This window comes from Muntiacus reevesi, chromosome 9 (assembly GCF_963930625.1).
Source record: "Muntiacus reevesi chromosome 9, mMunRee1.1, whole genome shotgun sequence".
Lineage (NCBI taxonomy): Eukaryota > Metazoa > Chordata > Mammalia > Artiodactyla > Cervidae > Muntiacus > Muntiacus reevesi.
In genome coordinates, this window is record NC_089257.1 from 3,015,192 (window position 1) to 3,076,811 (window position 61,620).

Below are 61,620 nucleotides of genomic sequence, written 5' to 3' on the forward strand. Positions count from 1 at the left end.
GTCGCTCAGTCGTGTCCGACTCTCCGAGACCCCATGGACTGCAGCCCACCAGGCTCCCCCGTCCCTGGGATTCTCCAGGCAAGAACACTGGAGTGGGTTGCCGTTTCCTTCCCCAATGCATGAAAGTGAAAAGTGAAAGTGAAGTCGCTCAGTCGTGTCCGACTCTCCGAGACCCCATGAACTGCAGACTACCAGGTTCCTCCGTCCATGGGATTTTCCAGGCAAGAGCACTGGAGTGGGGTGCCATTGCCTTCTCTGAGTCTTATGTACAGAAGGACCTATTTCTGTGCTAACTCATTTAACATTTTGAATTACAAGTTATCACCCAGTTTATTTATTCTTACCTTTCTGTGTCCCTAGTTGCTGCAGTGATAGAAACCTAAATATGACAATACCCGAATGACTCACTCTCTAGATGAGGAAATTGAGGGCCTAGGGAGTACATAGACTAAACTGCAGCCAAGCAACTGGTTAGAGAAAGCGGTAGTACCCAAGTTTTTATCACCTGTGTCAAAAGATAATCTAAATCTTCCAATTTTTCAAATGGTTTAACATTAGAAAATTTCAGAAATGTGTTCATTGATTAATTGGGCTGTAGCAGGCGAAAAAGGGGGACCCAATAAGCAAGATTGCCAGGAGAAATATCAATAACCTCAGATATGTAGATGACACCATCCTTATGGCAGAAAGTGAAGAAGAACTAAAGAGCCACTTAATGAAAACGAAAGAGGAGAGTGGAAAAAGTTGGCTTAAAGCTCAACATTCAGAAAACTAAGATCATGGCATCTGGTCCCATCACTTCATGGGAAATAGATGGGGAAACAATGGAAACAGTGTCAGACTTTATTTTGGGGGCTCCAGAATCACTGCAGATGGTGACTGCAGCCATGAAATTAAAAGAAGCTTACACCTTGGAAGGAAAGTTATGACCAATCTAGATAGCATATTAAAAAGCAGAGACATTACTTTGCCAACAAAGGTCCATCTGGTCAAGGCTATGGTTTTTCCAGTGGTCATGTATGGATGTGAGAGCTGGACTGTGAAGAAAGCTGAGCACAGAAGAACTGATGCTTTTGAACTGTGGTGTTGGAGAACACTCTTGAGAGTCCCTTGGACTGCAAGGAGATCCAACCAGTCCATCCTAAAGGAGATCAGTCCTGGGTGTTCATTGGAAGGACTAATGATGAAGCTGAAAGAAACTCCAATACTTTGGCCACCTGATGCAAAGAGTTGACTCACTGGAAAAGACCCTGATGCTGGGAGGGATTGGGGGCAGGAGGAGAAGTGACGACAGAGGATGAGATGGCTGGATGGCATCACTGACTCGGTGGACATGAGTTTGAGTAAACACTGGGAGTTGGTGATGGACAGGGAGGCCTGGCGTGCTGCGATTCATGGGGTCGCAAAGAGTCAGACACGACTGAGCGACTGAAGTGAACTGAATAAGCAAATGAACCTCAGGAAATCTCAGAGAAGACAGAACCCTGGAGATCTATTTGCACCCATCCCCTAGCCCAGTCTCTGAGTTCTAGAATGGAGGGAACTCTAAGAAACGAAAAAAGCAGATGGGTAAAGCCACCCTTGAGCAGGGCTGGGTGGGTGGAGGGTCATCACTGAAGTCGAGGGTCCAGAGTTGGCCAATGAGGACTTCTTCTTGCCGAAGGAAGAAACTTTTATTGCCATTTCAAGGCAGGAATAGCACAGGAAAATGACAGCAGTGGTCTGAGCAGAGGTGCCAAAGGGGAAATCACTGCAGCCACGGCAGAAAGAACAAGTACAAAGGAGGCGAGTCTCCTGAGAGTTCAGCATGCCAACAGGAACCTGGGTTGGGGTTCACGGTCCAAAACGCTGACATAATATTTGCTCAAGCCTGGAGCCTCTGAGAGGATGTGGTGCGGGATTTTGTTCTAATATTAACAGAACAGACCTCCTCCTCCTCAGGACAGAGCAAGGGGTGCTTCCATTGACCCTGTCTACCCACACTTCACTGTAGTAACCTGCTTGCATGCAAACCCTCTGAAGGATTTTCATTAGGCAGTGCAACTTCTGCATGCGGTGAGACATTCCCGCGAGCCAGCCCTTCTCGAAAATAGTTCGGTTCCGGTGTATCAAGAGCCTTGACAACGCCTCTTAGCTTTTGACCCAGAAGTTCCTCTTCTGAGGAAATAGTCCAGATGACAAAGATTCACGCACAAAGGTATTTGTTACAGCATATTTATAGTACTATACATAAGTAGCATACCTAAGTATCCAACAACTAGGTGAAAGTTAAATAAATAATGGTATATCCATTTGATTAAATACCATGCAGCCATGAAAACCAAAGACAAAATACGGTTTTGAAGAATTAACTGGGAAATATTAAAAAACAATGTGAGACAAGAGAAGCAGGCAAGTGTGTGGTTGGCATTGTATAAGCTCTATTATGTTTTTTTAAGAGGAAAATACTAGATGGAAGCATGCCTCTGGATGGCAGGACCCATGATTATAATTGACCTATATAGCCTCTGCTTAAAAAAAAAAACAAACACAACTTTCTGTACTTTCTAAATTGTTTCCAACTATGATATTTTTTAAAATGCTTAAAGCCAGTAAAAACAGTCAATCAAAACCAAGTTCCTCAGTGACCTTCTCTACGCTGTCACCAGCTTTAAACCTCAAGAATGTACCTGGACTTGCCAGCATTTTAGGAGGAATCTTGCAAACCTGTTTCCTGTACCCTTCCACCCCATGTACGAGGCCGTCTCGCTCAGAACCACCGGCTACCCACAGGAGACGCGTCTGAGATAAGGCAGGCGTGCAGGAGCCCAGGACACCTTGCTTGGGGCAGGGATCTGCGTCTCCAGAAGCTGGGGCGTTTCCACTCGGGATTAGGGAAGGCGAATACATAGAGAAGGGGCTTAAGACCAAAGGAAAGGGAGCAAAGTGGCTTCCTTGGACGTGACTCAGCTGTCTAAGTTTAGAACTTTCCTGGAAATGAGACTTAACTGCACTATGAGACTCCAGAGCTTCCCCGACACCGGTGCAGGCGGGGGGCGGCCTCACTACAGCCTAGAGGACCAGGATCCAGTGGGACCCTTGTGGCCGCAGGTACGTGCCTGGGAGGGGAAGATGAGACACACGGTGGAAATAAACCGGGTCTCTACAGCACACGTCCTCAGATTTTACCGCACTTAAGAATTAACCAGGGAGACTGCTTAAATTCTTGATTCCTAGGCTCTACCACCAAAAATTCTGATTTAATAGGTGTGGGGTAGAACCAAAGAACACTGCATTTTTATCAAGCAATCCCATCATCACCACCACCAAAAAGGCTTCCCAATGCACTGAGCACAGCTTTAAAAACTCCGAAATTATAGGCAAAACACAGTGTGTGTGTACACTTTTCTGGAGAAAGTTCATCGCTATCATCAGATTCTCAGGGAGTCATGCGATTCAAGATGGCTAAGACCTGTCTTGATGAGCACGAAGAAAATCGGGGAAGCTTCACTCAAGCGTTAAGTCAGAGGGGCAAGGGCAACATTTAAAAACAGAAAGAACAAAAGCCAACAAGCCCTTAAAACCAAACAAAACTAAAGAGGAGCGAAGTCAAAGTCCATGAGGTGGAGGAGGCTGAGGATGAACCGGAATCGTTTTCCTCTGCCAGTCTGGACGGTTAGCAGCTTGGGTTTATTAGCCCCAGGAGTGTGGTGGGTGGATGTGCGGCTTCGGGGGTCAGGGAGCCATCAGCTACAGGGGACAGTACCGGGGGAAGGTCAGCGGGTTTGCTTCAGTGGAGACCCCAGGGTTGTGGAGACGGGGGAAGAAAAGGTGGTTACCCGCTGGGTTTTTCAGTCTGCAGTCCAGCTGCTGCAAGAAGCTCTCAGGTGTGGGGGCACACCTGAGACAGCTCAGCCGCGAAGGGGCAGGAATGACGGAAGAGGCCGCCCTCCCTACCCCCCGACACGATCAGTCCTGGCGCAGCGGGGCCAGGCCAGAGGCTGTGAGGGGAGACGCCGGGACTGCAGCAAGGAGGCCTCCTGGAGCGCTGCTGAGAAGGGGGTAGCAGAGGCGCCGGGGCTCCAGCCGGCACTCTAGAAGATGCTCAGAGACACCGGCTTGGTTAGAAGGGGGAGCATCGCTTCCACACCCTCCTTGTGGTCCTTGGCGGCCTGGGAAACAACGATCACAAATTATCATAAAAGGTTTACCTCCTGGGAATCTGGGGGAGAAGGGGGACACATAGGTGTGCGGCTGAGTCCTTTTGCTGTCCACCGAAACTATCCAGCGTGGTTAATCGGTTATACTCCAATATAGAATAAAAAGTTAAAAAAAAAAAGTTTGCCTCCTGGATCAAATTCTCACTAACTAAACTCCCCTGAAAACAAACTTCTCACTTCATTTGTGATATCACAGCAGTTTCATAGCTCATTTCCCTACTTCCAGTCGTTTGCACTAGAGCTCAAGGGATAGTCTTTAATTGTTCCCCTAATAGAGAAGATTTTTAAAGCTTCAGAATCCTGTTTTAAATGAAATTTATTAAATTGGAAGCCCCATTTTAAAAAGTTAGAAGCAAAATGTTCTTATTAAAATGCGTCAGTGAGCTGATGTCCCCTCTGGAGGCAACACCACGGAACCCTAGGGGTCCTGGGTGGTTTGGAACCCACTGGCCCCCTTCCAGCAGCAAAAGTCCTTATAACTCAAGCATTACAGCTGTGCCTCCACCCCCCTCCCCAGTACCATTTCCTGCTACTCTCTCTGCACCCCTGTGCTGCAAATACCTAGAACAATTAGCTCCCAAATTGTTTTTCACTATGCGTCAAAACTTCTGATTACAAGGAATACATAAACATACATAAAAACATACATAAAAACCCAATCAAATATTATAATAAACCTCCATCTACCCACAACCCAGTTGTAATGGTTATCAGCTCACAACCAATCTTGTTTCGTTTCTACCTCCCTATCATAGCAATTACACAACATTCACTCTTAGCCCACACGACTTGGAAGTAAATTTCCTCCTAACATTCCTTCCACTAGAATTTCATGACACTGCTCAGTGTGGCAAGGAATTAATTATAACCAACAATACCAGTGTCACATCTAAAATATAACCCCTTAGTAAAACCAAGTATCTAATGTTCAAGTAACACTAGAGTTGAACTAGTGTTCCAGTTTTCTCATAAAATGTTTTTATATCATGATCCAATTAAGTTTCATGCATTGTGATCGTGTCTTTTAATCTAGAGATTGTTATCTTTCAGTCTATAGGCATGCATACTTCCATCTTTTTCCTTCTTGCAATTAACTTATTTTAAAAATTAGGTCGTTTGTTTTGTAATTCTTAACCCATTTTGCTAATTGCATCCCCATGGTGTAGTTTTAACATTTCCCACATCTTCTGTATTTCCCATAAAATAGTAATCAGATAGAGAGGTTTGATTTGACTTTGGTTTTGAAAAACCACTTTGTAATGCTATCTGATTCTCCTTTTGTGATGTTAGCAACGGCTGATCCTCAATGCCCAAGATCTATTTATTCAGGATGGCAAAATGGCGATATCTCAATCACTCCATTTGTTAGATGAAATGTTTTTATAAAATAAACTTCCCCTCACCTACGAGGATGCCCACACCTCAGTACTTCTGCACGTTATTCTGTCAGCCCGGCATGACACATCTCCTCCAGCTGACGGAATGCTAGCTATCCTTTCAAACCAAACTAAACATCATCTCAGTGAAGCGCTGCCCTCCCTCCCAGCAGAGTTCACCCTTCTTCTAATGCTAGAAACATATCATTATAATAACACTTATCTCACGGATTCACAAATTTCATGCCTCTAGCCCTGGGGCCCAAAAGAGAAATGGCCTTGGCTCTAGCATCTGCATAAAGTATTTATTGAACAAATATGTGCAGGGTTTCACTTTAGAAAAGTTACTATATAGGTGACATTATATACAATACAAGTTAAAAAGCAACTCACAATGAGATAACCATCACTAGAACAAGAGCAGAATTCAAGACACATTACAAGTAAAGGCGGAGTAGAGCTGAGTTACCAAGTGTCCGCCATCAAACTTAAACCACACCACGAGAAGATTTTGGGGCCTACCTTTTAAAAAATACAAAGAAGATATGGCAAGAATCAGGTTGAACCAGGTCTTTCCTGGGAATTCCATCACCAAGTCAGAAGCAAGCTAAATTTGAACCCGGGTGGTACATCAATATTTAAAAAAGCAAAGTAGGTCCTGAAGGAGGACAAAAAGAACTAGAGAATTCATTTCCTAGAATGCTGGTGATGAAACTAGAGAATTCTCTGGCTTGGGAGCAATTTTTTTTTTTTTTTTCAAGAAGTTGCAAGGTTTCCTAAGGCAAAGAGAAATAACGAGCAGCAGAGAGTAGGGTTTGCCTGATGTTTCATTTTTAGATTTATTTTTTCCTTCTGATCTTCTATGCTACTTATTTGGATCTTGCTCTGGGGTCTGGAAACACAGAGGGTATGGACTCAATTTTCTCTTGTCTTTTTGATTCCATTTCCTTTTAACTCTTCTTCCTCTGATAAAAACGAAGGTTCCATATCCTGAAGGATTCCAGGAGTCAGCAGTTCAGTCAGCAGGTATAAAAATATTCTGTCCTGAGGGGTGGGCCTGGAGAGGCCCAGGGTGGGAGGGCACCTGAGACTAAAAAAAAAAAAAAAGATATTCTGTCCTGAACTTCTGAATTTAAATCAGGCTGACCAATCCACACACAAGCCAGCAAATAATTTTTATTTAAATTTTAACTTTGCTTTGATGGAGATTATCTTGGACCTGTCCTCTGCCCCTCTTACACTTTACTGGCTCTTCTTGTTCTGCACACACTGTGCCCCAGAACTGTGCTGGAGGAAGGCTCCTCGCCCCCTGACCTGTCCTGGAGGAAGGCTCCTCACCCCCTGACCTGTCCTGGAGGAAGGCTCCTCACCCCCTGACCTGTCCTATAGAGGAAGGCTCCTCACCCCCTGACCTGTCCTGGAGGAAGGCTCCTCACCCCCTGACCTGTCCTATAGAGGAAGGCTCCTCACCCCCTGACCTGTCCTGGAGGAAGGCTCCTCACCCCCTGACCTGTCCTATAGAGGAAGGCTCCTCACCCCCTGACCTGTCCTGGAGGAAGGCTCCTCGCCCCCTGACCTGTCCTGGAGGACAGCTCCTCACCCCCTGACCTGTCCTATAGAGGAAGGCTCCTCACCCCCTGACCTGTCCTGGAGGAAGGCTCCTCAACCCCTGACCTGTCCTGGAGGAAGGCTCCTCACCCCCTGACCTGTCCTATAGAGGACGGCTCCTCACCCCCTGACCTGTCCTGGAGGAAGGCTCCTCACCCCCTGACCTGTCCTACAGAGGACGGCTCCTCACCCCCTGACCTGTCCTATAGAGGAAGGCTCCTCACCCCCTGACCTGTCCTGGAGGAAGGCGCCTCACCCCCTGACCTGTCCTATAGAGGACGGCTCCTCACCCCCTGACCTGTCCTATAGAGGACGGCTCCTCACCCCCTGACCTGTCCTGGAGGACAGCTCCTCACCCCCTGACCTGTCCTGGAGGAAGGCTCCTCACCCCCTGACCTGTCCTATAGAGGACGGCTCCTCACCCCCTGACCTGTCCTGGAGGAAGGCGCCTCACCCCCTGACCTGTCCTATAGAGGACGGCTCCTCACCCCCTGACCTGTCCTATAGAGGACGGCTCCTCACCCCCTGACCTGTCCTGGAGGACAGCTCCTCACCCCCTGACCTGTCCTGGAGGAAGGCTCCTCACCCCCTGACCTGTCCTATAGAGGACGGCTCCTCACCCCCTGACCTGTCCTGGAGGACGGCTCCTCACCCCGACCTGTCCTATAGAGGAAGGCTCCTCACCCCCTGACCTGTCCTGGAGGACAGCTCCTCACCCCCTGACCTGTCCTGGAGGAAGGCGCCTCACCCCCTGACCTGTCCTATAGAGGACGGCTCCTCACCCCCTGACCTGTCCTGGAGGAAGGCTCCTCGCCCCCTGACCTGTCCTATAGATGACGGCTCCTCACCCCCTGACCTGTCCTGGAGGAAGGCGCCTCACCCCCTGACCTGTCCTATAGATGACGGCTCCTCACCCCCTGACCTGTCCTATAGAGGACGGCTCCTCACCCCCTGACCTGTCCTGGAGGAAGGCTCCTCACCCCCTGACCTGTCCTATAGAGGACGGCTCCTCACCCCCTGACCTGTCCTATAGAGGACGGCTCCTCACCCCCTGACCTGTCCTGGAGGAAGGCGCCTCACCCCCTGACCTGTCCTATAGAGGACGGCGCCTCACCCCCTGACCTGTCCTATAGAGGACGGCTCCTCACCCCCTGACCTGTCCTGGAGGAAGGCGCCTCACCCCCTGACCTGTCCTATAGAGGACGGCTCCTCACCCCCTGACCTGTCCTGGAGGAAGGCTCCTCACCCCCTGACCTGTCCTGGAGGACGGCTCCTCACCCCCTGACCTGTCCTGGAGGAAGGCGCCTCACCCCCTGACCTGTCCTATAGAGGACGGCGCCTCACCCCCTGACCTGTCCTATAGAGGACGGCTCCTCACCCCCTGACCTGTCCTGGAGGAAGGCGCCTCACCCCCTGACCTGTCCTATAGAGGACGGCTCCTCACCCCCTGACCTGTCCTGGAGGAAGGCTCCTCACCCCCTGACCTGTCCTGGAGGACGGCTCCTCACCCCCTGACCTGTCCTGGAGGAAGGCGCCTCACCCCCTGACCTGTCCTATAGAGGACGGCTCCTCACCCCCTGACCTGTCCTGGAGGAAGGCGCCTCACCCCCTGACCTGTCCTATAGAGGAAGGCTCCTCGCCCCTCCCTGTAAGTGCTGCCCTGGAAGCGGAGATTGTTCCGTCAGAGGAAGGGCCAGATCTGCCCCCCATCCACCTCTTGGCTTCTTCTTCTCTCCTTGTTTGAAGGCGGTATGCTCTATATTTTTACTGGTTATTCTAGCTAATATATGTTTCACAAAAGCCATAGTTACTCAATATCCTCACTTTCCCCCTGAATATGAACACATGGAAATTCGTCCTGCTCAGCCCATTTACGTGCTATTGTCCAGTACTTTCATTGTGGTCCATATTTCCCTTCCACAAACTGTATGCTGCTTTTGCAGTTAATGCTAACTTACTCTTACCAACACTGTGTTCCGTCTTACCTCTGATTTTCCATATAAGATCATTTTCCTTCTGCCTCAAGAATCCTGTATTATTAACACCTATGCAAACTCTGCTTTTGTCTGAAAACGTTTCTAATTAGCCCTCTTTAAAAAAAAAAGTTTTAATAAGTGTCAGCTTCCATGATAACCGTTCTTTTGTTAATAGGATGCAAGGTCAGAAAGCCAGTGTTTCCTGGCTTTCACTGTTGATGTTAACAAGTCACCCAGCTGGGTTGCTTTCTAATGTCTATCTGCATTTTACCTCTAGCTGCTCAAGAGAGAATTTCACCTCAGTCTCTAGATATGAGTTGCTTTTTATCTTGCTTGGAATTCACTGGGACTGGTAAAACTGAGGTTCAGTGCTTTTCATCAAACCTGAAACGTACCAACGATGACCTCCTTGGATATTACCTCGTCTCCTGGAGCTCCATACCACACTAGATCTTATTCTTGTCTGCTTCTCAACTTGCTGCTGTCTTCCGTGCTTCCTTTCCATTTCTTTGGACAGCATTCTCTATAATTTCTTGAAATCTTCCAACTCAGTAGAACCCCCTCAATTGCTCCAATCAACTTAATCACTTTTATTTCAAATTTGTGCTTTTCGCTTCTAATGCAGAACGGCTCCTTTTTTCCCCAAAACATCTGCTGGGTTGTCTTTTGTCATTTCTTACCATCAGACTTTAGTTCATTAATCAAAAAGTTCTCTTTGGCCCCTTCTCCACTCATGGTGTCTTATTTCTTAGGCATCTTATAGTCTTTAAGCTGGGCCGTTTACGTTTTGGGAGTCTATATACAGGATTTGAGGCCTTCAAGGGATTGCATCTGCTCCTGGAAATCACCTGAAGTCACAAGCAACTGTAAGACAGAGTGGGCGGTCCGGAAAAGAGCCAGAGATAGCGTTCCGACATAAGAGAGGCCACTTCAGGCCTAAGCCATTTGGTGACCTACACCTGGCCACTATGCCTACCCTTGAACAGGCCACGGTAATAACGATCTAAAGGGAACAGAAGAACCAGTTGTTATCCTGCAAGAGAAGCAACAATAGCAAAAGTAATACATCAGTTGTAGAGACTTCCCGGTTCTAACAGTCTGAAGCTCTTTCTTGAGCTGTTTTTCAGAATTTAACCCCTCTCCCCTTTCAGGGCACTCAACTACCAGAGCAACTGGAACCCAAGGGATGATGAAGTTGACTTAAACTGGCTTCAGTCAACTAAAGCTTGGACTCTGTCAAATCTAGCCCCAATTCTAGGAGGAATTCTCATGCTCAGACCCCTTCATGAAGATGTAGGTACCCTTAGCTTAAAACTTCCCTAATTTTGCTGTTCAGAGAGACACTGCTTTGGGCAAGATCCATGGTGTTCTTCCTCACTGCAAGAATCTTTCCTTCAGATCTTTGACCTGGCTATCTTTTGGCTGGGCTCCCACCAAGAGGTGAGTCCAGTTTTAGGGCAATACCATCAAGGTTCAGACAAATGAAGTTCCTTGCTGCCCTTTACCCTGAGGGTACCCCAGTTTCACCTGGAATCACCTTCTAGATTCATTTCCTGTTTCCCATACCCTCCACTGTTATTTTTCCCAGGTGGTGCTAGTGGTTAAGAATCTGTCTGCCAATGCAGGAATTGCAGGAGATGTAAGAGACATGGGTCTGACCCCTGGGTCAGGAAGATCCCCTGGAGTAGGAAATGGCAACCCACTACAGTATTCTCGCCTGGAAAATTCCATGGACAGAGTCCAAAGGTGTACAGTCCACAGGGTCACAAAGGGTCAGACGTGACTTACTGAACAGAAAGCAACATTCTCTTCAGAGTAACTTAAACGGGTACTGAAAGCCTGCTGAGCTCAGCAAAAGCAGAGCAAAAGCTAGCTCTAGCTGTCGCTTACTTCCTACAGTTTTCCCTGCATTTTGAAGATCTATGAATTTCTTACTTTTGTGCATACTCAGCAATGTTTATAATTATTTTTTTTAACAAATACATTTTACCCAGCATCTTGTTTTTGCTGAAAGTACTTTCCAGAGTATCCAATCCACAATGCCAAAAAACAGAAGCTTGAATTAGTTCCAGCTATACACAGTACATTCTTCTGACCCTTGAGTCTGACAAGAGTGGGCTGTAAAAAGGACCAGAGTGCCAAGTTTGCAAAAGGCCAGTGCTAACTTTGCCTTAACGATGGAGCAAAGGACGGAAATGAAGACTAGAGCAGTGAGGTGCCCAGCACATTACCATGAATATTCTCCTATTTCTTTTCCTCAGGCACAAATGCCTTGTGGCATTCAAACTACCGTCCATGAACACTAGAAACCCCTGGGGAGAGACAGCAATAATGCCTTCTGTATCCTAAATAAAACTGGAAGAATCTGCCTTTTCAAACAATAAAGATAGAAACGTATGTGGTGAGAAGCATGGCATTTTTTCCTCAGCTAAATAGCTGGTTGCCACATGCTTACAGTATTAAAGTCTCCTGCAATTACACTGGCAGGTATAAAGCTCTTGACTCAACCCATTTGTGGGTAGGAGGCCCTGATCATTTCTAGCAGTTAGGAGTCCAGTCTTTCACTGCCATTGCCTGGGTTTAATTCTCTGTGAAACTAAGATTCCACAAGTCACATGGTGCAGCCAGAAAAAACAAAACAAAACTTTGCTCCTAGAATGTTGTTTTCCAGACACATCTCCCTGGTTTTGGTCAATGCCGCCACTTGCTCCCCAGTTGGGATACTCTGTTTGTAGCCAGAAGTGACACTTCTGTTAAAATTTGTTAGGGAATTCTCTACTGCTCTGGAGGGGCCCATATCAAGGGAGAAGTTTATCTCCCATCAGCAGAGATGACATGATTTTGCAAAAGAAGTTTCTCCTAACTACACGCAATGGATCAGCCTGTCACTAGTATCTCAAATTCTACAGTCATCAATTCACACCTTTGAGATAAACATTATTTCCTCAATGAACTCTTTTCTGTGGCTGTTACCACACCCACCATGAAACTAGTATTACTGCCAGTAGAGCTGAGGCCAGTCACCCTGGATTCTATTATAGTCTGAGGTTGAAATCTTAAGCAAGTCTTCAGATCAGTGTCTCAAGTTGCAACTAACTCACTACAGGCATTTGAGTAACCTAGGTTACTTAAGATTTCAGGATTCCTGAGTCCCACCTATTGAAGCAATTTCTGGAAATGCAGCACGAAAATCTGCATTTTTAACAAGCTTCCCAGGTAATTCCTGTGTACTTGCTCTGATCTGTAAGACTAGGTGTAGGTGGTCTACAACTATCTATGAAAATACCAAGATAAATCTTTACCATCCAGTACTTCAGAGATAAACAGTGAAAAATAAGTCGAGAATAACTGGCTCTTAGCTCTTCCTGGGTAAAATATTTCTAATTGATAACAAAGCGCATTAGTTCAGGAAGAAATCAGCGGCCAAGTGAGGTCACAGCTCTGAGCTCTGTCAGAAAGAATGTCACAGCAAGACTCACTGTAGCTACTTCACAAACTTGTTCACAAAAGCATCACCGAGGCAGAAGGGCGGCTGGGCATAACCTATCACTACCTCTGGTGGGAGTGGGGAATAAAAACTCAGGCTGTAAAGACCAGGGAATAAGTTGGCAAATCTTGACAAAATACACAGGATTCCTAAAGCTGGTGTTAAGAGACACCAAGAGGCTTCAAAGGCGTTACTAAATCAGTGTCAAGAAACAAGATATAGGGACTGCATAGATCATTCTTTTTAATATCACGTTTTAGGTAAGGGCGGAGGAATGTTTTTTTAAAAAGAGCACAAATTCTCATGGATTGCTATCGATATGAGAAAAGATCCACCTGTTTCATTCTCTCATCTAAATCTGGTGTACACAACAATGCCTGATACATGGAAGACGCTGAGGAAACATTTATTGAATGAGATAAAACAAATGGACCAATCCAGGGAGAGGAGAGTAAGGTTTGTGTGTAGCTCAATGCCAGTGGATAATAAATATAACAGAAATGAAGGCTATTCACCAACAGCCAGCTTTTTCTACGTTGAAAAAAAACACTCAAGCAGGGCTACCAACTCTCCATAAGGCAAACTCTGAGCGCCTTCCGGCTCTGTGCTTCACCTTTCTAAAACTACAACTGCCGGACACAAATCAAGCGTTAAAAGTTATCAGCTATAACGAGATGTCCAGGTCTTACTAGCCCAAGGAAGTTCTCACGCCCAAGGCCTAGTTCAACAAAATTGAGACATGAGCCATCACCAGAAACAGCTATACATTTTTAATCTAAAGACTGGGCATACAAAAAGCATTTTACATCAATTCTCATCTTAACAAGGTGACAAGGCCCCTTTCCGGAGGCCTTAATCCTTGGCCTCTACAGTATAGACAACCCCTGGTGATCTGACTATTTGCTACCCACCCACATGTCACTTGGTAGGACATGGAGGAAGACACAGGCCTGCCCCTTACCATCTTACTAAAGGATGGCAGACAGCCTGAGAAGCAACCTCAGTGGCCCAGTGAGCCTTTTAATTCTACATTTCCATACTTAATAGGATGACAGCTGGAGTTGGTAGCTTCTAATCTTCTATTCATAAATATGTTCAAGACGGTCATGTATTGCAGAGCTTTATTCAACATTAGTTTTGTCAGATGTCACAAAAGAATTCCAGTGACTAAGAAATGTATTAATTCTTTATACTTCAGTTTCCGATCTGTAAGTTAAGCAATAAACTTCCCATACTCTACATTTAATTTTTAAGATTCTTCAGAGGAAAAGTGTTTCATATATAATTAAAAGAATGTTCCTTGTTAAGAGCTGGGATTGGGCTCAAAATAAATCCATCCTGGTACAATCCCCTTCTGGGTGCTCTGGAGAGAAAAAGGACACTGATATATAATGAAGTAATCAAGATGAATAGGAGAAAAGAGATACAGCTTAAAAGGAAGAAATGACACAGACCCCCCACATACACACTTTAAAAATTTTATTTATATAAAAAAACTCATTTGTTTTTAAAAGCATTAACAAGAAAGAAAGAAAAACAGAAAAGGTATGGAGCAGAAGACACGCCCCTAGTAGTGTTCGGTGGGAAGGTGGGATTTTTGGTTCTCTGAAATTGAATGTTTAGTGTTTTTATAAATGAAAAGGAAGAAACAGTTAAAGGTCCCCGAAGCCTATGGCTGTTCTATTGCCCACACCCCACCGACAAGAAGAGCACCAGGAAAGGAGCGGAAGACGAGAGAAACCAAGAGTGGAGCCAGGCCTGGGCGGGCGGTCTCCCCCGCGCAGTCTGCTGAGCCACAGAGGGAAGAGGCTCCTTTTTGCCAGAAAAGGAGTGGCAAGCAGTGTGAGGAGCAGAGGGGTAAATAAGGAACTGTAATGCTCAGGGAAAGGGGGGAGGAGGGTGGTGGGCTGTGCACTTTTCTCCTACCCCAAAGCCTCAATATATTAGGGAAGGGGGAGGGAGGAGAATAAAGATTTCCAGTTGCATTTGAACAGCTTTTAGATTGAGGGAAGGAGTAAAAAGTAAATAAGGGACAGGGTTAAAAAAAAAAAAATCAACCGCATAGCAGCTGATTCCTCTAGCACAACCTGCAAATACACACTAACTGGATGAGGGAAGGGAAGGGAAGGGGCGGGGGCGGGAGGCGGGGATGGACTCTCCTTCCCTGTAACCCCTTCAGAGATGAAGGTGATCCTGGGCAACCAACCTCATCTGAAGACTCATCAGAACAGGACTTTTGCAAAACCCCAACATATATAGTTGAGCAAAATCCTTCTATGGCTAAAATCAGAGGCTGTTCCAATTCCCAGTGGAGAGATGGAGGGTCTCTAGGTCCCCTCTCCTCTTTCTGCTATTTGGGGCCAACAGTAGGTCAGAAAGCAACAAAGTATAATTTGCAAAATCATGAGAAATGAGACTGCAGAGGCAAAGAAAGGCACATGGAAGGGAAGGAGGAGATGCACCCCAGGCCAAAGGCACAAAGAGGAGGCAGAGCCAGGGGCGAACCCCACCTTTTCAGGGTAGAGGGGGCAGGAGTATGTACATCACGTCCTTTAGTCAGCCAGCCAGTCCAGGGCGGAGGCGGGGCGAGGAGAAAGCAGGGTCGGGGGAGCCAGCGGAGAAGCTTCCTGCCAGTTTCAGACTAAATAAATCATGTACATTCCTACTAGCTCCTCCCAGAGGCTCTTCTCCTCCCCAGAAGACATCTTTCTGCTCCTTCACACCCAAAAAAGTCTTCCTTGACACATTCTCCTCTTTCTACAGCCTCTTGCAAAGGGCCAGACCGAGTCAGCCGACATTACCGCGGACTGGGGGAGGAGGGTTCAGGACAACCTCAGCAGGGGCAGCCGGGGTTGGCAGGGGGCTTGGGGAAGAGATGGGGGCTGCAGGTCCTTGGATGGTCCCGCCCCGGAGAGGAGGAGGGCAAGGAGTCTTACTCTCCCCTCTAGGAAACCTTCACTTACTCAAGGGCCCTTGCCAAGTGGGATGTGCCAATGTTGCCGGCCTTCTTTGCTTCAAAAATAGTCATTAGGAATAAAAGAAGAGCTCACACTTTCCATTCTCAAAAAAAAAATTTAAAAAAAGGTCCCTTCCCCACCAGGAAAAGAAAAATCTTGATTAAGAATCATCAGTTTATCAGACTGCTGGACATGGCATGTATAGCATGTAACTTCTGGTTCTTCCCAAGGCTTCCAGTGAAGAGTCCCACTTTCTCCCTCCCTCCACACAAGGCCAAGATTTCCAGGGAGAGCTGGCAAAAAGAGCTAATCTGCAGCAGTTTCTCAAGATATGTCTGTAACTGAGTCAGGCTTCTTGGGAGTGACTGGAAGGGTCTGGAGGAGGGAAGAGGGACAATTAAGCTTCACTGGAAGACGCTAGGAGTTGATGGAGAGAAGGCAGCCACTTAGGGCCATCGGGGCAGGAGGCAGCCTGGCAGTTGGCACACAGTCCAGCGAAGAAAGGGGAAATCATCAGTCCGTTTCACCAAGAACAAAGCACACACATTATAGCCCGGAGGCGGCGGGGAGGGCGGCGCTAAATCTTCTGCTGTAGGAAAAAGAGAAAGGCACGTTAGCACAGCTGGGAGTGAGGAGAACCAAAAGGCAGCCGAACAAATCTGGAGGGAAGGAGGTGGCATAAATGGAAAATCAGATTACTAGTGGCCTCTCAGGAGGTGACAATCACAGAAGCAGCGCCCCCTAAACCTCGCGTGGCCAAGTGATCAGACTGGCATGATTGGCAAACTGCTGGCACACAGGGTCCTCATCCCTCGGGGATGATCTTGGGGGTGGCTAGAGGACATACCATGGGGGGGTAAGACATGGGGTACCCCTCATCATCCACAAACAACACATCCAACTCTTCCTCCAGAGGTTCCTGCCCCTCGTCCTGCTGTGAACACATGCGATTTGTTAGTAAGAGAGTAAGAAAACAGGAACCTCACGAATGAGTGCCAGACCCAGGGAAAACCCCCACATGTGTAAACTCAAACAAAACGAGGCAATAGTAGTAAGGGAACGGCAAGATTTTCGAGAAAAGGCAGGAATAGAAAACAAGTACTGTGAGGATAGATCAGTCGGCGTTAGTCATACACGCAATACATTCACAACAACCTTGCTTCTCCCATCTCGACCATCATAGAATTATGGCCCAAGAAATCTCAATGTGAATCAAAAGTCCTACTTTTTCCCTAAAACAAAATGCTTCAAGAAAAGGATGCTATCTTTCATTACAGACTTTTTCCCTAAGTCACAGAACATGCAGGCTTCAAAACAGAGCTGGCCTTAGCAGGACACAGCCCATGAAGAGGATTTACCATCAGGGGCACCCCCTTCAGCGGCTCCGTCTCGCCCAGATCTGCAGATCGATCCAGTGTTCTGCTGTGGTCCCCTCTCTCATTCAACGTGGAATAGCTGTTATCTAGTTTACAAAAAAGGAAAGAAAAAAATGTACACAGAGACATGGTACTCCCCTCTAGTGTAAAATACATATTAAGCAGACAAATGGGAATCAGGCACCTCTGCTGGACACTGAACTTTACCAAATGCTCCAGAAAGGCATTAAGGTCTGGCAGTCCTTGACATAAAAAAACTTATATCTAACCAGGAGGGCAATATATACCACAAGTAATAATAAAGCTAAACTGAAAAGATCTGTCTATGCAGAGTACTGGAATTAGGAGAAGACAGTGAGGTAAGGTGAGTTGCAATAGTCAGGCAAGACCTAATGAAGAAGACAGGACTTCAGCCAAGCCTTTAGGGACGAAGACAATTTAGAAAGCCGTTGGGAAGGGCATTCCAACAGGAGGTATTACAAGAGCAAAATAAAGAGAGTAAGGAGTGGAAAAATAGGATAGCAAGGGGACTAGGCGGTCTGAGAGAGAGGACATGGAGAGCAGGGCGGCAGAGACCCAGCGGCAGACTGCGAAAGGCCGTGAGCGCAGTTCAGGGACACAGAAGATTCTGTGGTGATGCAGAGGCATAAAGCGGCTTTTTTTAAACCTCTGAACCTTTGGAAATGTGGGGAAAGGTAAACAGATCAGGTTTTACTAAATGCCTTCGAACCCTTCCAGTGCAATGTGCAGCCAGCACTCTTGAGGACGGCAAACTGAGGCTGCTGGAGAGAAGTGCAGCGCCGGACAGTCCTCCTCGTCCCAGCAGCCTGTTCCTCCACATGCTTAGGCACCAATCAATCACCTACCTAGTGATTTCGTGTTTGATCCCATACTGCTCATCTGAATTTCTTCCCGATCAGGTTTCTTATCTATAGGGAGTCAGAAAGTTATCCAGGTCAAAAACCAACTCTTCAAAATTCACACTCATCATAAAAAGCGATCTCAGTCATCTTTCCTCCCCCTCCCTCTCATCAAATTTTTACTGAGCACCACCCACAAGTGCCAAGCTCTAGATAAAAGAGATCCCTCTCCTACAGACTCTAATATAAGAAACCATTCACTCTAAGCCAGCGGGCTTCAAACTATTTGGTCTCAAAGTCCCTTTATATTCTTAGAAATTATGAGGATCCGAAGAGTGTTCATTGGTGCAGGTTACTTGTATTAACAGTTATGGTGTGAAAAAATTTTAACTATTCATTTCATTTAAAAATAACAATAAACCTATTCCATGTTAACATAAATCATACTTTTAATTTTTTAAAAAAAGCATTGTTTTACGTTTTTGTACATCTTTAAAGCTGGCCTAAGAGAAGGTAGCTAGAGTCCCATATTTGCCTCTGTAATTCAATCTGTTGGATGTTATTTTGGATGAACTGTAGGAAGAAAATCCAGCCTCACACAGAAAAGCAGTTGGAAAAGGGAGGAGAATTTTCAGATGATGGTGACTGTTCTTTGATAGTACACTAGTACTCAACACGTAGAGTTTTCTTTAAGGTCAGAACAATGTGCAATCTGAATCCAAGCCAATGCCCTCTTCATCTTCTGTTAAATTAAAACCCACTGGTCTGTTCTGTACTTTGAATGGATCAATTAACCCTGTGTGATTTTGAAAATCATGCATTGGTCACCTGGAAAATATACTGGTTCACAGAGTTATGCAGATCTTCTAAACTTAACACATTCCATGATACATCAAAAAAATCACGCTCACTAAAATCATCAAAAATTTCATCAAAAACTATATTACGTATTGGGATTTTATCAGGCTCACAGTGACAGATACAAGTCTTCCAAAATTAAAATTTTCACTTGAAAATTTAGGCAGCAAGTACTTGTCAGTTACTTTTTCCCAAACTGCTCTCTGCATTCACTTTCAAGAAAATGTCTGTCATTTTTAAGTAAAAATGGTGTTTCCAAAAAAAACCCAACAGGTGGCTTAGTGCATCTAGTAACGCAAACGAATAGCACCAGTGCGTCCCCTCAAGGTGGCCATCAGGCTCTGGTGTGCTACAGGTGCCACCTGAGTGCTCCCTGTATCGGTGCAGAATAGTGACGAGCACTCAAGAATAGAAACAGTAAAATTAATAACTGTCACAGCTCCATCGAGCACATTCTTCAGTGAGACTGGCTTTTTCCCCCACCCTTCCCAAACTGGCTCCTCTCGTAACGGCAAGTACACGGCAACAAAGACGGCGCGAGCTGGCCTGGTTTGGTGTCACTGCCTGGTTTATGCTCAGCCCCCAGCAATGAAGCAGGCACCATCCATGCTTCTGTACCGTCAGCACAAATGTCAACAGATTTGATGATCCTCAGACCACATCTCAGGCAAAATCCCAGTGTCATTAAGACAATAAGGATTACAAAAGACACAAGTGAAAATCACTTTACAAAACAAAATACATGGTTTGTCTTTTGAGGAAAACGTGTTTGCGCACACGGCAGTATTTAAGACGTAACCCGGAGCAGCAGAGGCGTCTCTGGACGACAGGAGTGAGGTGCGTGCTGCTGTCCCTTTCCTCGTCTGCCTATATTTCTAATTTTTCCACAGTAAACATACACTACTTGGTATTATATGAGAATTTAAGAGGGAAGAATAATCCTTTTGCAATACTCAGATCTCCCTTAGACTGACGATAGGGTTACATCCTGATAAACCTACCGCTAGGCTGACAGAACGTCACAGCTTAGCCCAGCCTACACGTGTTCACAATCCTCACATCAGTCTACAGGTGGGCAAACTCACCTAACAGAGCCTACCTGACGATACAGCCGACCATCTCACAAGATGATACACTGAAAACGGCACTTAAAGCGAAAGGGGAACAGCTGTCTGCGCACAGAGCGGTCCTCGGTTCTCGGTTTCCGCTCGCGCCCGGACCACACGGCTGACTGGGCTCTGTGGCTGACGCCGCTGCTGCCCGTGAGAGTGACCCTGTCTCACCGGCCAGGGAAGAGGTCAGAACTCAACCTGAAGTGTGGTTTCTACTGAACGCACATCACTTCTGCACCACCACGAAGTTGAAAAATCACAGATCAAACCATCGTTAAATCGGGGGCTCTCTATATACATATGTCAAGTCATTGCGCTGCACATCTTAAATTTACAACGTAAGTAGAGAAAACAGCAGGGCTCACTCTCCGGTCATCTGAAGTCCACAGGCAAAGCTGGGGGGTCACACCCAGGCTAACTCTCCCATCTTCTGACGCGCTCTTAGTTTCTAAAGTTCCGTGCTACAATCCCGCGGTGAAATATAACTCTCCTCCACCAAAAGACACGCTTGTTCAGAAAATAACACGTATCTTATTTAGTTAGATGCAGGCCCACGAGAGAAGAGCAGAGGCGGAATGGAACAGAGGTGCGTCCCCGGACCCTGTACCTGGCTTCTGGCTCCGGTCAATGAGAGGCAGAGTGCTGTCATCATAGGGGTGGCTGCTGTGGCTCCGAGAGGCATTGTTCAGATTCACCTGGAGGCGGACGGAAACGCAGGGACGTCACAGAGGGCCGGATTCACCCACATCCTACTCCTCAATGGGCTCAGAGTTTTAGGGCCTTATTCCCAAATACAATTCTTACCAAAAGCTAACTCACAAGGGTTAAATAAACACCTGTATAGTGAAACAAAGTAGGATATTATGGCTTTGATTTGTGTTTCTGAACCGATTACAAAGGTACCAAACACTCACACTATCAAAAGGAAATACAGTCTCAGAAAACGGCAAACTCCTTCCAAGGGCTGAGACAGATTTGGAGAAGAGCCCAAAGGCCACCGTTCAACACTGCCAGCAGCATTTACGCTGCACTACGACACAGTGCAAGACCAAGACTACTTCAGGCGCCATTTGGGGGAAAAGAAAATAAATGACTCTTTACACACAGAGACGTGGGTCAAAAGTGGACTCAGTGTGACAGTGAAACAGAAGAACCAAAGACAGAAAGAAGCATTACCTGAAACCAAGGGGAGAAAGGGGAAAGCCTCGGTCCCGAGTCACTCTACCTGAAAGTCTGACTTCTTCCAGCCTTCTTTTTCCAGTGGCTTCCGCAGTTCCTTATATCCCCAGATTGTCTGCAATACAAGCGCGGCTGCTCGAACTTCTTTTTCCGAACGGTTCCTTTTAGGGAAATAACACCAGATGGAATTTGAATGTAAGACCAGGGAAGAAGCTGAGAACCTGTCCTTCCTAGTACAATGTAACATAAGAACATAAGTCCCCAAATGGGCAAGATCAGGTATTCACCAAGTGCTGTATTTTAACTCAAACAGTAAAAAAAAAACTGTCTGATGGAAGAGTCTTATCAATCATTAAGACAGAAAAAAAAGCAGTACCTCCTTCACTCTTTACATGTAAATAAGGGGAAATCAATAGGGGAAAGCCCCTCCCCAGCCCCCTCGCCCGTATTCACATGCTCCCAGCTGGGATGGTTAAGTGTTAATTAATCTCACCCTGATTTGTTGATCAAAACCAGCTTCTCAATACCCTGGGTCTCCCGGAGCTTTTTGGCGGCCTCCAAGTTCTCAGCGATGACCTCGTTGATGGTGTTCAGAACAGAGACCACAGTGTCCTCAGAGAAATCCTGGGCAGAGCTCTGCTGCCCTCCTGGCAGATTCGTGACCAAGTTGGGAATGGCATGTTTACCTGCAGCGGTAAGACGGGAGGCATGCACACAGGGAGGGTCTGAGGGGCCCGACGCGCACTGCGCTGCCCGCGCCAAGCACAGGGGCCGTCCGCGAGAACCAGCTTCAGGCTCCTGCAGGACGGTCACTGCAGAGGGGCAAAGGGCCGGACAGCCGCGAACGCGCCGTCCTTCCTATCGTCTGCTCATTCTCCCCTTCAGCCACGCTAAAGCAATCTGGACACGTTACGTCAAATATGCTACAGAGTCCAGTCAGGTATCTTGATGAAAATGGCATACTGATTACTACCGTTTAATAGGACAGTCACTGTGAACTTTACAAAAACAAAAACTGGGCTCTGTTTTATTAACTCTGGAGAAATTACTTAATGTCCCGACTCTCAGTTTTCTTGTTCTATTTAAAAAAAAAAACAAGAAAAAGTACCTTTGTAAAATGGTGACATTTAAATGAGAACATACAGATATGCTTAACAATCCCTAGTAACAAAGTACAATGCTCAACAAATAAGTTATTATTTTTCCACTTTTGAAGAGTCATCACCTCTTCTCTTTCCAAGAACCATTAAAATATAACCCTCTCTAATGCCCCAGATTCACAAACTATGGGGGACCAGGATTCTTCCTCAGCTGTTTCAACAAATAGATTTAGTACCTGCTGCCAGATGCTGGGTAACGGCTGACAGCCAGCTCCTTACCAATTAACTCTTTGTTGCGAGCATCCACAGCCAGGTTTCTCAGGGCTCCAGATGCAGCTCTCACGACCCTCTCGTGTTCATTGGTCAAGAGGTCAGCAATGGCGGAAAGAGCTTTCTCTTGACGCAGAGCTGAGCGGATGTATCGACCATACTACAAGCAGCACGTGGAAAGAAGCAAAACAAATTACAAACGATAGCAGACGAGTAAGCTGAGTCCTTCCATCCCTGAATCAGCTTTGTATAAGGTTCTCACCGTCCAGCGCCCAGCACACAAGTTCTGGATGGCCCCGGCTGACGCTTCTAGGATGGCAGGATTCTTGCTCTCTTTGAGAAGTGATATGTATATCCGAACCACCTCCGGCTGGAATAACAGCTCATAGCCTGCAGAAGAAAGGGCAAGAAAGCAGAGGGTGTTTAACAGTGCCTACAAAGCAGGCTCTGGCTGGCTACAGTCCAGCGTTAGGACTGACTCTGGGTTGATGGCTTTCTGCTCCTATACCAGCAGGCTCTCTAAACACCCGCACCCACCCAAGAGCAAACTCAGATTTGACTACATGCCTTCTCAAGAATAATTCATCTATGGCAAAAGCAGAACAGATATCAACTCATACGCAATTCCTCTCTGCTTCCTAGTCTCTTCCCTAGCCACAGTTCTTTGGCCTTGCCCAGCACTCAAGAGATTCATTTCCTCATCAATAGCATTTAAGAGTTAAAGATTCCTCATTTCAAATGAATTGTTTCTAACTTAACTGAGTCATTCTGCTCACCTTAACTATGACTAAGTCAAAGGGTCTCTCACAGATTTAACAACATCTAAATTTTAATATCCATGGAGAGCTGTGAATTTCGGACTCACTATATCGATAAACATAAAAAGTTCTTGGTCTAGACTACCATTAGGTCCTTACCCTCAAATAATCTGAATAACTGACATAACAAGAAGTCCTTTGAAAGTCACTGTTATAGTATTAAAAATTTCCAGATACTTTAATCATCACTTCAAATTCCTTAAGTCAGGGGGACAGAACAGTGAACACACTATATAACCTACTAGTAGGCTGCCAAACACTTATCTGTGGACGATGTTTATGAGAACAATGGAGCCTGAGAAGAAAAAGATAACTTACCTCGAGCAGGACTAGTTCTTTTAGGGAAATCCACTGTATCATTTGTTGGCTCCTCTGTGGGTTTTTTCCCTTTGGAAATTTAAAAAAGAAAGTGGGGGGAGAAAGGATAAAAAGTTTAAGAAAGGGAAGAGTCCACTCAGTATATTCTTTATTCTTCGGTCAGAATCTTCCATCAGAGATGCATCAAGAGGAGCATAAGACAAAACAACAAACAAAGGGAAACAGACAGGATCCCCCGCTTGCCCCAGAGACAAGAACAGAATGCGGGCAGCAGTTGGGCACGATACGGACGCCCGCTGTCGCTGCTTCTGTCCTCAGCTCTGGTGACAGGGGCTGCTGCCCAGAGACAAGAACAGAACGCGGGCAGCAGCTGGGCAAGATAAGGATGCCCGCTATTGCTGCCTCTGTCCTCAGCTCTGGCGACAGGGGCTGCTGCCCAGAGAAAGCATGCTGTGAGCCGTTCGCTCAGCAGAGCGCGGCCTGTTCCAGCGGCCTTCCTCAAATGAATTTTCCTACATGCATCCACAGGGAAGGGTTAGGCAAGGAAATGTCAGGGAAGCTAAAACCCAAACATGCAAATTAGAGGTAGGTAAGCACCTTAAAAGATTCCACTCACCTCTGGAGAACCACTCATCTTCCAGTGCGTCACCCAAGGTGGAAAGGAGAGGAGAGAAATGAAGGAAGAAAAACGCAGGAGAGAGATGTCAACAGGATCATGGGAAAATAAGCAGGGAAGCACAGAGGAAAAGACAAACCCAGGAAACAGAGGAGGAGTGGGGAGAAGGCCCCAGACTAGCTGGGTTCTCAGCCTTCACTGCCCAGCTACCGATGCTGACACCCCCCCCCCCCCAACCACCACCAGCAGCGTGAGGCTCACAGCACAGCGGACGCAGCAGCAGACACAGCCCTGACTGGGCAGATCCCAGCACTGCTCAGCAAGCGTCCCACACGCACAGCTAGAAGGACCCTCCTCTCCCCGTCCTGCACGAGCGAGCAGGAGACAGGGAAGCAAGCCTCACCTTTGCCTTTTTTGGCCCCAAAGCAGCTGGCAGCGTGCGGCCCGGTATTGTTGGCGACGCTGGGAGGTGCCTCCTGGTAACGCTCTGCTTGTGGGATCTCCCGGTGAACTTGATACGACAGGTTCCGAAGGAGGCAAACACAGTTCTCCACAAGCTTGGGTCACAAAATAAAAGGTCCAGCGAGAGAAGAGAATGACAAGTGATTTTCTAGCACGTACATGTTTCCATGATTCAGGTATAGAAACAGCGATCCTCAAAAGCATAGCGCAACTCATTATCTCTCATCATGCCTCTTCAGTGCCCCCAAGCTTCTCAGAATTCTTTCAGCCTCAGTCTAATAAAGGTTTCTGCTACCCTTTGCTGTGCGACATAAAACTCAACAGCACACTGACTTTTTCCTAATTAGAAAAAAATGTAAGTATGGCTAAACAGCCTTAAAATACGTAGGCAAAGGAAATTCTCAAGGAAACGGTTTTCTTCTAAGGCAAACACCTACTTTAAGGAGCGGGAGGCCAGTACGAGTATCTAACGGTTTTTGAAAGTCTGTCTTATGGGTGCCTACCCACTAACCTACCTTGCTATCCGAATCTTTCTGTCCAATCTCAGCCTGGACGATGAAAATAAGAGCATCCACCAACCCGTCACACTCCCGAAGTTTCCGGCGCGCTTCGCTCCTCTCCGAGCTGACATTCCTGAGGGGAAAAGGGGGAAGCTTCAAGCTGACTGGACTTCAGAAACCCTCTCTTAGTACCCCTAGTCTCTACAGGCCTCCTTACTGCCTCTCCACTGTAACAAATAAAGAGCGTCTGTTACAGGGGAGGCGCCAGAGCTGAGAGAAAGCTGACGTTCCTGCTTTCAGGACACATAACCAGGCCAGGGAAGCGGGTGCATAGATAAAGCAGAGCAACAACAATAACCTGAGACAGAACAGATACTGCTCACGTCAAAGTACAAATGGAGAATGGGGACAGGGCACACAGGAGCATGTTCCAAAGAGAGAAGCAACGTACTGCACATTTACAGGATACAAGAGAAAGAACTCAGGAGAACTTTCATGGAATAAAAACACCTGAGTCAGGCCTCAAAAGATAAATAAGCAGATCTGCCCTGCAGACAGGGGAAGGACTCTTCCCCACGCTCTCCTTCGAGTATGCTGTATCCATTTGCTGCATTTATCGCAGGCCGACTTGAAATACAAATAATTAAAGACACAGACATGCACAAGCCCAGGACTAGACAACGGCCTTACACTGTTGGTTTTGAACAAATTATATTAACAAAGTCAAAGAGGCACAGAAGTGAGGAAGATGTGTGGGAACTGCAAGCAAACCATACAAGGTATATATGGCATGCAAGGGGGCAGCGACAGGCAGAAACACAGGATGGGGTCATGGTGGGCAATACAGACAGGAATGGCGCCTGGGTGACAGGCTACGGGACTTACACGTGCTTTGAAAGCAACTTAAGTTAGTCTTTAAGAGCTCAGTCTTCATGCGCTCCCAGCCCTCCTGGTACCTGAGGCAGCCGGCTGTGTTGGTGAGCACAGACTCCCACTCGATGTGGCGTGGCTTACAGTCTTCGCCAGGTTCCCGCTCCCAGCCTGAATGCGGAATGATCACTTCATCCGTCAAGGCGTGCAGCGCGTGGTCCACAATCTCCATTTTTATGGAGTCATGGGATGAGAGATTCCACAGGGTTCCTGGCAGAGACCACTCATCAGACAGTTCTCCAGCACCAAGACAGTATGTCTGAAGAATGCCAGAGAGAAACCCCTTTCCCAACATTTCTCAGTCTTCCCCAATGACCAAATACCTTGTAATGATATTCAAGCTTTAGTTTGCTACTTCTGATAACATATTTTACATTATGGCTCAAAACACACACACACATCGTGAAGTAAGGCTTCATAAAACAATAATTATTATAAGCAATACTTTCTGGGCTCGCTACACCCATTTCTTAATCTCACCACCACTGACATTTTGGGCCAGATAATTTTCGTTGTGGAGAGCTATCCCACCCATCATTAAATGAGTATATCTCAGGCCTTCACTCATTAGATACCAATAGCACTCCCTCCCACCACCTACCTCCCCAAGTTATGACAACAGAATACCTGCAGACACTGCAAACGTCCTCTGGTGGCAAGATCACCCCCGACTGAGAACTAATGATCTGTGCTATCTCTTTTCCTTTCTCTTGGGATGCTGACTGTGATCCACAAAGCTGTGTTCAACACACACTAATGGAACACGCCCCCTCACCTCAGACCAACTGCTGGGCAGTAAAACAGGTCCGCTATGAGCAGCTCCTGTACATTTAAAACAGAAGCCAAGAATCTGGAATTTTAAGCGAAATCTTCTGTGCTTAAAACATTAGCAAACAATGCTTTGAAATCAGACTTCCCTGATGGCTCAGACGGTAAAGAATCTGCCTGCAATACAGGAGACCCAAGTTCAATCCCTGGGTCAGAAAGATCACCTGGAGAAAGGAATGGCAACCCACTTCAGTGTTTAACATCTGGAAAAGCCTGCACAATCTTTGACCCTAAACCTGAGGCTCCCCTCGGGCCTGGAACTCACCAGTAATGACTTCAGTGAGGTCCATGTCACGAGCCTTCCGGAGCAGGCGCACGAGAGCAGGCACGCCGTCACAGTTTTTTATAGCGATCTTGTTATCCTGGTCACGCCCAAAAGAGATGTTCTTGAGAGCGCCACAGGCTCCAAGGTGCACTTCCTTTTTGGGGTGGTCTAACAATCCCACCAGCACTGGGATGCCCTTGAGCTTCCGGACGTCGGTCTTCACCTTGTCGTTGCGGTAGCACAGGTGCTGCAGGTAGGCGGCCGCGTTGGACTTGACCGCGTCCAGGCGGTAGCCCAGCATGGCAATCACCTCCGGCAGCTCCGGCTGCCTCCAGCTGGGGGGCGGGGGTCCGCCCTTGCGCAGGCTGTCCAAGCTGGCCAGGCTCCCCCGTTCGTGCTGGGCCAGAGGAGCCCAGTAGTACTGGTCTGATGGCACCTCCTCACCAATCATGTCTTCATAGCTCCTGCGGTGTTGGAAGGACCGAGAGAGAAAAACGAATACACCAAGCTGTCATGTCTGGTTCTTTGGAGAGCTCCCATTACCCCTCATCTTCAAGAAAGGAAGAACCCCAGCTCCAGTATACTAGATCTCATCTCTCCTTTGCATAAAGAATATACTGATCAATTTTTGTTAATGAGATAAGACAATCGTTTTAAAGTCATCTGCAATTAGAATAGAGCTATCATTTTCTTCTGTGACGTTTACTAGCTTGGAGGAGCAACAAACATTTGGACATTTGATCACAAAAAAGATCCAAATCCTGACTGCTTAGTGCTTGAATGATACCTGATACCTAATAAGTTCTTCAGATAAACACTGAAATAAACCTTCAGACAGCAGAGTTAATGAAACCAATGAACTTGGCAGCAGAGAAATCATCGAACAACGTTTGAGACCAGCTCTCGTGAGGCATTTATACACAGGAAACAGCTGATGGGATAAGACTCTTAAACACATCTCACCTTTAAGCCTCTCCTTACCCTATTTTGGAAACTATTCTTTAAACAGAGAGAGAGAAGGTGAGATTCTTACAGTCTCTTTTTTGAGAGTAACAGCAGTAGAGGACATTGGGCTACCTCACTTAGGACTTAGCTTTGGTACTGACGAGCTACAAGCTTGAACAGGAGTTTGCACAGTTCATCCCAAGATCATCTTTGCTACTCAACTAATGGGTTTGAGACAGGATTTCTAGTCTCCAATTTCTAAAGCCAACACTTCCAGTTCTTTCAAAATCGACACTCCTGGCCACCATCCATTTGGGATGCCGAACCACTGAAAAAAGAAATAGAGACAGAGTAACTGAAGGTAAAGAAAAATACCTAACCCCCGAGATAAGCTTCCTACTCCGTACTGCCGACCACCACTAGGGGGTGAGTCTGTCACACTATTATTTATTCATAACAGCCAGGAAGGAAGAGACCCATTATCTGCAAGCTCATCTCACTCAGTGGCTCCCACAGGAGAGGGGAGAGTCCACTGTGTGGAACACTCCAAATAAGCCTCTTGTTTACTCCACAAAACCACTCCCACTGTCACCAAACCCTCAAGGTTAGCTTGGGCAGAGGGCCTGCCTCAGAGCTGTCAACATTAACCACTCAAACACAATTCAAATGGACAAAGCAGTCAGTTTAAAAAAAAAAAAAAATCACTATTTTTTAGTATCACTGAAACAAAATACACATGTTATATAGCTAAGTGTTAAAAGAGTAGGCTACTAAACAGCATATCAAGTAAGATTCCATTTCAAGAGGGAAAAATAAGGTCATGTGTAAGGAAAAGAACACAAAAGCAAAGCACAAGAATGTTAAGGGAAGTTTCTTATCAATGGATGGTGCGCTCTTCTGGTTTTGTGCTAAAGATGCTTTTACTTTTATTATCATTTTAATATAAAGCAATTGCAAAACAATCACCACAACGATTTTGGTCACTTCTACAAGTAGGTCATGACATTCTTTCCTTTGTCTTACAAATAACAAAGCTGTGCCCAGAAGGATTAAATGACTTGCCTAGGGTTACACAGCTAATGGCAAAGGCACAGCTAGAACCGAGGTCTCAGGTTCAGCGCTTTCTCCACTCATCTTTCTGCATTCCTGTTTTCACTTGACCTTGCGTTACTCTCCGAGGCCGAGAACAGGAAGCAGCAAATGTTCTTGGCTAGTCGAGCAGGTTTCCAAGTCCAGTGCCACCCTGGAATAAACCCAAGAACCAAACCCCAACCCTTTCTTTATGTCAACTGCCCCAACCAGGGACAACAGAGAATGACCTGGCCACCAGCACTCACTGAGACCCAGTCAGCGCACTAACGAGGAAGTCAGGAAAAGCACACTTGTCACCAAGAGGAGCCACCACCCAAGCCGACTCCTGCGGGGATGGCTGTCATCAGCTGCTGCTCACGCTGTACACAGCGAAGACCTGCCACACACACCCCAGGGATAAAACATGAGTCACATGGGAGTTGGATTTGCTGTCCAAGAGATACCTGAAAGGTGAGTGACTCAGGCTGAGATAATGGGGCCTCTAGTCGGGGCCCAGCCCAGTCTGCTGCCAAGCAAAGCTACCTAATATGAGTAAAACGAGCACCAAGGCATCTGCTTTAGGAAGTCATGACCTCACACAGACATTCAGCAACAGCTGGTAAGATATTCTTACCATTAAGACATCCGTAAATCTTCTCCTTTAATTCTTCTTCTTTCTCTTTGCTCAGAAAGCACTGTCTCTGATTTATTCTAAAACAAGGTTGGCAGCCCATGGGCCCCATCAACCCCAAAACTAAGAACGGTTTTCATATTTTTTGTGTGTTTTTTTGCTCAGTCAATAAGTCATGACGGACTTTTGTAGACCCCGAGGACTGCAGCATGCCAGGCTCCGCTGTCCTCCACTATTTCCTAGAGTTTGCTCAAATTCATGCCCATTGAGTTGGTCATGCTATCTAACCATATCATTTCACACGGTTGATTTAAAAGGTTTTTTTTAAAGAGTGTAAAACAAACAATGACATACAACAAAAACAATATATTATTTGCAAAGCCTAAATTAGTTCTATGGTCCTTTATAGAAAAGGTTTAGGGCTTCCCTGATAGCTCAAATGGTAAAGGTTCTGCCTACAATGCAGGAGACCCGGGTTCAATCCCTGGGTCAGGAAGATCCCCTTGGAGAAGCAAATGGCAACCCACTCCAGTATTCTTGCCTGGAGAACCCCCATGGACAGAGGAGCTTGGTGGGCTACAGCCCATGGGGTTGCAAAGAGTCGGACATGACTGAGCGACTAACTTTCCATTTTTCAGAAAAGGTCTGGCAGCTCCCACTCTAAAGCATTTTCTCAGTGTAAACCATCTACCCTTCCACATGTCAGTTATGGCCTTCTGCACGTCACCAAAGAATCCCCAGGTATGACCAGTACAGGCAGAACTAGTGAGCTTTTCAGGGTGTCAGTAAAGTGCCCCCTGCTAGTGAAGCTAGCCCATCTCACGCCACAATCAAATGTCAGAAGTAAGAAGCCAAGCCCCAGGGGTCAGGGCTTTTGTGAGATCAAGGCTTTTAACTTCAAATTTAAACCACCATAGGGAGGGCTCTTACCTATATGTACCTGCAGGTGGTTCAGACCATACAGAATCTGCCTGCAGTGCAGGAGACCTGTTTCCAGCCCTGGGTCGGGAAGATCCCCTAGAGAAGGGAATGGCAACCCACTCCCCCACTCCAGTATTCTTGCCTGGAGAATTCCGTGGGCAGAGGAGTCTGGCGGCCTACAGCCTATGGGGTCATCGGACACGACTGAGCGACTGACACTTTCACTTTCAACTGTCTATTCGGCCCCTGAAAGCCTAAAATCCTTAAGCTTGTTCTTAACACCAAACGAGAAGTTGAAGAAATTCACAAGAACAAACATTCCATAGCTTCATATATCAGGTTCCAAACGGGGTGTCAAAACTTAGGCAGAAAATAAAGACACTCGACAGAGAACCAAAGGCCACTCCTCAGGACACTGACCAATTAACTGTCACAGGTTGCTTTCTATGATTAGAATACATGCTATTCACAATGAAAAGGAGACCAAAAAAACCAATTCAGTGTTTAGTAGGATCAGAGGGACGATCAGCATGGTCTCCTGGGAGGTCAGGCGCGGGGCAGGGCCCCAGCTGCCCCCGCCCCCTGCCCCGCCCGAGCCCCCCGCGCCCGCCCCTCGCCCACCTGAGGCGCCGCCGCGGGTCAGAGGGCGTGCCCGCCCGCCGGCCCGCGCCGAAGTCAGGCGCCAGGCCGTAGTCCGCCTCGTCGTAGCCCACGCTGCGCTGGTCGTCCTCCAGCCCGTAGGGCTCCGGATGGAAGCGGTGCAGATCCACGCTGCTGCCGCCCACGCGGACCTGGGGCTGCGGCCCGTAGACGTCCTGCCGGCTGGGCGCCCGGTAGCCTTCCATGCTGGGCCGGTACCGCTCCTCGATGCGGGCCACCCGCGACAGGCTGCCGTAGCCGTCGCCGCTCCCGGGATAGCCGTCCTCGTAGTGGCGGCCGTATCCGTCGGGCGGGTAGTGGAAGTTCCTGGGGAGCGTGGCCGTGCCTGCCTGCCCCACGTAGGGGCCAGGGCCGCCGCTGCCGTTCTTGCGGAAGTCGCGGCCCAGAGTCTGGATGTAGCTGCTGGAGAGCGCCGGGGCGTCCACGGGCAGCCCGTCGGGCCCCACGGGGACGGGCTGCACCGTCCGCGTCGTCACGGTCTTCACCACTTTCTTGACCTTCGAGTAAGGAAAGAAGAGGAACGTTAATGACGTGAGCAAACCAAGCTTAAACTCTAGAGCCCTCTAAGAAATGACCCTCTGTCCCCAGCTTGCGTCCCCTAGAAACGCCGAGCGACCTCACCGCCTCCCCTTCCATCTTCCGGGAAGTCCACAGGCAGGAAAACGGCGCTGGCAGCCCCTGCGCCGCAAGGAAGGCTGCTGGGGCTCTTCCTCATGCCGTCAGCTTTTCCCCTGTCTTCCTCCCTTCCCTGTCTAGCCGGGAGCACCTTCTCTCCGCCTTCACTACAGATCACGGCCCTTCCTCCACCCCAGTGAACCGCCCGGCCCTTCCCCTTAAGGAAGGCCGGAGGACGGCCTCCGCCCGCACCCCAGGCCCGACACAAGCGCCAGCTTACTGTGGTCTCTGTGCGCCGAGTGGTCCCGTCATCCGAGGTCTCCACGGAGACGACAGACATGGCGCCCTCAGGGTCCTCCTCCGTGTAGGTCTCCACGATCTGCCCCGGCTCCTGCATCCTGGGGATGGCGCTGTACAGAAGGTGGCTGTGATCCTACACGGAACAGAGGGGAGGACAGGGCCACTCCTGAGCCGTGTACACTGACGCTCCATCCCAGCCAGCAGCGCCGTCTCCTTCAAGACGACGCATCTTCTGTGGGCCCAGAGCTTTTAGGAGTGACTGTTCCCACGTTCCCCACTTGTACAAAAGGGCAGAAGTTCCCAGTCCCATTCACTTAACAAACAGGAACTGAGTTAACTATAGCTACATCAACACCCTCCCAGTGGCAGAGACAGCAGATATAACTTCCCAGTTCTGGTCATCTAAGTGAACATGAACTGTGTGAAAAGCAGCTATATCTGTATCTGAGTGATCCTTCAAATAAAACAAAGTTCACCCAATAAGAACCTTTAAGATGAACCAGAAAACCTCAGTAAGAGTGATCTTCTGAATAGCTCAATGCTATTTTTCAGATATACCTAAGGCTCAAGACCAGTTAGATTTTAGGTAGGGATTTCTGCAAAGTAGAACCACGCCCACTCTAGAAAAGGGATGCAGTAATTGAGGTATTGAATACTAAATCAATGACCAATATAATTAAGTCCAAAATAAAACTATATATACTTTGAAGCTCCACTTTTTTTCATTTTTTTCCACTAAATGAAAAGAAACTAATTAACGAGAGTTTACAACGTGCCAGGTACTTTAGAAGACACCAATATGCTCTCAAGCTGGGAGAGTAAAAAAGATATGAACAAGCAACCCAGACCTTGAACCAAAAGAGGTACCTGGGGTCCGTTGAGGTTTAGATCTGAAAATTTCTGTCGCTCAAGGTCAGCATCGCCCACAAAGCGGCCGTTCTGAAACAGAGCCCACAAGAAGACAATTCACTTTGCGGCCTTCTTTTGCTCTATCAAACACAAATGATCTTTTTTCCAAACAGGAAAAGGGCTTTCAAGAAGGCATTTGTGGCCTGGAGTCGTCTGTCAGTATAGATAAAAGAATCACATCATGCCTTAGACTCGGCACCTCAGACCCGAACTGGGCCTGGAACTCGGGCGGCCTGGGTCTCTGGAACGTAAGAATGTAAGTGTTATCAGGGCAGAGGGGTTTGTGCGCTTTGGTCAGTTTTGTTTAGTGCCTCCCCAGTGCCCTCAACAGTGCCTGTACATAGTAGGTACTCAAAAATCTTTTCTGAATAAGGTAAGTTCCCCGTGAAATCTTTTTGGAAAGCCATAAAAACATAGGAAAGTTGGAAAAGCTAGGGTGGGGGGTTTCCAAAAGCCTTCACTGTTTCATGCATCTTCACGCTCTACAACCACGGGAAACTCCCACACCAGGCAGCTTTATAAAGAAGGAAGCAAGAGATTTGAGCTTCTCTTTCCAAGCAGGAAGAAAATAAGCATCTCAACCCCCTTCAAGTAAACAAATGTCTTAATACTTTCATCACCAATTATAAGATTCACAGAACACATTCAAAAAAGGCATTCTTAAGTTGCTCCGTCTGAAGCAGCAGGAAATAATCTAATGACCTTATACTACGTAAAAACACATTTGACTACTCCCCTTCAAAATGTATACAGTGAGGTTCATCCACCTTGAGACTCTCCCCCTACCTACTCCCACTCCGTGGGACTGTAATGCTGTAGGGAAAGGAAGTTAAACATTATTTTCAGGAAGAAGGAAGGGTGTGGTTACACTGCTGAGCAGAAGTTAAAAATAAAAGAGAGAGACTCCATGTACTAAATCCTGGAATTCCCCACCACCTCCAAGGTCGAGCAGTCCTGCTCTCCTTTGCAGTATATTCCCCTCCAACCCTAAGCCTCTACTCTTGTTCCTGTAAAAATCCTAGAAGCACTGCAAACACATGGCTTCCAAATTCCTGGTCATCCCCAACTGAAATTATATCCTCTCACTCAACAACCTCTTTAGCCTGAGGGACCTTCTCCATTTCAAAAATTAATAAGTGATCATGAGCATGAGCACTGGTCTCGGTTCCCATCAGGATCTCTTAAGATGAAGTCTATCAGGCAATGCCTACCCCACACACACACAGACACACACACACACACACACACACAGACAAAACCTCAGACAGATTACATCACAGCAAAGTCAGACTACAGAAACCATAGGAAACAGAAGATACTTCTCCTTTCAAACACCAACTCACTTCAGTCACATCCCAGTCAGCCAACCCAGAGACCACGGGCTCCTGCGGTCATCTGGCCTAAACAGCAGCATGATGCTCCCTCTCCAAGTCTAACCAAAAGAATTAACAATGACCCCCTTCTCCAAAAAATGACTGGCGCAGCCAACAAAAAGAGTGTGGAGTGGGAATACACAATTTACCGACACTGCCACGCCTCTGAGCAAAGTGTTCTCTGAGGAAGAATGAGATGCAAGATGTCCAATTTCCCCAACCACTAAGCAGGCATTTAATTTCCTGAATTTTTGATAGGGAGGAAGGGGGGAACCAGGAAAAAAAAGAAGTAACTTGAGCACAGCTTCAAATTATATGATCTGCCACTACCAGACGGGCATCCCACCCCAGAAACCCCACTGCAGCGGACAGGAAGACAGATGGATGCTTCGAGAGAAGTCCAGGCAACGCGGCAAGCAGCAACGTCCTCTGTCTGAACCAGGACCGAGCGCCCTGCGGAGGCCATCACGAGGCGCGGGCACGGGACGCGGGCAGGCCTGGCGGACGGAGGGTTACCTGGTGCCGGCGGGTGAGCGTGCCGTTGGCCAGGAGCGGGCTGGCGTCCTGCGGGGAGACGCGGACGCGCTCCAGCTGCGCCGAGACGTGGCGCCGCTCCTCCTCCAGCGCCCGGGTCAGCTTCTCAAACTGCGCCTCCTGCTCCTTGACGGAGGCCAGGATGCTGGCGGGCGACTCCACCTCCGAGTCGTCCATGGAGGTGAGGGCAGGGCAGGAGAGGGTGGCCCACTGGGGGAGGGCAGGAGGGAGGAGGCCCCCACTGCACACTAGCGGGGGGCGAGAGAGGCGACAAGGGCACAGGTCAGAGAGGCAGCGCCCGGCGCACCGGGGCCACAGCGGCCCCGCGGTCCGCCCGCAGCGCGGAAGGAGAGCGCCACCAAGCCCGGCCCGCCACCGGCGCCTGCGCAAGCAGGGTGCTCTGCCCGCGACCCTCTGTAACAGCCCCCGAAAGCAGAGGGCACCCAGAGCCCTCCCTGCACTGTCAGGACCGCAGCCGTGCACAGGTTAGTCAGGCTCCTCTTCCCAGCGGAGCTGCAACTCCGCACCAGACAAGCGCTCAGCATCCTGCGGGGCGAGCCACCTCTCCAGACAGAGGGGCAGGACAGATCTTACTTCACTCTCCCAAATCCCAGCACTGAAACTGCGGCTGTGGTGGCAAAACATACTAAACGAACATGCTAAGTTAAAATACCAATAAGAAATGGAAGAAGTAAAAAAAAACATTCCCACCATCAAAGGCAGGAAATAAAACTAAGGCCCTCAAATTGAATACGTATATAAAGCGGTTTTTTCTACTTTTCAAAACTATACTACAATATTGAGGGCAGAATGTGTGCCTTGGCTAACGGACAGGAAGGCAGCAGAATAAAAGACTGTGTAAAAAGGCACCGTTTTCAGTGACCCCCACATGTCTTTGTGGAGCAGGAAAAGGAGCCATCATATGAAACTGTAATAAAGGTATCCCTTCAGGCAGCTCATAGGCTAACCTTTAGTCGATAGCTGGGACTTCCTCCATCCCCGTCATCCTGAAGAAAGCTCTAAAATGGCCTCCATTTTTACCTCTTTACTTACGCCAACTAAAGGTAAACATCCAAGCACCTCCAGGGGATGTGTGTGTGACTGCCACCACAAACAGTGCTTATTCAGAACTGAGGCGTGCCCGCACCCTAGGCCGTGAACTGCCGGGCTGGCCGGAAGGTGGAGGGGCACCACAGTTAGGCTGTTGTGCTGAGCAGGCTTTCTCTCCCGCAAGCTGGCAGCGGGAGACTTTCTGGGTAGTCCCAGATGTACCATGTTGAAAGGTGGGTTTCAGAATAAACCCTCTCCTCTATTTCCCACCCTTTCATCAACCCCTCCAGAAAAAAAGCACTTAAAATGTTTTTTATTCTTAATAAACATATTTTATACACACCTGTTAAGAGAAGGTCGCAACTGATTGGTTTAACAGAAAACAGCCCAGGCTAGATCCAAAGTATCATGGGAGAAGCATCCCAGCCACCACAGCAAGGAGGAAGCAGGAAGGAGAGAGCTGTAGGAATATTTGGAGGAAAAACAGGAGTGAGAGGAAAATAAAATATATCTAATATATTTTTTTTTAAAAAGGAGCAAGGGCAGATATGGGGGAAAAAACAATCTAGGAATGGGGGTAATTTAGAACATGACCTGGAATTGCTAAATGTTACAGATGCCCTTTGGACTTTGCTGTTTTCAAATACGAGGACCCTGAATGTAGTTTTCAATAAAACCTGGATTCTGTGGCCATGTCAGAGTTTCTCTACCTGTACTTCTGTAGAACACTAGGAGCAGGTTATAATATGGATAGAAACTCATTTACCCCTGTTCCCAGCAACCAAACTGGGAAGAAAGAAAACACTGCTGTTGGAACGCCCTTCCCCTCCTCCCCACCCCTGAGGCAGAAACGTCAGAGCCCAGTCCCAGCATGCCCACAGAGACACTGAGAAACCAGTGCAGCAGCCGCGCTGGGGAGGCGTGTGGGGACTAGCCAGCTCGCCTTCTGCCTCAGTTCCCTTTCCCACGCTCCCCAGGGCCCTACCAAGACGCTCGGGCCTGTCTGCTTCAAGGTATAGGCAGCATTCAGCAAGCAAGAGTATCCAGAGGAGCTGGCAAACAGGCGCCCAACAAACTCCTTGGGCTTCCCCACTGGCTCAGCTGGGCAAGAATCTGCCTGAAATGTGGGAGACCTGGGTTCAATCCCTGGGTGGGGAAGATCCGCTGGAGAAGGGAAAGGCTCCCCACTCCAGTATTCTGGCCTGGGGAATCCCATGGCCTGTGTAGTCCTTGGGGTCACAAAGAGTCGGACAGGCTGAGCAACTTTCACTTTTCAGATTCCTTCATTAATTCTCCGTCACCGAGACTCCTCCCAGTGGATCCAGGCCCTGAGCCCAGGACTGCGGTCCTCAGCCTGCACTCTGGGCTCCCACAGCCACTTACGACTCCTGCTCTTCCTCTAAGTTCAAAGACCGCTGTCGCTTTCTCAATTCCCTACATTCCAACAGGCCACTCAAAAGTCTTATTTTTAAAAAATGTTCTTCCCTTTCATTTTTATTAATTTTAAGCACTTGTGCTTACCCACTATATCAATGACCTACGAACCTCCCATACTAAGAGGACTCTGAGCTCGAGAGCTTCTCCCAGGTCGGTCTGAACTGTCTGAAACTGTAGTTACCACTTGGGCAGTCTCCACCCTGTAATCTTCTTTGCTAATAAAAGACCAAACTACCACTACTATCAAGCATACAGTGACAACATCCCCGTTGCAGAGAGAAACTGTCAGTCTGACATAAAATTGTCGCCTTTTGCCCCCACAACTTTAGGAAGGGTAGTGGGGCTCTACCCAGGGATCCAACTTGGAAAGCAGGATCTGGAGACATTAGCTTCTCCCATCTCCATGGTTTGTAAAGCGAACCACCCAGCCCTAATTTGGAGAAGCTGGAAACGTTAAGAAAGAGAAGATCAGATTCCTAGGACTAAACGCATGAGGGAGGCTTTCTGCCCAGAACAGGGCAGAAGCAGAGCTTTGCAGGACAGAACTGGACTCAGAAGACACACCCCGTCCCAGCTCTGCCACTAGCCAAGGACAGTAGCGAGGCCTGCCACGTTCTCGTCTCCAAGGTGCCAGCACCGCCAGCCCAGCCTAACCCAGAGCTGCAGCGAGGAGCAGCTGAGACAACGTACATTATATAAATGTGAGGTATTAAGTTGTTTCAAGAGTTAGTTTCTATCTTCCAATTACATTACTTAATGATAATGCCTCAGCCTAAAACTATTTTGTGAACTAGTAGATGAAATTAACCGGATCAAGGGCATACCTGGGTTCTAAGGAGTGGATGAGCTGGTTTCCCTACTCTAGCACTGTTTACTAGGAGGTCCCACCTAGACCAGTGTTTGTGGGACGTAGGGTACTTTTTCTTCAGCGCCTGGCAGCCATCACAGAATTACACATCTGCTATAATCAACTCTCAATTCCCTACTTGAGGCTTTAGCAGTTTATTAACAAGGAGAAAGGGAAGGTGAAAAGAACTAACAGTCACCAAGTGTTTTACATTTATTATCCTGGCAATCCTTCCAAGGACTCTGAGGAAGTTTTTCTGCAAGTGAGAGAATGGGCCACAGGTGAAGAAACTACCCGAGGCTTCAGTTAGTAGCAGATTCTGCACTTAGTCCAGTATGAAAGGACAGTCCAGCAGCTCTCTCCTCCAACTCAAGAGCTCTGTTCCCAAGTATCAAAGGAGGAAGGGGAAAGAAAAAGTTTCTACTTATCTTTAGGTTAAAGGGTTACCCATAATGTCTCCACATAAGAAGTGGGATTAAAAAAATAAATGGGAGGGAAAGGAAAGCATATGTGGGGGAAGAGAATGAAGCAGTTAGGTAAGCTATATAGTACATCACCTCACAACTCTTGAGACTTGAGTCTCATGCCAAACATACACAGCATAAAAAACAAATTATCCTAGAGACTAGAATCTGCAAACCGTTAACTAATTTTGGCGGTTAAGAGTGAGGAAAGTGTCAAGACTACAGGCCAACACCTTTACCAGTTTGCTGCTTAGTATTTTCAATGGATTACACTTGTTCTTACTAAATAAAGATCATTGGGAATTCCCTGATGGCCCAGTGATGAGGCCCTGGGGCTTTCACTATCAGTCTCAGGTTCAATCCTTGGTCAGAAAACTAAGATCCTGCAAGACATGCAGTAAAAGCACCCCCCCCCACCCCAAAAAAAAGATCACTAAGGAATTCCCAAGGTGGGGGACGGAAGCAAAGTGAGCAGGTGAAACTTGCAATTCACCTGTCACTTGATGTTCTGAGAATAACTATTTTTATTCTTAACAAGCCAAGACCTATAGACCTGAACCTACAAGGTTCCCACATTCAAGCAAGGACAACAGTAAATATCCAATCTCTTCTATAAGAATTCTAAACCAAAAAAAAAGTTGAACTAAATCAGATACCAGAAAGACCAAACAGTTCAACAATGTCAACCAGGTAACAGGGCAACAAAGCCACTTGCCTACAGCACAACCACCACGATGACGTCCTACTGTAGACTGGCTGCAGAAATGGTTTGGAATTAGAATTCTCAGAGGTTAAGAATATCAACTCTGGAATCACACTGTGTGCAGCTCTGTTGCTTCTCAGCTATGTTGCCTCTTAGCTATATGACTTCGGGCAAATCTCTCTAACCCTCAGGCTTCTTTTCTGTAAAATGGAGAAACAGGAAGAAACAAGATACTACAGGGTGGCTGCGAGGAGTCAATGAGACAGCCCACGGCAAGCACTCAGAAAACGTCCTGACGCACAGAAAGCTATCGCTGCTAACACTGCTGCAAGGAGGTCCAGCCCGTCCATCCCGAAGAGGCTCAGTCCTGAGTGTGCACTGGAAGGACTCATGCTGAAGCTGAAGCTCCAGTACTTTGGCCACCTGATGCAAAAGCTGACTCACTGGGAAAGACCCTGGTGCTGGGAAAGATTGAGGGCAGGAGGAGAAGGGGACGACAGAGGATGAGATGGTTGGATGGCATCACCGACATTTCAACGGACATGAGTTTGAGTAAACTCCAGGAGTTGGTGATGGACAGGGAGGCCTGGCGTGCTGCGATTCACGGGGTCACAAAGAGTCGAACACGACTGAGCCACTGAACTAAACTACTACAAACAGCTAACATAAGGGACTGAGGTTTTTGGAGGTGTTGGTAGGGCGTTTGAAGAAACCACTCATCTCCGCACACTCCCCCCTTCACCACTAGCTGTAGTTCTGTAAACTACAAGCTACAGGAATTCTTCACACTCTTAAGTGGAGGGGGGTGGGGGGGGGGCGGGATTAATCTCCAGACCAGAAGTCAAAAGACCTAGAGTTCAAGACCTGACTTTGCCAAAACCAGATCGTGAGACCTTGGAGAAGTTATATATAAACCCATGTAAGCTTTACTTTTTGTTACTTTTCAGAGTTTAGCTTTATAAGATATGTAAAACTATAGACAGGGTGACTGAACCTCTCTCCGACCTCCACACAATTCAGCTAAGTATATCCAAAGAAATGACCAAAATTACGCATATAAACCTCTGTGGAAAGAGGAAGATTATTTGTCTTCAGATGGAAAACTCTAAACCTCACAAAACAATCTTTGGGCTCTGGAAGAAATCATGAAAAAAGAAGTTTTATCTTCTGTAGCCAGGTTCAAAGGCAGCTCTCTTCCCTTCTATTTCTTCATTATAAAATCAAAGATAAAGTTATGTCCTCCCTCTAAACACAATGATAAGGAAAAACTACATCATCCTAGGAATTCCGTACTGCTTTTTTAAAAGGTACAGACTGAGCCATCTACTGAAGAATACACATCAATAAAACACAGCACCTGTAACACTACAGAAGATAATCAAACCAAAAAGCACAGGTATTCTAGACACGTAAAGGTATTTATTTGCTTTGACTGTTCATTTGCCAAGTTCAAACTAAATAGACCAGTTCAACCACACAAACAGAAAATCTGCACTTTATTTTTAAATCAAAAGGAATATATTTTGTCGGTAGTTTTCTACGGCTTCTTATGACAGTGCTTATACCAAAGTCCAAAGTCTAAGCACCCCACCCACCACTTGAAGTTCCACCATCTGAACTGAGAACATTTCAAAGCTCAGTCAGAACAATTCTAGTATTTCTCCCTGCTGGAAAGACTCGCTCCTACGCTAACTCAAACCCTGGATAGGATCTGCAATAAGACGGAAAGAGGACCCTGTTCACTTCACAATCTCCTGCCAACTGGGCACTTCGCAGAATTACAGAACTAATATTCCAGAACCTGACTTGCCTGAAGTATTTAGCAGCTTCCTTGCTCCCTGTGGCCTGCTCTATGACAGGCCCAGCTTCTCCACTTAAGAGCACCCAAAAGGCTGACCGAAGGAGTCTACAAGGACGGACTAGGTCTCACCGTGTCTGCCACTGCGTGCATTCGAAGTCCCTTCAGCCACATCTGACTCTTTGCGACCCCGTGGACTGGAGCCCGCAAAGCTGCTCTGTCCATGGGATCCTCCAGGCAAGAACGCTGGAGTGGGCTGCCACTTCCTCCTCCAGGGGGTCTTCCTGACCCAGGGATTGAACCCGAGTCTCCTGCCTTGGCAAGCGGGTGTCTGTTTCCACTAGTTATAGTTATATCACTCAGTCGTGTCCGACTCTTTGCAAGCCCATGGACTGTAGCTTACCAGGATCCTCCATCTATGGGATTTGCCAGGCAAGAGTACTAGAGTGGGTTGCCGTTTCCACTAGCGCCACCTAAATCTAATGAATTAAGGGAGTCTTGGTAAATCACCCTCCTCTTAGGTTAAGAGTGATCATGCTATCTCATTGGAGTTTCTGAGAAAAAACGGGAAAATAAACATATGAAAAGTTTTGGGTTTTTTTTTTTAAGAAATACTCCTTGTTAAAAGGCAGCTGAGCTAGCAATCTCTATAGGTCACTGCTACTGCTGCTGCTGCTGCTGCTAAGTCACTTCAGCCGTGTCCGACTGTGTGACCCCATAGACGGCAGCCCAGCCCACCAGGCTCCCCGTCCCTGGGATTCTCCAGGCAAGAACACTGGAGTAGGTTGTCACTGCCTTCTCCCCACAGGTCATTGTGAAGTCGCTCAGTCGTGTCCGACTCTTTGTGACCCCATGGACTGTAGCCTATCAGGCTTCTCCATCCATGGGATATTCCAGGCAAGAGTAATGGAGTGGGTTGCCATTTCCTTCTCCAGGAGACCTTCCCGTCCCAGGGATTGAACCCGGGCCTCCCGCATTGTAGGCAGACGCTTTTACCGTCTGAGCCTAGGACTTCTTAAATATTCTAGTTACCAGTTCCAGGATTTAAATGTTTTTTACTGTGACTTTAAAAGAGAAAAAAAAAAAAATCACCTCCACCATCTTGACCCTAAATTCAGAAACCAGATGGAACATTCTTATTGCTCTTTTCCCCTCCCAAGTATTCTGGGAACCCCCCAAACCGTAACATACTGAAATGGCTAAATGCTAGGCTGGCCCTGAAGCAAAGTAAGGGTGTGGTCTCGTCTACTGAGGGGGCCCAGGCCTGAAAGGGTATGGAAAGGAACAAAACCTGCTTCTTTCTGGAGGTGCATGACACACACGTAGGACTGGTCTAACAGGTCCTTCTGATCGCTCAGGCCAAGCTGCCTCCTCCTCCTCCCCCACTGCCCACGTGCTTCTCCAAGGCCTTCCACTGGAACAGATAACACTGAATTTTCTCTCAATCCCGAGAGTCTGAGATACATCGAGTTACTTACCTGTATCCCTGTTGCAACCCTGCCAGGGGCACCTCAGCCAGCCTTATAAGGAGAAAGCAGAGCTTTAGGGAGAGGCCGATAAGGAAACAAAGATAAGAAGGAGGGGCCAAAAAAAAAAAAAAACAGAGGGAGGTGTCAGACTGAAGGGAGGGGAGGCCAAATGCCTTTCTCCATTCTACAAAAAGAGGGAGAAAGAGAGGGAGGTCGGCATACAAAGGGAAATTAGGAAAAGTCTAGTCAAAATGGAATAGTACAGTTTAACTTCTGTCTCATAAAAGAGAAATCCTAAAATTAACTAGGATACCTTACACTCTTCACTACCATAGGCTAAGAAAAAAAAAAAAATCCACGGGAAAAAAGCTTAACCTTAAGGTTTACTAGAGGTCACCCAACTGTTTGAGCTCACATTCCTTTTTTAAAGTGGCAGCTTCTCACCGAACCGCCTAACTTTCTATCTCTGGTATTCCCACCGACTCTCTTGCCCATTATTTGAAGATGACCTGGAAAAGCTGAAAGCATGTAATTGAATCATATCTACAGTCCAGCTTCCTCAGAAAGCCCTGAGCCCTAAAATGAGCAACAAGACACCCGTTCCATTAGGTTTAGAGTACGCCTCTTTTGACACAAGCAACAGAGAGACAAGTGTGAGTCTAAGAAGAAACCACAGGGGTGTGAAGCTCCTATTTCAGCCACAGGGCAGATGGCTGAAGGAAATGTTTCTCTCTCTCTTAAAAGAAGAAAATCCGACCTTCCAGTGAGAGAACAGTTTTGAGTTATTAATTACGGACCTCTACCTGTAGGTGAACACACACACACACTTCCCAACAGTCTCTGAGGTAGCATCGGCCCCTTTTGTAGAAGAATAAACTTGTACATAAGAAGGATACCGTTTCCTGCCCAAGGTCAACACAACTAGTAACTGGCCGAAACACATCTCTTCTGCTCCAAGTCCATGTTCATTCCCCCTGAAAGACTAAATGAATATGAATTTTCTATGCTTCTTGTGGTTAAAAGTCATTCTAATTCAAGTACAGAAGGTGACCAAAAGTAACTTTTGGGGAGGCGATGGAGGAGTGATGACAAAGGATGAGGTGGAAGCATCTAGACTTTTGGGTATTGCCTTCATTTTAAAGAGCAAGACCTTACTCAATTCTGAAGAAGAATAGCCAGAATTGAGAAATACCTTGGTTTTCTTATTTTAAAAGGAACAAGAACTCAAAGAGAAAAGCTGAGAGAAACAAAAGAAGTATTACTTTGTACAAAATCACCTACTTTTCCCCTGAAAGGCCTGCTATTGAAATCTGGCTACTTGCCACATTCTCTAAGCACAGCTCCAGAAAGAAAATCTAGTAACAAATATCCCTTCTACCATTTTTAATGTGACACCTCACTAAACCAATAGCAGAGACCGGAGGTGGGATAGAAAACAGAAGGAACTAGAATCGGGGAAGACTCTGCTAGCCAGTATCAGAACAGAGGGGAGGGACTGTTCTAGCGGTATGTCAGCAATCTGCCTCTAGGGCAGCTGTCCTCCTGGGTAATCAAAGGCCGCCTGTGTGTGTTTCCAGGGACGAGCCAGCTCGGCAAGAAGTTGAAGACTCAGCCACCCAAGCCACAAATTGAGAAGAGATGCCTGTTTCACAGCTGGAATGGAAGGCAGGGGAAAACAAAACACGGAGAAGCCGGGTGGGGTGGGGGACCGAGCCCTACAGGTGCTGTTTCGGTCTAGATGGGGGGGGGGTCCCTGAAAACGACCAACCATCGCCCACTAGAGCGCGGAGAGCTGCCAGTCCCTCTCAGTACTGAGAAGTGGGGGCGGGGGTGGGGGGCGCTTCCCTTGGTGGTCCAGAGCTAAAGGCGCCACACTCCAGATGCAGACAGCCCAGGTTCGAGCCCTGGTCAGGGGAAATGCATCCCGCATTCACTGGCACAGTGAAATGAATTACAAAGATAATTTTTTTTTTAATAAGTAGGTTTCTCCAGCTCTGTATGGACGATTGGAATTGCCTGTTTCTATGATGCATGAGACTGGATGCTCGGGGCTGGTGCACTGGGATGACCCTGAGGGATGGGATGGGGAGGGAGGTGGGAGGGGGGTTCAGGATGGGGGACACATGTACACCCATGGCTGATTCATGTCAATGTATGGCAAAATCACTACAATATTGTAAAGTAATTAGCCTCCAATTAAGATAAATAAATTTATATCAAAAAAGGGAACTGCCTGTTTCTATCCTTTTCAGACTCAACAACGTATCTGCAATATATACCGTGAATAACATAACATAAACACCTACCTCCTTCTAATATTCCTTCCCTAATTAAAGCCGAGAGATCTATGAATAGCAGCGGCACACATAAAAAAGTCAGTGAGACCCCAACACTAGGAGACGGTAGCCATTTATTTAACTCGAGTGCTAAATGCAAAGGGCCAGTCAGCACTCACACTCCCTAGCCCTCGGAGAAGCTCGCTGCCCTGAGACCCACTAGACACACAAAGGCTGCTCTCTTCTCAGTAGAGCCCAGCCGCGGAGCGGCTCTCCAGGGACAAAGAGATTTCTCAGGAGAACCACAAAGACATCGCCCCTCTCGGCTCCCCCACTCCCAGCTTTCTCACTTCCTGTCACAGTAGCACCAGACCACAGTCTCCCAGAAACAAACAAATACAAAGTGCTGGATTCTGGGCTGCAAGCCAACCGCATTCCAGGGCATCCTGTCTACCAATCGCCAGCCCCGAGCTCCCACTCTTGCGCCGCGCAGCTCCTTATCAAGTTCAGGGAAAACAACCCTCCTCCCTGCCCCAAGCTACAGGGGACAAAGCTCGGACCTTTAAGAGTCCGCAGAAAGATACTGTGTGAGGACCTCAGGGCTCAGAGGGGCTGGGGCGACTGTCAAGGTTCCTTCTTGGCTAGTTTCTTCACTTAGGGGCTGGGGATTTTAAAGCCACTGCTGGTGTTACACTCAGTTCGGCTGTGTATGTACATCTCACAGAAAGGTTCATCAGGGCAACCTGATCACCAATCCGAATTCAGTCAAGAGAACATTCCCACTTGGGAACACTACTTTAGGACACATCCTCTGTCACCGTCTCTACCACCCATTTCTCCTGTTTTCACAGTCTTTCAAACTCAAACACAAGCATAAAGCTGCCTTCTAAAAGGCCCTAGAGAGAACAAACAAAAGCCAGCAGACTCCACCCTATGGAGAGGCAGAACAGGCGCCACAGATGGAAGGAGCACAGCTCTCTCTTTCCCCAGGGAGCGAAGGGAGGTCTTCTAGGGACTGCACAGGAGTTCCTGCAGCAAAAAAGGTCAACACTACAAACTCAGCTTTTCCTGCTCACTGCTCCCCCTGGAGTGGATCAGGGGCTGTAGGTTTGCCACCTCATCAGGAAAAAAAGCCTCCCTCCTAATAAGAGCCCTCAGCTCACACCGAGAATGGGATAAATGATACATTTTTCTGTTGCCTTATACAAGCCCATTGGGTGTTAGCCCTAAACTCCAGAAGCAAAGATGCAGATAGAAGTCAAGCCCTATTAACCAGATTCTTGAAATCCAAAGCAACACCCTTTGCCCGCAGGGCTCAATTCCCCTTACATAAGGTTTACAGCACAGAGCTCTCAAACCAGGGGGACGTTCCAGGCAACTGACTTAGTAATACACTATTATTTCTCATCTTTTCCCCTTCCTTTCTCCTTGGCTCTGCTAGAAGGTCCCTGTGCGGAAACCTGATTTGGATGGTACATGTTGATGCAAAAATTGATAAGTCTAAAACACAATTAGAATGAATTAGTCCATATCTGGCTATGATACAACCAGATACAAGGAGGTGGGGCAGGTATACACACAATAGCCAAGTCATTCTAGGGCTGGAGAGAAAAAAGAATATTTAGCTGTGTTTGACTTCCCCTGGTGACTCAGACGGTAAAGCGTCTGCCTACAATGCGGGAGACCCCGGTTCAATCCCTGGGTTGGGAAGATCTCTTGGAGAAGAAATCTGGCAACCCACTCCAGTATTCTTGCCTGGAAAACCCCATGGAGGGAGAAGCCTGGTAGACTACAGTCCATGGGGTTGCAAAGAGTCGGACACGACTGAGTGACTTCAGCTTCACCCTGTATTTCAGACCAGAGCCTTGCCACTGCAAGCTCTATCACTGAGGTATACACACACAAAGTTTAAAATCTCTTACACAGCACTAAACCAAACTAACTCAGGAATAACTTTAAAAAAAATTAGTATTAAACAGTACAGTAGGAGAGTTTAAGATACCCCCCCTTTTTTTAAGTGTTTTAAGATACTTAAAAAAACACACACCCCGAGAGAGACAGAGAACCGGACACACCAGTATCGAAGTTGCTGTTACTCCAAAGGGATACTCAGCAAGTTCTCTGCTTCAGATTGAGCAGATGAGACAGAAAATGCATGCTGACTCAGAAATACAGTCACCCCACCATGTGAGGGAGGGAAGCAGACCAGTGTAGCCAACTGACTGCAGTTCAGCACAACTTCACCAAGGGCCTGCTTCTACTCCTACCTCTGGCTGTTTACAGACAGTCAGGAAACCCAACCAAAGAAATAACAAATAAGTAAGGAGAAAGTCAATGGAAGGGACCGAGACTTAAGCTGAATACTCAATGGTTGGAAAAGTATGAATCTGTTTTGCTATATAACTTCACACATACCCCTTTCTCTACCAGTCAGGCCCAAAGCTGAAAGAATTGGAAGGAGGGGAAGCAGAGAAAAGAATGTGATTGGGAAAAGGTTTTGCTACATTCCAACTAGCCAACATCCCACATAGCATTAAAAGTGCCCAAGAATCCAATCCCACTACTGAGAGTTGCTAGGACTCTGCTAACACACATCCAATTCCACCCTCCCCCTGAACACCCTGAAAAGAAGCATAATTGAGACAGCTTGATGAGGGCACCAGCTGTTTCCCCCACCCTCCCCCCCCCCAGCCCGAGACCACAGTTCAAACTCACATCAAACACTTAACACAATTGACTGGCCAGTAGGAAGGAGAAGCCAGAACTAAAATAGCAGGAAGAGTGCCAACTGGCCCCACTTAGAAGGAATGCTTTCTTGGCTCAATTTAAAAATATGAAACTTCTGTCATCCACTCCCCTCTGCCCATTTATGCTCTCCTTTCCACCACCTACCCCTCAGTATCAAATGGATTTCAGTTTCTTCCCTCCAATTCCTTGATCTATTTTCAAATGTCAGGGAATACAGGGGAGGTATAAGGTTTAATGTAAAATAATGTCTTGGGAGACTGGAAGGCTTCCTGGACTGCAACAGCAAATGCTGCACAAAGCTATTACATAAGGTCAAGTAGAAAGCAGTCCACACAGCATCCATCTCCGTGTTTTAAGAAGGAAACAAACTCTTCTGCTCTTCCACACTGACATAACCTGACCTCCCCAGGCACAATACCAGCTAAAGCACTACTGTGGCCAGCCCCTCCCCCAGCCACATTCTGAGTGGGCCAGCATTAACCAAGGAGGAAGCGAAGGAAGCCGGCACTTCCTTTTCAGACAGGAAGTAACATTGGCCCTTCCTGCTGAGTTTTAAACAAATTGTCCAGCTGAGTTTCAATGTTAACATCCTCTCCTGAAGTCCTTCCACAATTTCAAAATGGAGACGGGAAATGGAGATGTGGTCCCAGCTTCCCTTCCCCCTAAGAGGCAAGTCCTCCACCCCATACTAAGCGCTGGCAGAATCCGCAAATCCGACAGTGACATCTGTCATTTCAAAACAACAGGGGATACAGAGGTAGAAAGCTTCCAGTTATCCACTGACTACCATGAACCAGTCTCCTCTACTTCTCACACTGAGTAACCACCCATCTGAGAAATCATAGAGATCTGTCCAGTCAGTTCAGTTGCTCAGTCATGTCCGACTCTGCAACCCCATGAATCGCAGCACGCCAGGCCTCCCTGTCCATCACCAACACCCAGAGTCCACTCAAACCCATGTCCATTGAGTTGGTGATGCCATACAGTCATCTCATCCTCTGTCGTCCCCTCCTCCTCCTGCCCCCAATCCCTCCCAGCACCAGGGTCTTTTCCAATGAGTCAACTCTTCACATGAGGTGGCCAAAGTATTGGAGTTTCAGCTTCAGCATCAGTCCTTCCAATGAACACCCAGGACTGATCTCCTTTAGGAGGGACTGGTTGGATCTCCTTGCAGTCCAAGGGACTCTCAAGAGTCTCCTCCAACACCATAGTTCAAAAGCATCAATTTTTCAGCGCTCAGCCTTCTTCACAGTCCAACTCTCACATCCATACATGACCACTGGAAAAACCATAGCCTTGACTGGACGGACCTTTGTTGGCAAAGAAATGTCTCTGCTTTTTAATATGCTGTCTAGGTTGGTCAAAACTTTCCTTCCGAGGAGTAAGCGTCTTTCAATTTCATGGCTGCAATCACCATCTGCAGTGATTTTGGAGCCCAAAAAAATAAAGTCTGACACTGTTCCCACTGTTTCGCCATCTATCTCCCATAAGGTGATGGGACCAAATGCCACGATCTTAGTTTTCTGAATGTTGAGCTTTAAGCCAACTTTTTCACTCTCCTCTTTCAGTTTAACTCAAATGTTCCGATTTTGTGGTCCTCAAACCTGAGTGATCAGAATCACCTGGGAAGCTGTTTTTAGAAATATCTCCCAAATCTACATCTCCAGTCTTCACACCTTACTATTTAGGTGCCTCAGAATTCATCTTTGTAAAAAGCTCTCAAAGTTTTTCTGACAGCTGCTGGGAACCACCATCCTGGCCTATCCCTGACAACCCTCTGCCCACCACATTCCTCTCCCCAAAGGACACTTGTTATAAAATACATTATTTGGACCTGCTTTACTGTTCACCAGACAGCTCGTTATTCAGTTTGGATTAAAGTTCCTTTGAAAGTATGGAATTAAATATATAGATGGCCAGAATGATACAATACTAAATGCTACATTTCCGGCTCAGAACCTACAAGGAAGAACTATCTCACTTCTTTGGAATCCTGAGTTGCTACAGTGGAGGATATCCCTATTTACACTGCAGATTGGAAAACCCAATTATTGTTTCAAATGACTCAGTTTAACTTTCCTCCAGAGAACAAAGAGCTATGCCACATTTCCTAAGACTGGTTCCACATTCCATCCCAAAAGAAGTCCAAAGTCCTAAATCTAATATTCAAGACCCTAGATAATTTTAGCCCAGTTGACAACATAATAGAAACACCAGAAACTCTGGATTCACGTGTTACCTCTGACACTTATCCAAGTAAGTAACTTTAACTTCTGCTTTGAATAGCAAGTGAGTAGTAAGATGTCTTTAGAAGGAGCATAAAAAGAAATATTTCCACAAGGAAGCATGTCACCAGAGACTTAGGAAAGAAGAATGGCATTAAAAGACTTACTTTCAAGACAACTATAAACATCTGATAAGCAGTGATTTAAAGCAACTCCAAAATGTGGGGAATCTGATTGCCGAGAGTATTTCCTGCAAGATGATACACTGTTATCTGTCCAAAGGAGAAGGGGATAGGAGGGGAAAAAAGTTTCCTGATTGACGGCATCTCCCAAGGATGATACTAGGTAACAGAATGACAACTAGATAGGTATAATTAAAGGGAAGAATAGAGGGTAACCAGGTAAAGCTCTAGGGTTAAACTCCAAACTGAGAGAGAGACCCAGAGAGAGACAGAGCCACTGTTTCACTGAAGGACAGACTAGCAAGACAAGAAATCTTGCAAGAGAAAGTAAGAATGAGTGATTCAAGACAAAACTCCTCTGGGAATCACTATCCTTTTACTTTCCACTATGGGGGTGCCACAGAACATTGATCACTAAACAGCTGGTGCTTCTTCAATCTCACCAAAGCCAACCAAGCCAAGGGGTTCAGCCTCTGTTTTAACACCATTACTGCTTAAACATATCAATACATAAAAAGGGAAAACAGACATACGTTAGTTATGAGAATTGATCACATCCCCTGATGTGCAAGACAGTAATATGGATATGGTGACCTATAAAATGGCCCCTGAAGCTATTTAATCTCAATGGTTAGGGCTGTGAGAAAGCAGGAACTTTTGGTCTAATGAGCAAAACAAAAAGCAGCAAATAAGTGGGGTAGGCATAACATTTGGTCATAAGCCAAATCAACAAATGTACTAAAAAGAAAAAAAAAAAAAAACCTCAATGTACTCAAATGTACTCAAAAAGAAGGCTGTCATTTCTACTGTTCATAGAAATTTGACTCTGTAGATCAAATGGTGGAGAAACAGATTTCTCTAGGGAAGAAAATTTTGATCTCAGTTTCCAAACACACACAAGCTTATTCTAAATAGCTGCATTACTTTTATCATTCTCCAAGACAAGGATCATGCACCTATGCAAATTCTGCTACTTTGCAATTTCTGTGCTGACTATTCTGCAATGGGACAAAGATGGAGGCTGGGCCAGGTGTTGCCCCAACTCCTTATAAAGCATACACAAAAAAGTGTTATCAGCTGTTGTCTTTGGAGTCTGAAGTGAGGAAGACTTCTTTGTACCGTACAGTGCAGAAGGAGGTCCTCTACGGTCTCCGCTTATGTCCAGCACGCGCTCACTGACCTCTCTGAACGGGTTCACCGCCCCGTCTCTCCTGCTTGCTGGTAACCACCAGTCTCGCGGGGCCTTTGGACTTTGTACCCTTACCTGTGTGACTTCACTCTAATTTCTTTTAAGTCTCTTTCAAACATAACTTGTAAGTGAGGCCCTCCCTGACTACTCCATATTAAAACAACCTCACTCCTAACCCTTGCACTTCTCATTCACCACTCTACATATTTGGTTTTGTTTTCTCCCTCAATAGTGTTATCACACTCTGACTTATTGTGTATTTACTTGCTCACTTAATGCCTATCTCCTCCAACTGGAATATGTGAGCTCTGAGAGGCCCAGCCGGTCCATAGCCAGCTCTCGGTCTCTTTCAAATGAAGACGTTTCACTTTTTCAGTGAACGCAAAAAATTAAACTTTAGAAAAGTAAATCAACATTATTTCATTTTCTTTCTACAATTTTTTTTCTAATTGTGACATTAGGCCCATCAATGAGGGTGATCTCAAGTTCTCTCACCTGCAGATTTGGCTGACCTTCAGCAGGGGAGACATTCAAATGGCCAATTCTGCCCTGGTTTACAAAGCAGTCAACAGAGAACTAAACAGAAGCGAAGTTACAGAGCCTCCCCCATTCCAACAAAGAAACAGTGAAAAGAAATCAGATTGGCACCAATTTCTTCTTTAAAATAGATCACTCTATTTTAAAAGTGTACTGAATATACACCAGCTACTTTATTTCAATGAGATTTATTTCACTTGCAATGAAACGGAAACTGTAGGTGTTTTGATAAAAGTACTGAAAAGTTGACCTAGTTTCTATAACAATGCTTTATATCCTCAACCACCAGAAAATATTTTGGTTTTTCAAATATAAGCTCCCTAAAACAAATATCTTTACTCCACAAAGAGACCTCTCAATACACAACCGCATTCAATATTGAACAACATGCGAAACACACACAAAACTGATACATAGCTCATAAGTGACTTACTTTTACTCTGGGAAAAGTAAGTATCTTCAGCTCTACTGTCGACTGAATAAAAAATGAGTAACTAATTAGTAAATGTGGGTGATATTTGAAAATGGGGGGAAAAAAACCTAATCTGAATTAGGACTCAATCTTCTTGAATCATAATAATTAATCCTAATCTAGACCTAACTGAAATAACCAAATTCAGTATCCTAATACTCGAACCTTCACCACATGAGTACAATTTATTGTTTTAAGAATTGTTTTAAGAATTTAAAAAAAAAAAAAAAAAGAATTAGAAATCTCTTCCATATTAAGTGTTAGTGAGGCAAAGTGATGCCCATGAACACCACCAACCTAAGGGGAAAAAGATAGGGGAGGCAAAAAGATAAAGGAGACACCAAATAAAAAAAGGAAAGCGAACGAGAAGGAGAAAATAGTAGCAGGAAATGTGGGTTTCAAAAACCACGGAGGACTTCTCTGGTGGCACAGTGAATAAGAATCCACCCGCCAACAGAGGGGACACAGGTTTGATCCCTAGTCCGGGAACATCCCACAGGCCTAGGGGCAACTAAGCCACAACTACTGAGCCCACGGGCTCCATGGTCCCAAAAGAGAAGCCACCCTACTGAGACGTCTACACACTGCAACTAGACAGCAACCCCCCCAACTTGCTTTGTCACAACCAGAGAAAGCCCACACAGAGCAACAAAGACCCAGCACAGTTAACAATAACTAACTACGGAGAGCTGGGTGGAGGAGTCCTGATAGGAAGCTACAGAGTGCCAACAGAAATGAAGTGTAAAGACTTTTCAGATCACTAGTTTCATGGGTTATTTAGTATGAGGGAAGGAAAAACAGGCTGGAAGAAACCAAAAGCTTCCAGACAAGGCTGCAGTTAACACATGCCTATTTCCCACAGGCCACAGTTTAGCTCTTCCACTTATAAGAGCAGACCACTTTCACAGAAGCACACGTCTCACAGGAAGCACTGATGAACTCAAAATCTCTACATGTCTCAGTTTTGCCAATGTCCCATAAATAAGGGTTGAAAATAGAAAATGATGTTTCCTGAACATAAAAAAGTGAGATTTCCAGAGAAGACAGTAAAAAACCACCTTCATCACTGTACAATTGCTTCCTATACATTCAAAACTAACGTTATCCTACAAAATCCTGGTTGGACAAGTGAGACATCAAGGGAAAGAATCTGGTCCGAAGTTAAGAAGAATAAACCCAAACAAAGCTTTTTCAATCCACTCTCTACCAAAATTAAAGGAAGTTTGCCCTTGAATGCTAGAGTTCTGTCTCTGGTAGATACAAAAAATGGGAGAAACTTGTATTGCTGTTTGTTCCCCCTGAGGTATCCAAATCTCCTAAGAAATTACTGCAAAGTATACTGCAGCAGCTTTGGCTGCCATCAGCTTCTCTTCCCTCACTCACGCCTCACTTTATTAAGAGCTATCCATTCCCACAGCACCGGTATTTTGGACAACCCTGCCTCCACAACTTAAACTTGCCTATTGCTAAAGGCACTTTTTGTCTATTTAAAAAAAAAAAACAGGAAAGAAAAGTTTATTCATCCAGGATACCCATTTATTCTGTAATAAAAGCATCTATATCCACCACAGAGTGGTATATATACGACACCTTAAAGGAAACTTAATCAGACAAAAGATGTTTGAATTCATTCAAAGTATCCATTCTAATAGCAAAAACGAGGTATTCCCATGAGCCAGGCAACATCCTATGAATTTGCATGTATTAAGTCACTTCATCATCACAACAATCCTATGTGACAGCTAATATCATTGTCCTCATTTCACATACAAGGAGATCAAGGCATAAACCAGTTAAACAATCTTCCCAGGGTTACTTCGCTAGTTAAGTGGTAGAAGATTTGAACACAGGCAGTCCAGCTCCAGCATCCACGCTCTTACCATGCAAAGCTGCCCTGCCTCTATATTTGTGGCACATTTAGATTGGAAATTCCCTGTTTGGTCAGTATATTGATCAAAAAATACAAAATAATAAGGCATTTGTGGCAAAATTTTAACGACTGGTGTCCAGGTGAATGAAGGATATACAGGAGTTATTGTGCTCCTCTTCCAATTTTTCTGAAAGTCTGAAATGTTTTCAAAATAACAAGTTTTATCATCTATAATGGGACATGTTTTATGACCAAATTATCTGTAGGCCATCAGAGAAGACTTTGAGAAAAGAAAACTCTCAATTTTTATAATGTCCCCACTACATGCCTAATTTAAATGCCCACATCACTCCAATCAGGTTTAAGGACTCACTGGAGAGGAAAATGGCCTTAAAATGGGAAAAACTGTCCCTGAACCAGAATAATAAATATTAAGTACTGAGAACAGGGTCCACATTTAATAATCAATAACATGCAATTTCAAGTAGAATTGGGGGGTTACTTCCAAAAATACATTATACAATAAAACTAGATACAAATCAATCCACACCCTCATATCCCAGTGGATAGTTCTAACTGAAGAGTCGTTCTTCCCCGCCTTTACAATCTCCCTGCCAGGGGATATCAATGCCCTCTGTTACAAACCTTGGAGGCAGCTGCATTTAGGCAGAGCAATCCCTATTTCAGCATCTCACAGCATTTAACCCCTTTTGCAAGGAAAGAGAACATGAAATCACATAGTAATAACCTATGGCTCGTTCGTTTAGGCAAATTTCTCCTTACTATTATTCCTAATTTCCCAGAAAATTAATTTGGGTTCTTAACTTTCCAATACACTTTGTGAACAAAATCTCCTAGTTTCATAGCCAAAGCATTGACAAAAAAAACAAAAAACAAAAAACAATGATGTCTGGACATACTTTCTTTGAAGCACTAATGTTCAAACAATCATTTCAAGCTTTTTATGTTTTTATTAACAAGTATAAAAACCAGTTACTTCCAACACAGCTAAAACAATACTTCCCTGCTCATGCCCTAATAAGCTCTGGGTAAGCAGTTCCTCCCCTCTAGAAAATGGTCACATATGAGGTTTCAGAGTCTGAGGTTAACAGCTGCCTATAACATGAAACGAACTGACGAGTGTCCTTACTGTTTACACTCTTACTTGTACTGCTTGCCCAGAAAAGAAACAGGGTTAAAGAAAAATCCAGATTTTAAACCTTCAATTCTTTCTAAAAACTGTATTTAAAAATGGAAGGTAGGCAATGTATAAAAGGTTAAAACTACAGACTAAATTTCAAAATCACATTGCAAGTTTATTAATCTTTGTTGAATTTTTTCCCATCTCAACTTCCTTTCAGCCTTCCCCACAAAAGTCCCGCACTGATTCCCATAGTGCGTTATTTAACCAAGATTTACTGAGCACCTCAACATATCCCAGACACTAAGACAGGTGCTAAGGGGATACAGAGATAAGACGGTATTCTACATTCAAGCAGGTCAGTATAGGGGAAAAGACCAAAAAAACAGATAACTGTAATACAGTGTGATAAACATTATTTGAAATACCTGCTACAAACCTCTCCCTGCAAATTGGCAATTCATTGCAAACCCAAGTCAGAAAATTCCCTGGAAGAAATTTCACTGACAATCAAATAAAGTTTGAGACATTTCCAGTAGGCTTAAGATCTACAGGACAGTAATAGTGTGCATATGCAAAGATCCCTGTAATAAAGGTTGAGATAATATCCATTCTAACATATCTAGCTCCTTACAGCTTTATGGAAAATGAATTTTTTTACATACATTACTCTACCTCAGAGCATGCAGGAAATCTAAGCGAGCACTGGCCTTCATCAAAATGAAACACTCCTGCCTCTAGCAAGGGTTCAGTTTAGTTCTGGCTCTTATTTCTATTCTCTCTGGAGAACAGCAGTATTTTAGTGGTTAAATTCACTAACTTTATACTCAGGACAGGGTTTAATCCTGGCCTTGGTCACTTAAAAGCATTGAAATTTTCAGCAAACCTCAGCTTCTCTGAGGCTCAAATTCCATAAAAAACAAAAAATAAACCAAAAACAGCAAACAGAAAGTTACTGTAGGAAATTAAGTAAATATGTTCATGCAAAATGCTTAGCACCCATTGAGAAAACAAGGTGGGGACGGGAGAGGAAGGGCTGGCACTCAGTAACAGGGGACCACCAAGTACCAAAATAGAAAGCAATAAATTATACCGAGCTAATCATTTTGTTATTCCAACTGAATAATGATCTATGCTTAATTTATTTGCATCCATCCTCTCTAACTCATCTCTAGAGATCATCTACCTCATAAACCCAAGGCTGAAATGGCAATTACTCAGAGCTGCTTTCTTTTTAAGATTTCCAACAGTCCGCATTTTTATCCTAGCTGAAAGAACGCGTTCTAACCCCTTTGACTCTGCATAATTGAACCCTAAGAAAGGTATTAAGACTCTAAACACCCAAAGGAGGCCCCCACCTGGAACATAGAACATACCTTAGTCATATAACAAAGAAACCAACAGCACATAGGAGTCAAACAAGGAAAGGAAAATCTGCAGAACTCATACTTACTTGTCATTTTCTACCCCCAAACCAAAATGAGGAGCAAAACAAAAAATAAAAGATTTACTTATTCACACTCTTCCTCTATTTCCTGGAAGAACTAGCAGAGGTGAGGTAAAAGACGAATCTTCCATCTCATCATTCAAAAGGCTCTAATAGCACACACCAGTCAAAACAATGCCTCAGTTCGTGGAAATAGTCCTTGGATGCTATGTAGGATGCCCACTGCAGCTATACAAAGCCCAGTGTTTAAAGCTGGACCCAAACCACCACCACTCAGTCACCCAGAACCTATTTTCAAACTGCCTTTGTACTCGCTCAGACTCCCTCATCCCTCCCCCTAAAGGCTGAGTGGGAAACCGACACTCTGGCAGCAACATGACCAATCCTCTGAAGATCCACCAAGAAACCCCCTAGGCTGCAGTCAAGGCTGAAGAGAGCATTCGAAAATTTGGAAATGATATAACTACAGCCCAGCAAAAAATACACATTGTCCTCTTTCTTTCTTTTTAACTGCACTTGCTATAATTAGATGATCCAGACATTAAAATCTTACTGTAGCCCTTGCATAAATGAGATTAAAAGAAGGAACAAAGTTCAGTTTCCTCTGAAGCTACAACCTTACAAGAATGAAATCATCTTTCAAGAAATATTCTTGGGAGGTGGAAGGGGGGATCGGGATGGGGAATACATGTAAATTCATGGCTGATTCATGTCAATGTATGACAAAACCCACTACAACATTGTAAAGTAATTAGCCTCCAACAAATAAAAATAAATGAAAAAAAAAAAAGAAATATTCTTGTCCTGGAAAAGAAATTCAAGGAAGTGTTCTAGTCTAAAAAGAATTAAGGGGCGGGGCGCGGTGGGGGGTTCAAAATCAGAGTATTATTATAGATACATACCAGTTTAAATCTAATAGCAGCTTACATATTAAGGACCATTCTCTTACAGTTAGGACAATATCTATTGCAGTTATAATTTTCAGATGATTCGCATTTTCAAAGGGAGAAGGAAGAGAACATCCAGTTTTCAGCTACTGAGGAGCTGGCTATATGCTTATTTAGTATTTTTGCAAGAATGTATGTGCAAAACAAAAACAAATCTTAACAATTAAATAGAAGATACAAAAGCACAGTCATGGGCCTTCAGATCTTAAAAGATTTCTGATTTCACAACAAGTTAACCAAATCAAAAATGCACCTCCAAAAAACAACTTTCAGTTTGGTTTAAAAATAAGAATTCAGGGGCTTCCCTGGTGGCTCAGACGGTAAAATAAGAACTCCCCCTGATCTTTCGCAAATGCATCCTAAACACTAGAGTCTGTATTAAGTGTTTTAGCCTAACCTTTTTTTAATCCAAGCCTCTTTCAGAGAGCACAAAGCTGAAAATATTTCTTGTGTGCTATTTTACTCAGGTGAACGAAAACGCATGATTAGAGTTTCCTTATCCCTTTAAGCATGTAAACCAAACATTATTGTATATGCAGACTGAACATACAATACCTCCACAAATCTTTGCCATCAAAGGTAGTTTCAGAAGGAAGGGGATGGCAATCCAGTTACCAAGGATCCATTTGTTTTCTTTTACAAGGTAAAGGAGGGAGGCTAAGTCTAGAAGGCGAAAGAGGCTCCCACCCACCACACCTGAAAAAGTAAAAGAGGGATCCACCCAGGAACAGCAGGGCTGAAATCGATCTGGGCCGTTCAAACTCTCCAGGGAAAAAATACCACTATTTAAGCTGCAAACTCCCTGCAACTTTCCATTTTCACAAAGTTAATGATAAAAAGGAGAAAAAAAAGTTTTGAAACATATGAAGAACCAGCTTCCGACCCTGATAAATTCCTTTCCCAACCCACACACAACATGCCAAAAAAAACCCAACTTTGGTTTGGGCTCTGAAAACAGAAGTTTGTTAGCCTAACCTAGAAAAAAACACATACAATCAAAGACCACACCAAAATGTAAATTTATGGAACAGCTCTCACCCCTCTGAGTCTATTCATCTCCCTATATTAGACCTAGAAGTTTGTTTCTGGGTTTTGAATATCTTCCTTTGCTTTAAATATGATAAAATACCAAAATTCCCCCAAATAAGTAGAAAGAAAAATTAATAATTGTTTAAAAGTTACCCGTCAGCATAACAGACCCTCTCGTTTTCAAATTCCCTCGGTTACCGTAAGACAAAAATTCAACTTGGCTTATCCTGCTTTACCCGTCTATACACATATTTTTTAAAAAGGCACACACCTTAAATGTGGACTTCTGAAAACCACTCTTTTAAGAGAGAAAACCAAGGCTCCGTCAATGTGCTGAGAAAGACAAATCCAGTAAGGTAGTTGCTTTTTCGCCACCTCTTCCTCCTTTCAGGATCTTTCCTGCTCTTCTTTCTCTCTCTCTTTTTTTTTCTCTCAGATCCAACACCTAAAATGGAAGTTGCACCCAGCCAAAGGCTAGGGAGCCTGGGTGGTGACAAACTGATCTGGCAGCCCTACCCCCTCGCTTTCCTAAGTGATGTCAGCCCCTGAGAACTTCCAATAGGAGCTAGGCATAAATCAGGGAGCTGATTTTATCCAATAGGAAACTTTATTATAGGAAACAGGGGAAAAAAAGCAAGAGGAGGAGAAAAAGAGACAGGGGGAAGTTTTATATATATATTTATATTTAAAGTGGAGACTATATAATCTCTAAGGAATTACTGCAGAGCTGGGAGGAGTCGGGGAAGGGAACTGAAAGAACAAGGGCTTTCTAGAATGGCATGCCTAAGAACCACGGTTCTCTTTGATGGTGGAGTTCTTGCTCCCTCCTTCCTTTCCGGGTAGGGAAGCAAAAAAAGAGCTGATTTTATTTGCCTGCTGTTATTTGGTTTGTTGCTTTCTACCCCAAAGCATTTTCCCACAGGAAGATAGGAAGGGAAGGAGCAAGAAACACTAGAAACAGGGCTACAATGTGTTGACTGGGATGGTAGGGGATATCTGAGGTAAATTCTCAGTATTATATTGGTTTAAATACATTAGAGTTCATTAGGAAAACAAATACTTCGACTTAACATTTTTAGTGTCTATACTTTCAATTGGGCTTCCCTTGTGGCTCAGCTGGTAAGGAATCTGCCTGCAATGCGGGAGACCAGGGTTCGATCCCTGGGTTGGGAAGATCCTCTGGAGAAGGGAAAGGCTACCCACTCCAATATTCTGGCCTGGAGAATTCCATGGACTGTATATCCATGGGGTCGCAAAGACTCGGACACAGCTGAGCTACTTTCACATACATACATGCACACATACTTTCAACTAGAAGGAAGCTGAATCCACTAGGCTGTTGAAGAAAATCAGTCCTCTCATTTGCCCCAAATCAAAATAACGTGGGCTTGAGAGTCATAATAAATGATATCCCATAAACAAGTGATATATTTGGAGACAACAGCACGTGTAAGGAAAAGAAACTCTCACATCAAGAAAATTCAATTCATTTGTGAAGTTCGGGCGTAAGACGGTCTAGTTCATACATTCTCATTACACTTGACCTAAATAAAGGATTATAACAGGTATTCTTTTTCTCATTAAGAGTTATCTTTAATATGTTCTTAGACTACTAGGCCATGAAGGGCAGAGATTGAAATTTTTTTTATGCTTACTATTAACTATATGAAAACGATAATGATGAACTGAAAATTTCCTTTTTCTTTCTTACTGAAAAATCTAAAAATCTTAAGACGGCTACCAAACGAATCTTCATAAAGTTGTCATAATTTAAAATAGTGGTCAAGAGCATAGGTTCTGCAGTAAGGCTGACGGGCTTCAACCGTTTCTCCTAAGTCTACCTAATCAAGTAAATGTGCTCCATACTTTGCGGCTCTCCAGGCGGCGCAGCGGTAAAGAATCTGCCTGCTAATGCAAGAGATTCAGGAGAATGGGTTGAGGAAAATCCCCTGGAGAAGGAAATGGCAACCCACTCATCTTCTTGCCCGGAGAATCCCATGGACAGAGGAGTCTGGGGCGGGCTACAGTCCATGGAGTCACAAAGAGTTGGACACGACTGGGCAAGCAACACACACATGCTGCACACTGTGCAACCCTGGAAAAGTTATAGAATTTCTCTGTGACTCAGTTTCTTAACTATAAATGCAGATAATAACTATATCTCTCTCATAGGGCTGTTGAAAGATACACATAAAGTTCTTAAAAAAATACATGTAAAGTTCTTAAAATAATACATGGCATACAGTGTAAACTCAATAAGTTATGATTATCAATATCTACCCTGCCAAAAAATTTTCAATAGCTCAACATTGCCCCAAAATAGCAACCAATGATGACGCATCCATCATGTGAGGGCACCTTGCACTCATTATCCCTAACTTCTAAAACACCACCATGGAGACAGTATTACCACCGTTTTACAGATGAGAAAATCAAGGCTCAACAAGGTTAAGAAACTTGCCTGAGCTCATCCAGCTAAGGAGTAAACCCTTATCAGTCTAACGCCAAACCTATGCTATTTCCATTACCTTACACTATGGTCAGGATAAAGGCCAAGCTCCTCATCTGTTTTCAAGATCCATATTTATTCATCCAATACATTAAAGTAACATTTATTAACCATAATCTGACACTCCTTATCTACCTAAACTGGAATTCAACTCCTCAGCATGAAAGTGCCCTTCCAATCAGGTTTATCTGATCATTATCCACCCCCTCATATTTGGTCTACAGTC

General features: G+C 45.7%; 1 protein-coding gene across 5 annotated transcripts; it reads right to left on the reverse strand.

The window, feature by feature from the left end:
* Window positions 1-14,108: 14,108 nt before the first annotated feature.
* CTNND1 (catenin delta 1) lies at window positions 14,109-59,385 on the reverse strand. 5 transcript variants are annotated; one of them, XM_065946228.1, is made up of 21 exons: window positions 59,157-59,385; window positions 36,448-36,564; window positions 35,037-35,302; window positions 33,106-33,177; window positions 32,219-32,371; window positions 31,285-31,820; window positions 27,096-27,559; window positions 26,029-26,212; window positions 25,088-25,205; window positions 24,514-24,667; window positions 24,111-24,128; window positions 23,495-23,563; window positions 22,621-22,748; window positions 22,368-22,518; window positions 21,482-21,674; window positions 21,035-21,149; window positions 20,417-20,504; window positions 17,846-17,908; window positions 16,962-17,065; window positions 16,451-16,537; window positions 14,109-16,192 (listed from the first exon to the last, which is right to left on the reverse strand). In XM_065946228.1, the coding sequence occupies exons 3-21, from the start codon at window positions 35,229-35,231 to the stop codon at window positions 16,181-16,183; spliced, it is 2,904 nt and encodes a 967-aa protein (XP_065802300.1). In that variant the 5' UTR covers window positions 35,232-35,302; window positions 36,448-36,564; window positions 59,157-59,385; the 3' UTR covers window positions 14,109-16,180. The 5 variants fall into 5 exon arrangements, with proteins under 5 accessions (XP_065802300.1, XP_065802303.1, XP_065802301.1 ...); XM_065946231.1 differs by lacking the exon at window positions 35,037-35,302 and having other exon boundaries at window positions 59,157-59,384; XM_065946229.1 differs by lacking the exon at window positions 24,111-24,128 and having other exon boundaries at window positions 59,157-59,384.
* Window positions 59,386-61,620: the final 2,235 nt, after the last annotated feature.

What these genes read in the sequence shown, in the direction of transcription:
- CTNND1 (XM_065946228.1), bottom strand. Translation starts at nt 35,231, where the DNA reads ATGGACGACTCGGAGGTGGAGTCGCCCGCCAGCATCCTGGCCTCCGTC. An exon ending in CTCGGCGCACAGAGACCACA is followed by an intron (nt 31,821 to 32,218) that starts GTAAGCTGGCGC and finishes CCTTACTCGAAG; the next exon opens with GTCAAGAAAGTGGTGAAGAC. An exon ending in GACCCGCGGCGGCGCCTCAG is followed by an intron (nt 27,560 to 31,284) that starts GTGGGCGAGGGG and finishes CCAACACCGCAG; the next exon opens with GAGCTATGAAGACATGATTG.